The sequence below is a fragment of the Zingiber officinale genome, chromosome 4A, assembly GCF_018446385.1.
Source record: "Zingiber officinale cultivar Zhangliang chromosome 4A, Zo_v1.1, whole genome shotgun sequence".
Classification (NCBI taxonomy): Eukaryota; Viridiplantae; Streptophyta; class Magnoliopsida; order Zingiberales; family Zingiberaceae; genus Zingiber; species Zingiber officinale.
The window spans coordinates 98,735,692-98,807,780 of record NC_055992.1 but is presented as its reverse complement, the minus strand read 5'-3'; the positions used below and the strand labels follow the sequence as shown (position 1 = coordinate 98,807,780).

The 72,089-nt window shown below is 44.3% G+C and overlaps 3 protein-coding genes across 3 annotated transcripts; 2 read left to right on the top strand and 1 right to left on the bottom strand.

Annotated features, from left to right (window-relative positions):
- Window positions 1-20,430: 20,430 nt before the first annotated feature.
- Window positions 20,431-27,486, top strand: LOC121970306 (2-oxoglutarate and iron-dependent oxygenase domain-containing protein CP2-like). Its single transcript, XM_042520916.1, has 9 exons — window positions 20,431-21,474; window positions 22,528-22,575; window positions 23,491-23,667; window positions 23,741-23,891; window positions 23,995-24,081; window positions 25,358-25,482; window positions 26,282-26,400; window positions 27,065-27,176; window positions 27,285-27,486. Exons 1-9 carry the CDS (start codon window positions 21,166-21,168, stop codon window positions 27,318-27,320), a joined length of 1,164 nt encoding a protein of 387 aa, XP_042376850.1. The 5' UTR covers window positions 20,431-21,165; the 3' UTR covers window positions 27,321-27,486.
- Window positions 27,487-27,512: 26 nt separating this feature from the next.
- On the bottom strand, window positions 27,513-28,955 carry LOC121970307 (pre-mRNA-splicing factor 18-like). The gene is made up of 2 exons (XM_042520917.1): window positions 28,044-28,955; window positions 27,513-27,960 (listed from the first exon to the last, which is right to left on the bottom strand). Exons 1-2 carry the CDS (start codon window positions 28,761-28,763, stop codon window positions 27,553-27,555), a joined length of 1,128 nt encoding a protein of 375 aa, XP_042376851.1. The 5' UTR covers window positions 28,764-28,955; the 3' UTR covers window positions 27,513-27,552.
- A 36,934-nt stretch (window positions 28,956-65,889) lies between these two features.
- LOC121972539 lies at window positions 65,890-66,902 on the top strand. The gene is made up of 2 exons (XM_042524195.1): window positions 65,890-66,231; window positions 66,513-66,902. The coding sequence occupies exons 1-2, from the start codon at window positions 65,890-65,892 to the stop codon at window positions 66,900-66,902; spliced, it is 732 nt and encodes a 243-aa protein (XP_042380129.1).
- The last annotated feature ends 5,187 nt before the right edge of the window (window positions 66,903-72,089 follow it).

The window sequence follows — 72,089 nt, the reverse complement described above, 5'->3', positions numbered from 1 at the left end:
GGCACTCACCTCGCGTCCGGCCGGATGACATTGTGTGCTGGAGAAATTTCTAGTAGGCGCTATGTAGAGACTGTTAGCAGTGTCATTTTTCCCTGGTTCTTCCGCTCGGCTCTTAACTACTGTTTCGACAGAGCGTCGGAACCCCGACCCGGTCAGGGCGCCTTTTACTACCGAATGTCCCTTGGTCGGCCGATCGGTCTTATCCATTTCTTCCAAGTCCGGTCGGCTCACCCTTCTCCGGCGGGCTGCTTAGCCATTTGACCTCCACGTGGCGTTGACCCCTCGTTAGGGGGTCCCGGGCTCTTACCACCGGATCACTTGCCTTCCCTTCGAGTCTAGTCGAAGGAGGCGAAGTCCGACTGACTGGACTGCTGATATGACAGAACCACGATCATTGTATTGGGCCGCTTGGCCAGGCTCGTCCGTTCGGCGGTATCTGGTCCGTGCCTTGTGGTCTCTTGGACCCCATGTCCGATGCTCTCCCCTACTATTCATCACGTGCACTGCGCACGGTAAGGGGAGCTCATTAAATGCGGCCAGTATCCCGCTGACACGTGGCGATCCTGCGTTTGTCAGCGTATGGCGGTGGCGTCCCTTCCGATGGGACAGCCGCCGTTTGAAATGGACGGCTGGATGATGACCTCGTTATCGACGACCTGGATCGGACGGTGGAGGTTGCTCCTGGGCAGCGATATAAAGCCCGCGACTCCGTTTCCGCCTCCTTGTTGCTTCATCCTCCTCCGACGCTTCTCTGCTCGTTTTTTTTTCTCCGGCGACCTCGCCCTTCCACTCTTCGGCAAACCCCAGGCCCTCGTCGATCATCTTTCTTGCTCGTAAGACCCTCTTTCTTGTTCCCCAACGTTTTCTGCTCTTTGTTACTTGTTTTCTTCAGTCGGTTTTCCTCCATTCCTTGCTTGAACCTTCCCTTTTGGTCCCGTATTCTCGTCTTTCGCCCATGACTAGCACCTCGCAGTCGACCGACGGCGCTCCGGGTCTATGGTACACGACCATGGAGAGCCGCTTTGATGAGGAAGACGCATTGCGTCTCGTTCGGACTTACGACCTGCCGACCGACCACCAAATAGTGTTAGCCACACCGGCCGATCGGCCTCATGAACCGTCGCCCGGCACCGTTCTTTTCTTCCGAGACCAATTTCTGGCCGGACTGCGTTTTCCACCCCACAAGTTTTTCTTAGAAGTTTGCAATTATTTTCGCATTCCTCTCGGCCAGGTAGTTCCCAACTCTATTAGGCTGCTGAGCGGAGTGATAGTTTTGTTCAAACTGAACGGCATCCCCTTAGACCCAAAAATTTTCCATTACTTCTACTATCCCAAGCAGGCCGAGTGGGGTACTTTTATTTTTCAATCTAGGATAGGTTTTCTTTAATAAGATGCCGAGCTCCAACAAACATTGGAAGGAGCATTTTTTCTATATCCGTTTTCCCGAGCCAACAACTTTTCGCACCAAGTGGCAAACGGCTATGCCAGCGTAGAGGTGATGCGGCCTACCTTCATGCGGCCGAGCGGCTGGTTGGTCAATGTTATCATAGACAAGTTGCTCCTTCCGGAGTAATGCACATATTCGGCTTGTCTTCTACCACGGCCGATCGCCTGCAGCATGAGTAAGTACCCTTATCTTCCCGTTTGTTTTGTTCTATGATTTTTTTTTTTTACTGCGGCTGAAGTCATGTGGCGCAAGGCAACCAGCTCAAGGTGGCCGCTTAGATTGGCGGTGAAGAACAAGGAGGTCGGGCGGGGCCTTGGATCCGTGATCCGACCGTGAAACAAGTGAGGGACTCGGGAGGTCCTGAGCCTTAGCCATGCCTCTCACGACGAGGTGGCGGGCGTATGAGCTCTCGACCAGGCGGAGGTAGAGGGTCGTCCGCGAGATGATGTTCCGCTAGTCACTCGGGCGTCGGCGACCGGAATCGCCTCTGCCTCAACTCCTTGATGAGCCCGGTCAGGGTGGGCGCGGATGCTCCGGTCTTGTCGGGACGGTTTCCTCGAGTACTCCGGACCCACATGGCTCTCAGGGCCGGCTACGAGCCGCCTTCCAGCCCTTCAAGAACCCTGCGCCGTATCAGGCGTTTGGGCGAGCTTCCTTCCTCGTCCACCGGTGGGCCATCCGGTAAGGCCGCTGCTTCTCAGAGCGAGTCGAGCGGCCAGAATTTAATTAAAACCGTTCTGTGCCTTCCTTCGGAGGCGTACATGGCTGCTGCTGATCGGCCAATGGTCCCTTAGAAGTAGATTACCTTGACGGGCCCTCTTGCCCAAGCTTGGGTGGACGCTCGACGTCGAATAGCCAAGATGACTCCCGGACAGCTCGGCGACAACAACCTACAACAAGCCACCGGGGTATGCTCTGTTTCTTTGTTTGCGTATTTGAATTATGTTTTTAACCTGTCCACATTTGCTAGCAGAACTGGGTGGAGCAGATCGCCATCAGCGATCGATTGGCCGAACTGGAGGACGAGTTGAAAAAATAAAAAGCTGCGGGGGGCACCGAGCAGTCGACGGCCGCTCTGGAGAAGGCCAAGAAAATATTGGAAGCCGAACGGAAAAGGGCTTCCGATCTGGCGAGCAAGGTCGTTCGGCTTGAGGCAATGATCAAGCAATGAGATAAAGAAATCAAGACGGCGACCACCCGGAAGCTTCAGGCCATCGATGATATGGACCGAATGAAGGTGGAGATCCGAGGGCTGGAGCAACGCATCAAGGATCTGGATGCTCTGCTGGCTACCGAGAAGGAGAGCCGCTCGGCCGATCTCCAAAGGTTTGATGGAGACTTGAAGGATCTCCAAGCTACCAGCGATGCTGCCCACGCCGCACTCAAAGAATATCAAGAGGGGGAGTCGACCCGTTCTGACGAAGTGAGGAAGGCGTTCCTCCGCTCGGAAGACTTCGGAGAGAAGTTTACCGACAAGATATCCCTCACTTTCGAGGAGGCGATCAGGGTGGCGGTGGGCTATCTGAAGACCAAAGGCCACCTGCCTGCCGAGCTGACCATCCCCCCCGAGGACCTCGCGAGCGTGATGGACTCCATCCCCGACGCTCTTTTTGATTTTGATGTGTGAGGAGCGTTTTTATGAACTTTTTGTATTCCCGCCGTTCGGCCCAACTTATTTCTGTAATGACTTGTTTGATTTACCTAATGAGTAATAGATGACCTTGTGCTCCTTTCACTTCTGTTTTAGCAAGGCATTTTTTCCTCGTCACGCCAAAGTGTTCTTTATATCCTTTCCGCTCGGCACCACGCTTCTGTACGGCTCAGTTCGATCGTCTTAATGACATCTATCATACGACCGCGTAGCCGTTAGGCTTTCGATCGTAGCCGCTCGGCATTTACATGCTAATATCTTAATTCCACTGACCAACTTTTTCTTTGTGCCTTACCCCCAAAGGGGTTTTCCGTACATTTTTGATAAGCGAGCCGCTCAGCCGTATGACCAGGCTATCGTTGATTGTATCAGGTGACTGGCTATCCGCTCGGACGTTTATAGACGCCGGCTTGTCTCTCGATATTTAACGTCAGAGCTCGACGGTCTTCCGCTCGGACGTTTATAGACGTCGGCTCGTCTCTAGATATTTAACGTCGGAGCTCGACGGTCTTCCGCTCGGACGTTTATAGACGCCGGCTCGTCTCTCGATATTTAACGTCGGAGCTCGACAGCCTTCCGCTCGGACGTTTATAGACGCCGGCTCGTCTCTCGATATTTAACGTCGGAGCTCGACGGTCTTCCGCTCGGACGTTTATAGACGCCGGCTCGTCTCGATATTTAACGTCCGGAGCTCGGCGGTCTTCCTTCGGGCGTTTATAAGCGCGGCTCGTCTCGATATTTAACGCCGGAGCTCGGCGGTCTTCCGCTTCGGGCGTTTATACGCCGGCTCGTCTCGATATTTAACGTCGGAGCTCGGCGGCCTTCCTTCGGGCGTTTATAAGCGCCGGCTCGTCTCGATATTTAACGTCGAGCTCGGCGGCCTTCCGCTTCGGGCGTTTATACCGCTCGTCTCTAGATATTTCGTCGAGCTCGATGGTCTTCGCTCGAGCGTTTATAGACGCCGGCTCGTCTCGATATTTAACGTCGGGCTCGATGGTCTTCGCTCGGGCGTTTATAGACACCGGCTCGTCTCTCGATATTTAACGTCGGAGCTCGGCGGTCTTCCGCTCGGACGTTTATAGACGCGGCTCGTCTCTCGATATTTAACGTCGGAGCTCGACGCCTTCCGCTCGGACGGTTTATAGACGGGCTCGTCTCTCGATATTTAACGTCGGAGCTCGGCGGTCTTCCGCTCGGATGTTTATAGACGCGGCTCGTCTCTCGATATTTAACGTCGGAGCTCGGCGCCTCGGCTAACTAGCGATTATATCGCCTGGGCGAGGGTCTTCGTTATTGGCGTGCGGCTTGGCTCAATAATCCATATGCCCCGGCTGAACGGTAAGTCGTTCAGAGGAGAATGCTCAATGTGTTTTCATCTTTTGCTTCTGCATTACAAGTACATAGGCGACTAGCATATACACAAAAATGAATTACATTCGTGCACCTTTCATCCAGCTCGATAAGACTGGAGATGATTTGCACTCCACGGTTGATCTAGCTGCCATCCTCCAAATAATATGCGCTCGAGTGGAGCTTTTCATAACTTTGAAGGGGCCCGGTGCCTCAATTTGCCGAGCGTCATAGGCCGACGACTTTCTTCGGCGAGATCACGACACGGAATGAGCGGGATTCTGGCGGTTGTAGTTTTGCTTCATCCGCTGCCGGTACGCCATCAGCCGAACGGACGCCTTGGCTCGCTCCTCGTCGATCAAATCCAGCTCCATATTCCTCCGTTCGGCGTTGCCATCATCATCATAGCTCATCCTCCGGACGGACTCAACACCGACTTCAACCTGAATGACCGCCTCGCCGCCATAGACCAAATGGAACGGTGTGACGCCCGTCCCTTCCTTCTGAGTCGTTCGGATGGCCCATAAGACGCCCGGCACTTCATCCGGCCAACTTCCTCCCAAATGGTCGAGCCGAGCGCGCAGAATACGAAGAATTTCCCGATTGGCTACTTCGGCTTGACCGTTGCTTTGGGGATAAGCCACGGACGTGAAGTGTTGCTCGATCTGGTAGCTCTTGCAATCCTCCGGCACCTTCCACATGGTGCGTCGGGTTGTCGAAATCGGTCGTGAGGATGCCGAACCGACAAATGATGTGTTGCCATATGAACTTTTGACCATTTGTTCGGTGATCCGGCTAGCGGTTCGGCCTCCACCCACTTGGAAAAATAATCTACCGCCACTAGTAGAAATTTCCATTGTCCGGTCGCCATAGGAAATGGACCGCGATATCCATTCCCCAGTCGAGGACGGACACGAGGCATAGATGCCTTCATTTCCTCTGCGGTCGGTGGTTGAAGTTATGGTACTTGACATGAAAGGCACGCGTTGACCAGTCGAGCGGCATGCTTGTAAAGTCGGCCAAAAGTACCGGCCGGGAGGATCTTCTTGGACGATCGTCCGCCAGATGCCCTCCATACGATCCTTGATGTACTTCTTGTAGAATGTAAGCGAGTCCTCCGAGCTCACGCATTTCAACAACGGGCGAGAGAAAGCCTTTTTGTAGAGAAACCGACCGGCTCTCCTCCTTAGCAGATGTGCTTCATACTCATTGGATGGTGTGGCGCGGAGGAACTCTATGATAGGCGTCCGCCATCGCTTGGAAATGTGAGGTCTTCCATCCGGTCGACGTGCTGCCACTCATTTTTCAATTGATTCTGAATGTCGTTATTGAACTCGTGAGTTTGGCTAACTCATCGGTGCTTGATTTTACGCTCGGGTATCTTACGGACAATAACTTCTAAAATCGGCTTTGACTTTGAAGGCTTCAGGTGAGCTTGAGCGAGCACTATGATTCGAAGGTACTAGAGAGCTCTTGGCGACCAACTGCAGTCCGAGTGGAGTGTTACCCCGGGCTCCCATCTGGGCGACGACACAAGCCGACTATGAGGGCCTCATACTCCGCCTCATTGTTGGTAGCTTTATAATCCAGCAGGACGGATAGGTGCATCTTTTCTTCTTGTGGGAGAGCAGCAATATTCCAATTCCGTTGAGCCAGGTGGACGACCCATCACATATATTCTCCACATAGCTTCCGGCTCGGCCTTTGCACCTCGGTCACAAAATCGGCCAAGGATTGCGCCGAGTGGGGCTGGTATTGAATGTCAAATTCACTTAGCTCTGTCGTCCATTTGATGAGCCGTCCTGATGCCTCTGGATTTAGTAGAACACGTCCGAGCGGGCTATTGGTTTTGACAATAATGGTATGCGCCAGGAAATATGGACGAAGGCGCCGAGCGGCGAGGACCAGAGCAAAAGCTAGCTTTTCGAGCCCAGTGTAGCGAGATTCGGCATCCTTTAAAATGTGACTAAGGAAATACACAGGCTCTTCTCCGCTCGCCCTCACCAGTGCCGAGCCGATTGCTCGGTCGAGGATAGATAAATACAAAGTGTCTCACCAATAGTCGGCTTAGCTATCTAGGGAGCGAATTTAGATATGCCTTAATTTTGAGCAGCTTGGTCGCATTCTTCGTCGATAAAATTTTGTAGCTTTGCAAGATCTTGAAAAAGGAAAGCTCGTCGGCGGTTTTGGAGATGAATCTGGATAAGCGATTATCCGACCGGTCAAACGCTGCACTTCCTTATATCTTTGGGGCGGCATGTCTTGTAGGGCTTTCACCTTGCTGGGATTTTCGATTCCGCTCGGTCACTATGTACCCCAAGAGCCCCTTTTGCTCGAGCAGGCACTTCGGGATTTAGCTTGACTCCATATTTGTGCGGCGGGAAGGCTTCCTCCAAGTCTTTGAAGAGATCTGCTTGCTCGGACGGTTGATGAGAATGTCGTCACATAAACTTCTAGGTTCCGCCATCTGCTCTCTGAATACTTTATTCATTAAGCTGATAGGTGGCTCCCATTCTTCAATCCGAACGGCATCACATTATAGCAATAAGTGCCATCGGCCATCACGGCTGACCTTTTCTTGATCTTCACGGACGGCTTGGTGATAGCCAGTAGGCGTCGAGCATCTGATTAATTCGCGGTGGTGTAGAGTCCACCAGTGGTCTATCCGGGTAGAGGATAAAAATCTTTCGGCAAGCTTTGTTGAGATCCCGAAAATCTATGCACTCCATTTGTTGCGGTTTGGAGACTAATACTACGTTCGACCAGCTCGGGACTGAACCTCCAGTATATGGCGGCTTCGAAGCTTCTCCACCTCCTTGGGATGATGACGTTACGCTTTCGTTTGAAATCTCTTTTCTCTTCTTTAATCAGGCGTCCGGTCGGACATGTAACTTGTCTTCTGCGCTATGCTCGGCGAAATTCGGGCAGCTCATGTGTCGACCAGGCGAAGACATCATGATTTCTTTGGAGGCATTGGATCATCTCTTCTTTCTGCTTCTCCTCCAGATCGGACGCAATAAAGGTTGTGGCCTCCGATCGGATGGGTGAATCTGCACTTCCTCTTTCTTCATAAATTAAAGAGGGTGGCTTTTCGGTGATGGCGTTTACCTCGATCCGGGCGCCTTCCGAATTGGATACTGCTCGGACCATCTCGATGTAGCATAGCATCGCCGAGCCGCTAACCGATCTCCTCGTACTTCTCACTTTGTCCTCCACTGGGAACTTGATCTTGATGAAAGGTTGAGAGCGATAGCTCGGATTATTTGGCTGGGCGTCCCGAATAACGTTGTGGGGCGAGGGAGAGTCGACCACCACAAAGTTTGTTGTCCTTGTCCTCTGGCTCTTCTCCCAGAGGTAGCCGGTAGGATCTGTCAAGCCTGAACTTAGTTGCGTAAACCCGTAGGCGGAGTTGTCATGGGTATGACTCTCGATCAATTTCGATCGAACGCCTTCTTGAATAAGATGTTGATGAGCTCCTGTGTCAACAAATACGGTGATGGTGTGTAATTGGCTATTACCGCTTTGATGAGCGAGCATCGTCGTGGGTACTTCACTCCTTCCAGTCCCTGGCCCGAACGATTTTCGGTCCGTTCGCCCGTTCTTGGCTGCAGCCAACGGCATGGATTTGGAGCTGCCGGACGTTCGCCTTTCTTGCTCTGTTGGAGTCTCCTCCAGTCGGCCCGCCAGCAATAACGTTGATTTCGCCTCGGGAGGTATTGCTTTTGTTTTCCTCTTCCCGAGCGGACGGTCGAGACCGTTCTCTAGACGCTCGGCGATTCTCCTGCCTTGGGGAACGGTGCCGATCGGGAGTTCGTTGCTGTCGCCTATTAGCTCGCGTCCGATCGGCTGCTTGAATTCTCTGTCGCCTGTCGACTGAGGGAGACCGTCGTTCGACATTCCGGGGTACGGGATGAGACACAAAGGGAAGACTTCGACAATCCCTTGTGTTGTGCGTATCCGTCCGGTGGAAGGAGCAGAACATCGGGGTCCATTTCTTTTTTAGCTTGGGCCGGGCGGCGGCTACCTCCTGCACGTGGGACCTGGCATGGGGGGATCGGTTTGCTTCGGCCCTTGGTCCTCTGGGCGGCTGATGAGTGACGTGTTGCTTCCGCTCGGCAAGAGGAGCCCGCTCGGTTGGAGTTTCTTTTTTCCTAGCCGCTTGTGCCTCTTCCACGTTGATGTATTCGTTCGCCCGGTGTAACATGTGATCATAGTCTCGGGGCGGCTTTCGGATGAGCGATCGGAAGAAATCCCCATCCACCAGGCCTTGTGTGAAGGCATTCATCATGGTTTCTGAGGTGGCCGTTGGAATGTCCATCGCCACTTGGTTGAACCGCTGGATGTAAGCTCGAAGCGATTCACGAGCTTCTTGTTTGATGGCGAACAGGCTCACGCTCGTTTTCTGGTAGCGTCGACTGCTCGCAAAATGGTGGAGGAAGGCCGTTCGGAAATCTTTGAAGCTCGTGATGGATCCGTCCGGCAGCCTCCGGAACCACCGTTGAGCCGATCCCGAGAGTGTGGTAAGAAAAACTCGGCACTTTACTCCATCCGTGTATTGATGGAGAGTGGCTATGTTATCGAACTTACCCAGATGATCATCCGGGTCGGTTGTCCCATTGTACTCGCCGATCGTCGGAGGCACGTAGTGCTTGGGCAGAGGATCTTGTAGAATGGCCTCCGAAAATTGGCGATTGATCCGCTCAGAAGAGGCGTCCGCTCGGGGGGCTTTCCCTTTTCTGTTGTCTCGTCTTGGTATTTCATCCGAAGATGATCCCCGCTCTCGATTAATTGCTACAGCTTCAGGAGTGTGGAAGAGAGCCCGATGGAATGGTACTGTCGCTGGTGGTGCTTCCGCTCGGCCACCAGACGCTGATGTTGCTTGTTGCTCCGGTCGCTCGGCTGTGGCTTTCTGTTTTTGGTCCACGAGCTTGGCGGCCCTCATCTCGATCAGAACGTCGAGTTCCTCGTTCGAAAGCGTCACCATGTGTTGTCGTCCAGCCTCGTCCATTGTTCCCGTTCGAATGCAGGAGCGTTCCCACAGACGGCGCCAAATTGATCCTGTCCGAATCACCGAACCAGAGGACGCTGGGCACGTGGCGCGCTCCTAGTTGATGATGTAGGTCTCCGTCTGGCCGCATGAATCTCCGACGAACCTGCACAGAAGTCGGGTCGGGCAGGGGTTCCCGGCGGCGACCCTCCGACGTTCAAGTCAGGTAAGTGGTGGAAAAAGGAGCTCCCCAGCTTGTAGAATGCGTACCTCCGGCGAAGTCTACGGCTCTTTATATAGGGCGATGAAAAAGCTCCTACACGCCTATCGAGGCACGTGCGTGTCCGCAGCCCATGCCTCGGTGTGTACCTGTCAGAGAGCTTACCTGACGTCATACTGCGACAGTCCCCTTGCGCCTTCGATGGGACAATAGGATACCCCGTTGTCAGACTAGGAGTATGGCCTAGCCATATGATTCGACGGCTGTCAGAAGATGTTCCCCCCTCTTTACTGCCCATAATCCGGGGCGTCCGACCGGCTGGACAGGGAATCCGTCCGGCCGGCCCTTCCTCCTTTTACGCGCTGGCCGGACGGCACTCACCTCGCGTCCGGCCCGCCGTTGACATTGGTGTGCTGGAGAAATTTCCAGTAGGCGCTATGTAGAGACTGTTAGCAGTGTCATTTTTCCCTGGTTCTTCCGCTCGGCTCTTAACTACTGTTTCGACAGAGCGTCGGAACCCCGACCCGGTCAGGGCGCCTTTTACTACCGAATGTCCCTTGGTCGGCCGATCGGTCTTATCCATTTCTTCCAAGTCCGATCGGCTCACCCTTCTCCAGCGAGCTGCTTGGCCATTTGACCTCCACGTGGCGTTGACCCCTCGTTAGGGGGTCCCGGGCTCTTACCACCGGATCACTAAGCTTTTAGTATACACTCTAACAATCTCCCACTTATACTAAAAGACTATGCTGCCATATTCCCTGCCATACATCTAATTCTCAATCCTTCAACATGCCCATCAAAAGTTCTTGTCTTGTATTGAGTGGTACTCTATTGTGTTTACTTATCTTATGGACTTATGGTTTCTTCGAGTTTGCTACTGCACCACTATTATTACAAAAATTATAATAATTTTTAGATAAACCAGAAATCATGTCTAAGTCCATCATGAAGTTTCTGAGCCATATAATCTTCTATGGATGCCTCAGAGGCTGCCACATATTCAGCTTCTATGGTGGAGTCCGGAAAAGCACCTATACTTAACACTCCTCCATAGTTATGACTTCACCTCCTAAAGTAAACACAAACCCCCGAGGTCGACTTACTATTGTCCTTTTTCTAATTGGAAATCAGAATCCGTGTATCCCATAGGGAGCAAATCATCTGCCTTGTAAATTAGCATATAACCTCTAGTCCCTCTAAGGTACTTTAATATATGTTTTACGACAGTCCAATGTCCCTGTCTAGGATTACTTTGATATCTACTAACCATGCCCATGGCAAAACAAATATCCGATCTCATGCATAACATAGCATACATTAGGTTTCCGACAGCCAAAGTATAAGGAGCTGCCTTCATGTCCTCTATCTCCTTTGATGTCTTCGGATATATCTCTTTAGATAAAGCTACTTCATGCCTAAAAAGTAGAAAACTTTTCTTGAAGTCTTGCATGCTAAAACGAGCAAAGATTGTATATCGATATATGAAGCTTAGGACAAGCACATCATCCTTTTCTTACGATCCCTTATTACTTTGATCCCAAGAATATGTGCGCATTCTCCTAACTCCTTCATATCGAATTGCTTGGACAACCATACCCTTACTTCCGACAACACTTTGATATTGTTTCCAACTATCAAAAATGTCATCTACGTATAGTACAAGAAATACCACCACGTTTTCATCACACTTCTTATATACACAAGATTTATCCGTACATTGAATAAATCCCTAAGACTGGATTACTACCGGATGTTCCAAGACCTTGAAGGTTTGCTTCAGTCCATAAATAGACCGATTGAGCTTACATATTAGATGTTCTTTGTCCTTTGCAATGAACCCCTCTGGTTGCTTTATATAGATGCTTTCTTCAAGACTTCCATTAAGGAAAGCTGTCTTGACATCTACTTGTCAAATCTCATAATCCATATGAGTAGCAAAAGATAAAGAATTCGGATAGACTTAAACATGACTACCGATGAAAAGGTTTCCTTATCCTTTTCAACAAGCCTTGCTTTGAAAGTTTCTACCTTCCCGTCTGTCCTTCTTTTTCTATTGTAGACTTATTTAAACCCAATGGCTTTTACACCATTTGGTGGTTCTACAAGTTCCCAAACTTTATTAGAATACATAGATTTTATTTTTATATTCATTGCTCTTTACCAAGATGTTGCATCTTTATCTTGGAGTGTTTCATCATATGTCCGGGGATCAGGTTCATGTTCACTAGGGATCTAGTCCAAAGATTCTCCAAAACATGAATCTTTCAGGTTGCTTAACAACTCTCCTACTATGACGAGGCACTTTGTGCAATTGTGTATCATTTGTGATACGTGTGGCAGTTTCTTGTGATATTTCATCTTGTACAGTTGGTACTAGATTAGACGTGTCCTTTATTATTTCCTTAAGAACAAATTTACTTATGGTTTGTGGTTCATTACATAGTCCTCTTCTAAAAATCGAGCATTGATACTTACAATGACCTTCTGATTTTTAAGGATTATAAACCTCCTTTCATTTCTCTAGGATAACCCACAAGCAAGTGAACTCTTGTCCAACTTATCAGTGTCTCCCTTCAGCACATGTGTTGGACTACCCAAAATCCGAATATGCTTCAGACTAGGCTTACTCTCATTCTACAATTCTATGGGAGTAGAGGGTTCTGACTTTAGAAGGTACTATATTCACTTCCGTTTCCAGAGTATATTCTCAAAATGAATTTGGTAATTCTGAATAACTTATCATTGATCTAATTATTTTCATAAGAGTCATATTCCTTTGTTCTACTACACCATTCTGTTGGGGTGTACCAGGTACAGTCAGTTGGGATTGAATCCCGACTTCTGATAAGTGACTCATAAACTCTCCTAAGAGGTACTCGCCACTACGATCTCACCGTAGTGTCTTTTCTCCATATCAGCCTTGTACTCTTTGAACTTATCAAAGCACTTAGACTTGTGGCGCATCAAGTAAATATGCTCGTATCTTGAATAGTCGTCTATAAAAGAGACGAAATATTCGAAACCACCTTTTGCCTGGATAGTCATAGGTCCACACAAATCAGAATGAATCAATTCCAATACTTCTTTGACTCTATACCCCTTAGACTTAAAAGGTCTCTTGGTCATTTTTCTTTCAAGTAAGATTTGCAGGTTGGAAAGTTTTCCCACCATCAATGAACCCAAAAGTTCATTGGCTATTATCCTTTGAATCCTACTCAAGTCAATATGACCTAGCCTTAGATGTCAAAGATATGATTGGTTCATTTCCGAAGGTTGCTTTCTCTTATTAGAGTTAGAAGATGTGTTATTAATTTTCATTTGTTGCATCGTGGGAGTTATTGGATTATAAATTGTCAACCAACGTACCAGAACAGATAACTTTCCTATTATTCTTGATAATAACTTTGTTATCAAAAGAGATAGAATATCAAGCTCTTTGATAATTTAGAAACCGAAATCAAGTTCTTTCTAAACTTGGTACGTAAAGACAATTTCTCACAATCCATATTTTATTCCTATCAGAGGACAAACATCTCCTACTGCAACAGCTGCTACTTTTGCAGTAGTGCCCATGTAAATAGTGTTTTCCCTTTCATATAGTTGTCAGTTTTCTTGGAACCCTGCAATGAATTGCAGACATGATCTCAGTGGGTTCTCGTATCTACACACCATGTACCGGTAGATAACACCACTAAACATGTTTCAACAACTAATGAATAAAATACACTTTTATTGTTCTCATTTCTGAGAGGATAGACCACCTTAGAGTCCAAGTTTTGTTTCCAATCATAATTAGGACTATTGAGTTTATTCTATAGTATAACAGCTAGGGGATTGACTAATATTTGAAATCCTAATAATCACAAAAATATTTGGTCAAGGCCAACACCTCAAAATCCTCATGAATTTTGTATGTCATGTTAGTGTGGGCGTATACAAATTCAATCTTTAAGAGGAGATTTTATCCATTAATTTTATTATCTCGTTAACCTAACTTTATGACAAATAAAATTAATAGTTGATCTGTCTTTGATAAAATATTTGGTCAAAACTTTGAATTTAAAATAATATTGATTCCTCAAAACAATATCATTTAAATTCACCAACACCTCAAATACCGTGAATTTTGTATGTCACGATAATGTGGACGTATACAAATTTAAACATTTGTAAGAGGAGAGTTTTACCCATTAATAACCTTGTCAACCTATCTTTATGACAAATAAAATTATCTCAAACACTGTGAATTTTGTATGTCATGATAGTGTGGATGTATACAAATCCAAACATTTGTAAGAGGGGTTTTACCTATTAATTTTATTATCTTGTCAACCTGACAAATAAAATGACCTCAAACACCGTGAATTTTATATGTCATGATAGTGTAGACGTATACAAAATCTCAACATTTGTAAGAGGGAGTTTTAATTTTATTATCTTGTCAACCTATCTTTATGACAAATTAATAGTTGGTTTTCCTTCGGTCCCATAGCTAATAACAGTGACTCCGATGGGGAGGATACTATTAAATGTGTCTAAGTGTATACCATTACTTGATACTTAGTCCATTAAATAAGATTGTGCCTCTTCCGACGGAGAAGATCACACGCTCCTAATTAATTTTCTATAATCATTCAAAATGGAAGTTTGATCTAGTGATCTGCAAATAAACTCATTCGATGGGGAGGGAGGCACTCAAAGCTAACATGCAAGTTTGTCGCATCACTTACAAACCAGTAATGGAGACCGTGGAATTTATTTACTAATCCCTCTCCCACTTAGTTATTTAAGGCGAGAAATTTTAAACTATGCACATATGTACATCACAGTAAATAAAAGCAATAAATATGGAAATTAATTTTCCAACTATTATGATCTTTTCCGTCGCTGTCCTTCGTGTGCTGCCAACCCTAGCTGCTGCCATCTTTAGCCACTACAATCGGGTCTAGTCGGTGCCTCTGGTCCATAAATAGTACCTGCCTCGCAAGGATACGATCCGCGATAAAAATAGAATTTTACATATATCGATCCTATATTCCACAAAGGAATGTACATGTAATCTAGATCGAAACAAAAATGTAAAATCCTAATAACTAATACAGCTCCTGCTGTATTTAATATTACAATCATGCACACACAATAAAATACCCTTGACATGTCCAATGATCCAATCACACACAATATCTATAAGCTATAATAGTCGGAGCCTGTAACCACAAAGTTAGCACATCCTACTATTATCATGCCTAAATAATGTATGACATGTGCATAATTAAACTGAAAACCAAACACACAGAGGCAAACCCTAGCTCTGATACCAATTGTTGGTTGCTATGCGAAATATCATACCGGTTCCTCTATATAAAAATTTTGTACAAGTCCTGAACCTTTACTAACAACCTATTGTGTTCTTTAGAAATTAAATTAGGAATCGAAACAGAACTTAACATTATTGATTCCAAATTTAACTTATATGTTCTTAGTGGTTTACACTTGCATCGCAAACGATGCTTAACATTATTGATCTAAATTCACCCATGTTATAAATTCAATTAAATATTAATTTCAGAAATCGACTTCCAGGTTAAACATGGCGAGACATTAGGCCTTCTTAGGTATGGAAGCATCCACCACTTCCTAGACAAAGCATTTAAAGAAATTTAATATTTAATTTCCTTATATAATCCTAGATTTAACCAAAAAGAACAATCGAATCACAAATTCGAAAAACAAAAAAAAAAACACAAACTCGAATCACAAATTTGAAACCTAGAATTATATGCCTATTGTGTTTGGAATTCATACAAAGAAAAACTAGTATGATGCGGAAAACAATTACTAGTTATACCTTTCTTTGTAAGCAACAACCTCTTGATCTTCTACCGTATTCCTCTTCTTATCTCGGATGTCGTGTGGGCGACGATCTACCGAGATGAGAACCACCCAAGTCCTTCTTCTTCCTTCTTCCAAGATTCGGCCAAGCAACCTTCTCCAAGAGATTATAAGTCTCGGCCACCAACCAAGCTCCAAGGAAAACTAGGAAACAAAACCTCCTTTCTCTTCTTCTTCTCCAAGCTAGATCTGACCACCAAAACAAGCTCCTAGAGATTGATGACGTTCGACCACTAAGGAGGAAGAGGAGGAGATGATATGACCGGCCACCACCAAGGAAGAAAAGAGAGAGGAAAAATAGAAGAGAGTTGTTATAAGGTGAGGCACCTCTACCCCCTATTTTATATTCCTTGATATTGGAAAATAAGGAAATTTAATTATAATTAAAATTCCCTTATATTCCTTGCATTTGGTTAATAAGGGAAATTTAATTAAACTTTCCTTTTAACCCTTATCATGGTCGGCCACATCACAAGCTCCAAATAAGGCAAGTTTTAAACACAAAATTAAAACTTCCTTATTTGTTTCCGGTAATTTTAAAATAAAAATTTCTCTAATAATTTTCCCTTCATGGTTGGTTATAAAAGGAAATTTTATAAATTAAAATCTCTCTATTAAAACATGTGGATGATTTTCGAAAAGAAAAGTTATCTTTAAAATTAAAATTTTCCTCTCAATCTACAAGTAAGGAAATATATCAAATCTTTTCTTAATCTTTTGTAGAAACTATAATAAGAAAGATTTAATTTTAAAACTCTCTTTTATATCATCAAGATGGTTACAAAAAGGAAAGTTTTATCAAAAATTAAAATCTTCCTTTTAACTACAAATAAGGAAAGATATCAAACCTTTCACTTAATCTTTTGTAGAAAGCTATAAAAGGAAAGATTTAAATTTAAACTCTCTTTTAAAACCATGGCTTCCACATAAGTAAAGATTTAAAATAAAATCCCTTTTATTTTATATGTGGCCAGCCACACCTAGCTTGGGCTCCAAGCTAGGGCCGACCACTAATCTTGGCTCAATCCCTTGGTTTTAGCTGGTCCAAGCTTGGGCTCCAAGCTTGCTTGGCCGCCCGCCTAAGGGTGGGTAGGAAGTGGGTATATGGTGGGTATAATTCTCTCTATATAAGAGGCTACGATAGGGACCGAGAGGAGGGATTGATTTTGGTCTCCTGATGAAATTTAGCTTCCCGTGTTCGCCCCGAACACCCAACTTAATTTCATTAATAATAATTCATACCTCTAAATAATTATTATTGAACTACCGCACCAATCCGAAATTACATTTTGGGCTCCTTCTTATTATGAGTGTGTTAGTCTCCCTGTATTTAAGATGTCGAATGTCCACTAATTAAATGAGTTATTGACAACTCTCTTTAATTAATATCTTAGTCCAAGAGTAGTACCACTCAACTTTATCGTCATATCGGACTAAATCCACCTGCAGGGTTTAACATGACAATCTTTATGAGCTCCTCTTGGGGATATTATCAACCTAGATTATTAGGACACAGTTTCCTTCTATAATCAACAACACACACTATAAATAATATCACTTCCCAACTTATTGGACCTTTTGATTTATCGAGTTAAATCTCACCCTTTGATAAGTCAAAGAAATAAATACTAAATATATGTGTTTGTTATTATATTAGGATTAAGAGCACACACTTCCATAATAACTAAGGTTTTGTTCTTTTATTAAGTCAGTATAAAAAGAACTGACCTTAAATGGTCCTGCTCAATACACTCAGAGTGTACTAGTGTAATTCATTAGTCAAGATAAACTAATACCTAATTACACTACGACTATTCTAATGGTTTGTTCCTTTCCATCTTAGTCGTGAGCCACTGTTTATAATTTATAAGGAATCGATAACATAATCTTCTGTATGTGACACCACACACCATATTATCTATAATATAAATTAATTGAACAACTACACTTAACATATAAATGTAGACATTTGACCAATGTAATTCTTATAAATATTTATACAAAAGCTAGGCTTTTAGTATACACTCTAACATGAAGCTGGATCCTAGTGAGTGAAGCTAGGTGGTGGAAGGTTCGGTGAGTGAAGCTAGACAATGAAAGTTCTAGTGAGTAAAGATGGACAACCCTAGGGGGATGTAACCCTAGGTAATGAGAAGTCTTGGAGGAATATACTCTAAGCATGTGTGACGGACAGTCGACTGGACCAGCGAATCCTAAATTTTGTTAACACTATTTTATCTATTGTGCTAACTCAGTGTTACATGTAAGTCTTAGTAGATTAGCTTGGTCATATACTAAGCAAGAGTAGAGAAAGTCCAAATAAGTTTGGAGGACCAAATGTTTAGCAAGTAAGGGAGGTAAGTCACTGGAGGAGAGTGGCTCAGTGAGGACACGTCTCGGTTAAGGGGACAGTAGATGCCGGTCCAATTTAGGTCGATTTCAGAAACCTGAATTGAGATCTTGACTAGTTCTTGGTTTTGGAAGGGCATGAACTAATTATTATTGCTTATTATTATTGTGCTAACTTTATTTTGTAAATTAGATATTTTTATATTGGACTAACACATTTTGCAGGCCAAAATGAGCACAAAATACCTTAGGTGAACAGTACCCGAGGCGGCTTCGGGTGCTTAGAAGGCGCCTTTGGGAGCTTGGAAGATGCCTTCAGTCAGATAACATAGAAGACTTCGGCAACGATAAGAAGCTGAAGTTGCTGGATAAGGTTTTGGGGTTGAAGGCGCCTTTAGGGTTATGGAAGGCACCTTTGACGCTCAATAAAAGAGCATCTTGACTAAGGCTTTTAAACACATCTCTTCTACGCGTCCGTTTGACATTTCGACTGCTTCGGCTTCGTGTTGTTGCTTTGCTACGACATTTCTATGCTCGACTATCGCTGAGAAGTCGTCTAATATCGAGCTTAATCCGATCATCTTCAAAAATGTTGGGTAACAAAGTTCAATTATGGACCTGGTCTTGGAGTAGGAGTCGCTGAAGACTCTGAACTAAGTAAAATCGACCATATTTTTTTTCTTGTTTTCTTGTTATTCCGCTGCACTCTTAGTTTTTTTTAAAAAAAAAGAAAAGTTTTTTAAAATCACATGATTTACCCCCCTCCCCTCTCACGTGCGTCTCGATCCAATAATAGGAACTAGTTTCATGTCAATTCGAGGTCATTTGATTCATCAGTCAATTTTGCCCGTCCATCAATCGATTTTAGGCAAAATCGACTGATGGATCAAACGACCTCAAATTGACATGAAACTAATTTTTATGTATTTGTTTAACTCTCCTGATTATATCCATGCCTTCAAATGTTAATTTGACTAAATATATTGAGAGCAATAATTTTTTAATACGAATATGTTTGAAAAATTTAATTCATGTTTAAAAAATCATTACTCTCAATATATTGAGTCAAATTGACATTTGAGGGTATAGAAATAATCAAGAGAAGTAGACGAACACATAGAAACTGATTTTATGTCAATCCGAGGTCATTTTGTCCATCAGTCGATTTTGCCTCGTCTACCTCTCCTGATTATTTTAATGCCCTTAAACGCCAATTTAACTCAATATATTGTAAGCGATGATTTTTTAAACACGAAAATGTTTGAAAAATTCAGATCATGTTCAAAAAATCATTGCTATCAATATATTAGATCAAATTAATTAGGAATGACAATTTCCTGACATCCGATCTGAATGGAGGAGGATATGGAGGAAAGTTTTAGACTCTATTATAGTAATTGGGTATGGGTATTTTTGAGTATGGGTATGAAGATGAATATGGTAAAATCCTACCCATACCCTATCGATACCTGATATATATATATATAAACTTTATTTTTTTATTAGAAAAGAAAAAACTTTAGCCAGGTTTCTGTCTTGAAAAAGAAACTTAGTTTGCATCTTTATGCGGTCACCAACACATATCTCATCTTCTTTTGCATGAGAAATACTTACACAATCAAAGGAGCACGAGACGAAGAAGAACATACAAGTACATTGAAATAATTTATTTATATATATTATTTTTAAAAAAGAATGGTAGATAGTAATAGGATGATGGGTAGGATATGGATACCCGATCCTTCGATGGATATGAGGATGTGTATCAAAGTTAAATACCTGATGGGTTTGAGGATGAATATGGATATAATAAATGAGAATGAGTACGAAGGAGGTGAAATCCTATCCATTGTCATCCCTAAAATTAATGTTTGAGGGTATGAATATAATTAGGAGAACTAGTTGAACACATAAAATCTAGTTTTATATCAATCTGGGGACGTTTGGTCCATTAATCAGATTTTTTTGATCACGAATTTAAATTTTCAAAGATATTTGTATTTAAAAAAATGATTACTCTCAATATATTATGTTAACTTAACATTTGAGGACATGAATACAATTAGGAGAGGTAGACGAATACATATGAACTAATTTCATGTCAATCCGAGATTATTTTATTCACAAGCTAGTTTTAAGTAAAATCGACTAATATATCAAATATCAATTATATTTGAGGGTATATATATAATCAGGAGAGATAGTCTAATATATAAGAACTAGTTTTATATCAATCCGAAATTATTTTATCCACCAATCAATTTTACTAAAATTGACTTTTAAAAAATAAATTAATTGACTAATTTATTTAAAATTTTAACGATTCAATATAAAGTGAAATTGATTCGATTGATTAAAAAAATCAATTGGTTGTAAAAAATAAAATAGAAAATAAATACATGATGATTGGATAAGTTTGAAACGAAACACCATAGTAACTTTAAATTTTTTTTACGCGGTCCAGTACACCCGGGGGCCGGGTCTCTGCCACAAGATCTAGTCTAGATTTGATCCTTCGTTTCCTCTTCTGCGGTGCACCACGTGGGCTTTGCCTGAGTGTACCAGTGTGAGCCTTTCCTCATTCAACTCTGCGGCAAATCTCACAGTGTAGAAATCGTTGCCGATGTCTTAGGCTTCCTCGGCGTCTTCATCCTCTTCGCAGCAACTGCCACTCGCCGCAGCGTCACAGTAGCAACCTAAGTTACCTTCCGTTGGCCGATATCGACTCGGTGACGCCGTGAGATCTCTCCCTTCGCATTCGTCTTTCTTCGTGCTCCCCGCTAGAGCTTTCTTGCAAATTGAGGAGATAAACAGGGGGCAAGATGGAATTTCCCCTTTCATGTCCGGTGGTCCAGCTGCCTCAGTACGCGACACGCGTGTCGAGTTCACAAAGGATCAAAGTGCGTGTACGCTATCTTTCGTCCGACAGCGGATCCGACGTGCCCCGTCCCCTCCAAAAGAAACCCTAATTTTGCACCAGTAGCCAACGACTGCGTTCTCCCACCACCTTCACTCTTGGATGGCAAGCCCGTAATAAATCGCCATAGCCAGTGGCCTTTTCATATATCCGCGTCCATATCGCCAATACGTCAAGCGAACACCACATCTTCCCTTCTCTCTGTCTCTCTCTCTCCAACCCCACGCCAACACCTAGCTCACCTTCCAACGAAACCCTAACCCACTGCATCCTCCGATTCGGACCGCGGATGGCACGGCGGAAGTGATACCATCTCCTTCCACCGGACGCGGGAGCTTCCGGCCGCGGAGCGATGTCGGTGAGAGGCGCCGTCGATCGGAGGGATGGGTCCCCGTCGAGCAATGGGAACGGGAACGGACCGGCAAAGGTCCAGCCGGCGCCGTCCAGGCCGACCTACGGGGACCGGCGTCTGAGGCTGAACCCGAACACGGAGCACAAGCCGGAGCGGTACGACGACGTTCAGTCGGAGTTCGATCCGGCGATCTTCAGCTCCCTGGAGCGGCACCTCCCGCCCAGCATGCTCGAGGTACCGCGGGATGGCAAGGTCCAGTTCATGAAGGAGATCCTCGCGCGATACTTGCCTGAGGGGGAGCGAATTAGGGTGAACTACTCTTCTTTGTTCCTGTTTATCCTCCTTCGAGCTGAAGTAGAGCTTCCATCAAATTGAGGATCTATGGTTGTTTCTTTAGAAATTTTTTTCCCCGAAATAACGGAAATGCCCTTCCCTGCCTTCCTGCAAGACGGAATGTTAAAATAGTAAACTCGTCTGCAGCGATTTGTTTGGTTGGTACACAAACAATTGTTGTTGGCTTACCTTCGCTCGATGAGATTTTGCCCTCTGAGGCGTTTAGGACGACGTGTATCTGCTTCAATTTCGATGATTATAGTTTCCTCTAAACTTGGTGCTGCATCGATTGGCTTTCTCGTTTGATCGCCCAGTGAAACCTCTTTTAGAATGATTGTTTTTAACTGCAAATATCATCATCATTAGAAAATCACGTTCCTTTGCATATTTATCTTCTGTTGTTTGGCACATTCTACTGAACTGAAAGAATTTTGCTTGACGAAAGTAGGTTTCAAATTTTTTATGATTAATTCATGTCAATACGTGAATATGCTTTATGACCAAATTGATTTTTTATTCCCGTCACGGCTGCCAGAGCTGAGAAATTAATGATAATTAGCAAAAAAAAAAAAACTGGTCTAGGAAAAGAACGTGATGAACATGTATATACAGGAAGCTCTATCCCAGTACATTTATTTATTACTAGTTTACTAGGTTTCAACTTTGTTTCTACTTTACTGGGTTGCAAATATATATTTATGTTTTCATATGGGAAAACAAGAAACTAAAATAACCTATTTTTTAATATTTGAAAAATTAAGAATCTTGATGCCAGTAAATTGAATATTAAATAAGAAAAGTTTAATGCTATTAAATGTTTGAGATCATGAAGACATTATTTTTAGAATGTCAAAGGGACTTTTTAATGCTTGATGAGCTTTGGCTCTTGCGAACAATTTTATTTGAATCTAAAGAACCCAAAAATAAAGGATGGTTTATTTGTCTATTTCTTGTTGTTTATTCTAGTCTATCTGTATTATTTTTTCTCATTTACTTCTATTAATCTAGAGCGATTACTTGATCTATCAGGTTCAGAGACACAAAGAGTACAGACAAAAATTGATGTCAGCTTATCAGGTTTTCTGTTTCTATCTGTTATACTCTGTACTCTTCAGTTTCTATGATTTATGTGTATGATTTTGGAAATTTGTGTTTCTCATATGTTTAGTTCTTTGACTATGCTTCTGATTATTTTTTTGGAGTAACTCCTTTAGGCTTATTAGCCTCAGCGTGATGTTCTGGAGACACAATATTAAGCAATATATGATTTGTTTTTCAGATTCGGTTGACTGTTTGTAGGTATTTTATGTTACTTCTCTGAAGTAGTGCAGTGCATCCTGCTCAGAGTGTGGAGTGTTTGTGCAGTAACAGAGTACAAATTTAGCTCTAGCAAGCAACATTTATTATGTAATACAATCTCCCAATGCTTTGAGGGTTGGTTGTCTTCATTTGTACATATCAAAATTCCTTTCTACAACTAATTTTATGTTATAAAAATCTTCAACTTTAAGCACTATCTGAAGCTGATATTCTGCTTCCTTTTCTCTTTATTTGGGAGTAGTACTCAAATTGCCTAACGCCTTCATGACTTTTTTCCCTATTTGTTGCAATGATGCATGGGTGGGAATAGACACATGGGGATTGATTCACATTTATTCAAATATGAGAAGTTCCATGTATTTGTGCCTGTGTTTAGTAAACCTGTTTCTGTTCAAAAAATTATCCTGTCAAGTTTATTTATTAGTATTTCCCCCCTCTTTTATGTGTTATAACATGTATGTTCTCTGCAACTATGATTAGGTTTAATGCTTCATTGAGTTATTTGATTGATGCCCTTTGGATGATGATTCTTTTAGTTTCTTGTTTAATCTTAAAATATTTACACGAATTTTACTTGTATTGCTGAATTGCTTCTTTCATAGGCGTTCTAGCTTCTAATAAATTATGATAGCATGCGTGCAACTTTTAACTCTCTTCCTGTTACTTAAGCAGCCTTTGCATAAAGAATTATACAATCTGCATCCGTCAGCCTTTTTTATGCCATCATTTGTTAAAGCTATCAATGATAACACAGAGGAGAGCTTCAGAAATATACTTTCTGAACCATCACCTGGAATATATACATTTTCTATGCTACAGCCAAGTTTCTGTGAAATGTTATTAGATGAGGTACTACTCAAACCTGCAATCATTTCACAGCACACAACTATCGGTAACATAACCTAATTTGGTGATTTCTTAGGTGGACAATTTTGAAAAATGGGTCAACACTATCAAGTTCAAAATAATGCGACCAAATACAATGAATAAGTACGGTGCTGTGCTTGATGACTTTGGCTTGGAAGCCATGCTTAACAAGCTTATGGAAGAATTCATATCCCCAATGGCTAGAGGTGATAATCATGTCTTCTTTGCATGACAGGATTCTGTAACTTTGTTATGCTCCATGACTTTGTTTCATCAATATCTCTCAGAACCTATTTTCTTCAATTGCAGTATTCTACCCTGAGGTTGGCGGATCAACTCTCGATTCACATCATGGCTTTGTGGTTGAGTATGGAAAGGACAAGGATGTTGAACTAGGTAGCTTTGTTACATTTTTTTCCTATATGATTTGATATGCAGGAGATGGAATATCTAGTATGTTTACTTAATTGGAAACCACATCTAGTAGAGGTTGATCAATACCTTGTTGTTTTTTATTAATTTAATAGTTTTCTTTTGTGCTTGAGCGCCTGTCATCATTCATGCAGAAATTGATTGGACCAAATTTAGGGTCTGTTAGCTCACCAAAACAGCTACCTATTTGAGTCAAACCACAACGGCTTACTACTTTAAAATTTTAATTAGTTTGGGTAGTTTGTGCTTACATAAGCGCACATCCATGCCATATTGTGTTTTTAAAACCATAGGAGGGGATGTTAAGATACATTTTTTTTTTATGATGATGATGTTTTAAATAATTCATTAAAGGCTAGTCAAAGAGCATTTTGAAATTTGTAAAGTTCAATATAATTTCATGGCGAACATATATCAGAAATCTATTAAAAAATTCTCATAAATGGATTATTTTCAAAACAATATAAAAATGAATATAACACATATAATAAATATGAGTTATTTCATGTAATATTTTGATCTTAATTTTGATTGGATACAAACTGCTTATGAAAGGATTCATTCCAACTTTGTTTATCTAAATTTCTTCTTGTGTTTGTTTGTTTAACACTCCCCTCACACGTGGGTAGGCAAATTGGATTAAACTATTATGGTATTTGAGGAAAATAGTGCTAAAATTATCTCAATATTATGGTATTTTAGGATGATTTAGTACTGGAGCAATTTTCTGCAGCTGTATGTACGAATCCTTATGTAGTATCTCCTCACTCTAACTAGTATACTTTTGTGTAATTGGTTTTTCTGTTTCTTCCAGACCTGCCTTCCATTATAGCCCATTTTTTTGTACTTTTACTGATTGGATAGTAAACAAATTACGTGGAGAGGCTCTTGTAGCAAGTTTGCTTTCTTGTCTTTCTGAAACTACTAAAAACTTCCATTAATGGTAGGTTTTAATTTGAGTGCACTGGTAGGCATTATTGCTTGATTTTGATTTTAGGCCATGAACTTACAGAGTGAATACTTCTATCAACATCATAGTTTATAAACATCATACATTGCATGACTGTTTCTTTGCAGCCTCACAGCAAATGTGGAAATACTTTTACTTTCTTATCATATTGTTGAGTAATCTTAGATCTTGTGGATTGGTTGTTCCACACTTTACTCTTTATTTTAGCATGTGTAAATTGAATAAATTCATTTATTTTTCTTTTAAGTCATTGTAGTTTTTGTGATCCAGGATTCCATGTGGATGACTCAGAAGTCACTCTAAATGTGTGTTTAGGCAAAGATTTTTCTGGTGGTGAATTGTTTTTCCGGGGAGTTCGATGTGACAAACATGTGAACACAGAGACACAAACAGAGGTCTGTCATCACATGGGTGGTATTTTTGCACATTTTTTTTTGTAGAAGTGTGTATTCCTGAGCATTTCATCATTCTATGTTGACCTGGAATTTGAAACATGTAAAGTCTTTGGTAGTCATAATTTACTGAAGTACATCTTGATTTTTTTGTTCCTTTGTTCATATTATTTTGCTAAAATTATTGCAGAAACTAGTCGTCAAATCTCAATATATTTGCTTTTCTTTTTCATGCATTTATAATTCGCTTCTTTCTCTTAAAAAAATGGAAATTTGCCTGCTCAGTAATGGCTGCCGCGACTAAAAATGGTGGAACTTGCAAAAGGAATCGCAATGCAATGAATGTAATTCAATAGAACCATGTGAAATTATTGTCAATAATGCTGCATGAAGTGGTTTTAAATAGATTGCAATAGTATGCCCTCACTCTTTGTTCAATGATGACTTGTAACCATGTGTTGGTTTGTGATGTTTATGGCATTTAATGAGCCATTTACAAATATGGAAAAATTCGTTTGGATTCCTATACAGACACATTGCTTTACTAATTTGTTTATACATCATTGATGGTATAGGTATAGGACCAATGTTTTGAACCTTCAGGATAAACTTTATAACTAAACAATAAGTAAACTCCTTTTTCATAAAAGAATATGGGAAAGTTAGTTGGCTGAAATCCTTGGTATTTTATTGTGCTTTATTTTAATAATGATTTTATTTGTAGTTGCTTTAAGTAGTTGAGTTGATGTTTTTGTTTTTAAAACTTGATATTCTGCCCAAATTCTCCTTGCTTTTATTGTAGGAAATCTTTGACTACTCTCATGTCCCTGGTCAAGCTGTACTTCATCGTGGGCGCCACCGACATGGGGCTCTCCCCACAAATTCTGGACACAGAATCAACATGCTTTTGTGGTGTAGAAGGTACATTCATGTTTTTATTCTCAAGATGCATGGCGATTTTATTGTAAATTGCATATGAGTAGCTTTATTATTCATTGTTTGTAAATTGAGGCATCAAGTCTACGCCGAATATTATCGATGAACTGTTAAAAGCTTTTCTGGCAATACATCCTCAAGAACAAGAGATCGGAGAGTGATGGAGAAATTGTCACATCGTATAATCTTTGATTCAGACTACAGGGAAAGAAGTATACATATCATCTTAAATGTGAAGTGTATCCTCAAGAACTAACAACATGGAACAAATACTTGCATTAGAATAGAATCAAGTCATCTGAACAAATACTCCTGGGAGACCATATTGGTGAGCGATGATGTTGCTTGGTTTGCCAAGGAGGTGCATCTGGGCTATTAGATAAAAAGTTAAGATACAATTCGTCAGAATCCACTTGAAGAAATTAAACTATAACCAAACAAGTCTACAGGTAAGATAACCAATGCATCATTACTGCATTTTAAATTTTTAATACATCTTTCTGTGTAAGGTGTCATCTCGCTAAGCTATTACTGATAGTAACAACCAAGTTATCTTTGCCTATTTCGGATACAGTTTTCTGCAATTTTGCCCTTCCTATTCAAAACTCAAAGTGTGCAAAGCAATAACCCTCTATGATCCGTTCTACAGTTCAGTCTTCAGAGAGATGAGGAAGTTCCAAAAGGATTTCTCTAGCTGGTGCGGTGAATGTCAACGCGAGAAGAAAGAAAGGCAGCACCAGTCGGTGGTCGCTGCCAAGATGGTATGCATCACATTTCAGAAAATTTAACCGATAGTTTCTAGGAATTGCTAAAATTAGATTATCATTGCTCAATCTTTTGCATTAACTATCATGTTTGTTCATCGACAGACATTTCTTAAGGGCTATGGAGGAGCCAACATTTGAGGTGCTTTGGTTATGTATTCTAAAGGGTGGTTGTAAAGTAGCGTGATTGTCACCTAAAGCGACCTTTGAATTCTCTAAAAAAGTTAACGTTGTTCTTGAGCTTGTCTGTACTTACAGGTTATTTGTATATGTATATACCAGTATTTATCCATGACAATCTTCGCAACTTCCAGCGTACTTTAGATTTCATTTTGTGCAGGAACCCACTTTTTGTTTGAGAAATTTGTTCCAGTCAAGCAGCTGAGACTAGTGTCGGCCTCTCTTTGACAGCCATTTTCTTAGCTGATGATGATCTATTCTCCGCCAAGAGGGACTGGAGGTCGCTCCCGTTCGCCAGGCTGTTGAACTCGGAGGACCTGGACGGATCTGTCGGGTACCGGCGCTGGCAAAATGTCATCAGCCTCTTCACTGATTGCAGGTACTTGCGGGTTGTCTCGTTGTGCATGACGTGCGCGATGCTGTTTGCGCAGATCTTCTCATGGGCAGAACGTTCGTGGATGCCTACCATGGTCACGCCAATAGGCCACGGCGCGTTGCCGATCGCCAGCTTTATGTACTCGTCTGTGGCGGCCAAGTAGTCTCGCCTCCGGCAGCACTGTGTCACCCTGATCAAGGCCTGACGGATGTCACCCGGAAGAGCCTGGAGAGGAAACTACCGTCAATACAATTCCGAATTGCGTGAAAAGGAAACTTCAATTTGAGTTGATTGAAGGAAACAGGTACCTTCTTCCGGCACAGCTTGAACATTGGATTCAAGTACCGATCGCATTGGTTGAACGTAGCTACCGCGGATTTCCCTTTGGCGGTGCGCTTCTCGGCGTCGGGCATTTCGGCCACCTCCTGGCCCCAATCGCCCAGCAGCCTCGTGAAGAAAATTTGAATCTTGTCCTCATCGCACAGATCCTCGAAATTCCCCTTCGCCATAATCGAATCCGTATCGGTATCAGGGCTTTTCTCCGCAGTACCGGCGCCGCCTTCTCTCTTGGCGACGGCCGTTCCGGCCTTCTGTTCGCGGCGGAGATTATGTATGTCCCTGAGGAAGTCGTTTGTCTGCCCATCGGCCAACTCCTCCTCGGTCTCGATGGGGCCTGACTCGATCACCGTCTGGAGACGGCGGAGCCGGCCAGCGTCATCCTCCCCGAAGAGGGTGGCGGGATGCTTCAGAATCCGAAGGCGGCGAATCACCTCGTCGCGCGCTGCCGACCAATCGTCGACGGCACCGCGGGGAAGAGGATCGTCGGACATCTTAGAGGGAGACGAGGAGGGAGGCGGGGAAGAAGCGGCAGCATTGAGGGATTTGTGCTGGCGGTGGAGTTTCTCCAGTTGGCGGAGTCTTTGGGTCTCCTTATGCTCGATCTCGGAGCGGCGGAGGAGCTTCCGTCCGCCGAAGTCATCTTCCAGAGCCTTGCGCTTCCGCTGGAGCTCGCGCTTAAGCAGGTCCATGGCGTCGGCGAGTTGTTTAATGCGCTCTTCTTCTGCCGGAATCGAAGACGCAGTCTGAGAACGGTGATCGAGTTATTGAAGCGAAAGAAGCGGAACAGAAATAAATACTTTTTAAAATCTTCATTAAAACGGAAAGAACAGAAGCAGAAGCAATTACTTTATTAATTTATTACCATATTCAATGATTATCATATTTCTAAATATGGAATACGATCTCGCTGATTATTGGTTACTTAGGACAAGGAAAATTTTAACAGATTTTACTTATGTAACACACCTAAGTTTGTCGATATCTTAATTAATTAATTATTTTAATAATCTAGATATATTTTTTTTCGGCACGCCCCACTAACAATCGTGCCACTAACAATTCTTGTAAAATTATTCAATTTTATTATTCAGATTCAATCATATTCTCTTATCATTCACATTCTAATAACTATGAAATTATAGTTTTTATAATATGAAATCAACTTATTAAACATTCATATCGTAACAATTACGAAATTATAGTTACTACAACATATATAGCAGTTACAATTCATAAATGTTATAACGCATCCCTAATTTAAGATTTAAAAGGGAGATATAGACGAAAAATAATAATAAGAATAGTGTATTGGAGGACAGTTGAATAATTTTATATGAGTTGTGTATGACCCTTGGCGGTCGGATAGAAGAGGATGAATAACCCTACAAAAATAACATGAACTTTTCTCGAACGTTATAGTTTAATTAAACTAACACTTGCATAAATTAAATAAAAAACTAAAAAGAAGAGACACAATGAGGTTTATTTGATTACAATCGGGGAGATCGTTAATTCAAGGAAGTTGAAGCTCACTATCAAAGTCTCCTTTAGGCGGAGAAGCTTCTTACAGTAGTTAAAGCAACTCAAAATATAAAGCTAGACAAAGGAAATTGTTTACAAGTGTTCTGTTTAAGCTTCTGAGACCAAAGCTGTATTTATAGTCCTGGTCGGGGTGCCTAGAAGGGTTCTAGGCGCCTGGAGGGGGATAAAATTTTATCCCCATCGCAACGGATTGCGCTAAACGGGATCTAGATAATTTTCATAGTCCGGGCGCACGGACCTCCAAGCGCCTGGACCAAAGGTAACCTTATGTTAACTTGTTTGGTCCGGGTTCTTGCTCCGGCTCAGCTCACTTGGGTCTAGGTCTTCCGCTCTGGCTCCGGCTCCGCTTGCTTGGGTGATTTCATCTATCCAGAATATGGCTGACCCGAACCCATTTTCTGGGCTTTGAGTAGTCTTCTTCTCCGACTTCTAGTCCCTTGGAAACGTCGCACGCCTCTTTCTTGTTCGCCCACATACTCTTCTGCAACACCTCGTCGCTCGGATGCATTGAGCCCGTCGGTTCTCTCCCGTGCCGTCTTTCTCACTAGTCACGTCTTTCGCTCGATTTCCTGTGCTCCTAAGTTCTTGCACATTTAGACACAGGAGTTAAAAATCAATAGAACCTAACCTGACTTGGTTGATTATACAACATATATAGAAGTTACAATTCATAACTGTTATAACGCATCCCTAATTTAAGATTTAAAAGGGAGATATAGACGAAAAATAATAATAAGAATAGTGTATTGGAGGACAGTTGAATAATTTTATATGAGTTGTGTATGACCCTTGGTGGTTGGATAGAAGAGGATGAATAGCCCTACAAAAATAACACGAACTTTCCTCGAACGTTATAGTTTAATTAAACTAATACTTGCATAAATTAAATAAAAAACTAGAAAGAAGAGACACAATGAGGTTTATTTGATTACAACCGGGGAGATCGTTAATTCAAGAAAGTTGAAGCTCACTATCAAAGTCTCCTTTAGGCGGATAAGCCTCTTACAGTAGTTAAAGCAACTCAAAATATAAAGCTAGATAAAGGAAATTGTTTACAAGTGTTCTGTTTAAGCTTCTGAGACCAAGGCTGTATTTATAGTCCTGGTCGGGGTGCCTAGAAGGGTTCCAAGCGCCTGGAGGGGGATAAAATTTTATCCCCATCGCAACGGATTGCGCTAAACGGGATCTAGATAATTTTCATAGTCCGGGCGCACGGACCTCCAAGCGCCTGGACCAAAGTTAATCGTATGTTAACTTGTTTGGTCCGGGTTCTTGCTCCGGCTCAGCTCACTTGGGTCCAGGTCTTCCGCTCTGGCTCCGGCTCCGCTTGCTTGGGTGATTTCGTCTATCCAGAATATGGCTGACCCGAACCCATTTTCTGGGCTTCTAGTAGTCTTCTGCTCCGACTTCTAGTCCCTTGGAAACGTCGCACGCCTCCTTCTTGTTCGCCCACATACTCTTCTACAACACCTCATCTCTCGGATGCATTGAGCCCGTCGGTTCTCTCCCGTGCCGTCTTTCTCACTAGTCACGTCTTTCGCTCGACTTCCTGTGCTCCTAAGTTCTTGCACATTTAGACACAGGAGTTCAAAATTAATAGAACCTAACCTAACTTGGTTGATTATATCAAAATTACCTTGGGGATACTAACAAGTTGTTGGTGAGATGGATGCCTAATCCTGCTTGAGATCGCCGATGGGTGAGCCACTGGCGAGCTATCTTCTATATTAACCAAGTTGTTGAATAGTGAGAGGAATTGATCACCGAGCTAGAAAAAAGGAGACCAAGGAAGAAGAAACGTTAGAAGGAAGGCTAGGGTGCCTTGCCTTAGCTAGGAGTGAGTATTTGGTTAAAACTGAATTGAATTAATTGAACTGAACCGAATCAATTTTTTTCGAATAAATCGAATTGAACGAATCAATTTTTTTTTTAGCAAACCTAACCAACCAAATTTTAAAAAATGAATAAACTAAACCGATAAAATATCAGTTAATTCGTTCAAAAACCGAATTAACCAAATTAACCATTTTTTTAATTCAGTCTTAGAAATAGGGTGTAAAATTTTGATTTGATCCAAAAATTCGGTAAATTCAATTTAACCGAATAAGAAATTTAAAACTGAAACGAATTAACTAATTTTTTTAGATTTTTTTTTGAATAAGCCGAACCGAATTTTAAAATTTGGTTGATTTATTTAGTTTTTTAGGTTTAACCAAATTTTGCTCATCCCTAAGCTCAGCCACTCTAACACTCAAGTTAGAGTACCTTGGAGTTAGGAATTCAATAACAACTTTTATATTAACTTCCTAGTTACTATCAAAGAGTGTAAGAGATTTCTCCGTCTTCAACGAAGAAAAACTTTAGTGCGCTTTCAACTGTCTTGGATTAACAACCTTCCCGATTGTAACAAAGTAATCTCTAGTGTCTCTTACTCATTTCCCTAAGTTGTTATTTCTTTTTAATGCTAATTGTTTATGCTTAACTAACTTGTATCCTTGCCAAGTTCAAGCAAGAGAAAATTCTAACTTAGGTTTCAGGGCTATTTATCTCATCTCTAACCGGTCTAACGTAGACTAACACCAACTAGATAAAGTTTTATCCTCTTCACTGATCTGAATTGTTGGAGGTGCCTCAGTCGCCATTGAAAGCGTCTCCAATCGACTCCGTCTTTATTCTCGATGCAACGTCTCTCCAGCTCATCAGAGGAGCCTTAAGTCTTGCAGTGGTTATCCGTAGTAGCTCTGCATGCGAGATGCCTCAACTCCATTTGAAGCGCCTGGAATAGAGGTACCCTGGGCCATCCGAGGTGCCTCAGTGGTCAGCCTCAGAAGTTGACCATTCTTAGTTTCGCTCGCTTGGGTGATGCTTCGGTTGTCTGGAGCTGTGCTCACTGGACCCAACTCTAACCTTCTCGAGCAGATTTCCTCCTATTTTTCTTCCCTTGGACTGCATCCTTCTCCCTCCGTTGGTTTACTTTTCGCAGCTCCTCGTCTCTCAGATGCGCCGAGTCCATCGACTCCCTTCTTGTATCATCATTCTCGCTCGATCTATCTTCCGCTCGACTTCTTGTGTTTCTAAGTTCCTGTACACTTAAACACAAGTCATTAAATATATATAACCTAACTTAACTTGGTTGATCAACATCAAAATTAACATGAGATATTTACAAAATCAATTGAAAAGTACTATATGTTAGGATCTCTTCGTACGGCTAGAGAGGGGGGGGGTGTGAATAGCCGATCCCAAATCGCTCGTTTCTTCCTACAATTCGTTAGCGCAGCGGAAAAATAAACTAGAAACGAAAGGAAGAATATCAAACCTTAACACAACGATGTACGAGGTTCGGAGATGATGCTCCTACTCCTCGGCGTGTCCGTAAGGTGGACGAACCCAATCAATCCGTCGGTGGATGAGTCCCCGGAAAATCGGCTAATAAAAACTCCTTCTGGGTGGAGAAACCTCGCCACACTTGTTTGCAACAACAAACAGGAGTACAAGTACAAAGAATAAGCAAGAAATACAATAAGAATACACAAGCACTCTTCCAATCTTGCTTTTTCATCGACTGGAGTCCGGATGAAGCAGCAGCTTCAAAAACCCTAACAGCAGCAGCTGTTCCAGTCGGGGAAGCTCACGCGAAGCTTTCGGAAGGAACTCAACAGAGCTCTTATCGCAGCCCACAAATCTTCAAAGAGGAAAGAAAGAACAAGAGTTCCTGTACAGCAGCAGCCCTCGACCCCTTTATACTGCGAAGAAGAAACAATGAAGAAACTAGCCAGCTAGAACCTGATCGATGCGTGGACCGATCAACATCTGATCGGGCAGACCGATCAGGAAAGGTCACTCGATCGGTCCATGGACCGATCGGAAACCTCCTAATTGGTCCACACCGATCAGAACCCGATCGGTCCGACCGATCGACTTCTTGCTAGTTTGCCATCGATCTTCTTCGATCGGTCTCGGCCGATCAGATGAGCCATATCATTGGATCGTGCCCGATCCAAACTTCTCACCCTAAACCTAAGGCTTCCACACCAACATCCGTCAACCTTGACTGTTGGTACATCATCCCTAGCATCCGGTCACTCCCTTGACTGCTAGCACTCCCCGCCTGTCCGGTCAATCCTTTTGACCCACTTAGACTTTTCCCACCGGATGTCCGATCACCCTTGATCCATCCGGATTTTTGCCTGCCCGACTTCACTCACGGGGACTTTCACCTGCCTAACATCCCTAGGACTTTCCCTGCTCGGCTTCACTCACGGGACTTTCCAACCGCCTAACATCCCAGTTAGGACTTCCCGGCTTCACTCACGGGACTTTCTAACCGCCTAACATCCCGGTTAGTCCTTTTCCTGGCTTCACTCACCAGGACTTTCCAACTGCCTAACATCCCAGTTAGGACTTTCCCCTGCCTGACTTCACTCACCAGGACTTTCCAACGTGCCAAGCTCCCTGCTTGGACTTCTCCAGTGCCAAGTCTCCATACTTGGACTTTTTCCCGAATCAGGTCAACCAAGTCAACCTTGACTTACGGTTGCACCAATAATCTCCCAAACATCTATTCTTGTCCCATATCAAGAATAGAACTCTCTCACGAGTGTCAAACATCAACATGCAACTCAACTAGGTCAACCTTGACCTAAGGTTGCACCAACAATCTTCCCAAGTCAAACATCAAAATACAACTCGAGTCAAGTCACCTCGAGTCGGGTCAACCTTGACCTAAGGTTGCACCAACAATCTCCCCCTTTTTGATGTTTGACAAAACCCATAATCAAGTTAGGTTAACCCGATAACCTAACTTAGGTTTTCCAACCATCTTCCAATGTCCAATGTTCTTTCCTTGAACATTCTCTGGACATTCTCCCCTTAGGTTAACCCGATAACCTAACTTGGGTTCTCCAATAATTCTCCCCCTTTTTGACACACATCAAAAAGAATTCCAATGTTCTTCCTTGAACATTCCTTGACATTCTTCCCCTAGCTTAGGTTAACCCGATAACCTAACTTGGGTTCTCCAATAATTTTCCAATGAACACTCTCCCCTTTTTGACACATATCAAAAAGAAAAAGGAGAGTATCAAGGTCAAGAGTTTCTTCCTAATGAAAGTCCCATACCTTTCATTGAAACTCTTAATTTCCCCCTTGATACTAAACTCAACAATCAACTTAGTGATAATCCCATATCACTAATTCTCAAAAGTCTTAAGGAGTAAAAACTCCCCCTAAAAGTCAACTCCCCCTTGACAATTAGGTAAAACTCCCCCTAAAGGTCAACTCCCCCTTTGACCATTGCACCAACAATGTCTTTGAGAGTTCCAAACCTTTAGAAATCCAAAAACACTACTTCCATAACTGAAATTTCAGACAACAGCTAAAAAATCAGAAATTCGGCACGCCCTGATCGGTCCCCAGACCGATCAGCCCTTCACCAGATCGCACTCGTGCTACTGGAACTCACTGGATCGGTCCAAACTCTATGGATCGGTCCGCAGACTGATCAGATCTTCCCTGGATCGGTCCCCGGACCGATCCAGCCACTGAAATTAGAACTTCTGATTTCCCCTTCCGGAAAATCAGAAACTCCTAATAAATTCAAGAAAATTCCAAAAATTACGAAACTTTGAGGTTACATTCCTCATATCATACACTATCATGGAAAAATAGTTTTATATGAAAATAACTTCCATTTTTCAATCTTGATACAAAGTTCAAAAACTTTGAAATAGTTCAAGTTTAACTCAACTTTGTATCACAATGATCAATGATGAATGCAATCACTAGGAAAGCTTCATCAAGGTTTTTCAAATCAATTTTGAAATGATTTTAAACCCTTTAATTTAGGATCATAATCTTAGGACTATATGTACATGACTTGTATACAAGTTTTCCCTATGATCCTCCATTTATTGAATTAGGCTCATCTAGGTACAAGAACTATGCACCTTGATCCTAACTCATGATCCTAATATCTCACACACATCTAAAGTGTATCAAACACATCCATGTCAATTTTGATGTGAGATATGGGTTTAGGTATCTTAGACTAAGGTCTCATGCATTTTCTAAACACAAATTTGATCTCAATATCAAAATGTGTTTTTCATCCTTAAATCAATTCAATTGATTACTAATGCAAGAGATGATGACATGACATAAAATGATATCATAAATGAAAACATGTGCCAATGTCATGATGTCATGGCATAAAGTTTGAAACTTAAATAAACATGACATAAAAACTAGCCTAAACATTATCATGACATTTCAAATGATGATAAAACTAAACATGATGTCATGACATGTGAGGGCAAACAATCATGGCAAGATTTAGCATAAATAAATATACCTAGATTACCTATCTAAGTATCCTTAACCACTTGGCTGACTTCAAATTTAATCCTAGATTGCCCCCAAGATGCCAAAATCCTAATTTTGACACTTCTTGAACTCTAGATTAATTCATGCCACTTAAAGATCAAATTTATCCTCAAAACTTGGCATGTTTCATTTTTCCTCGAGAGTTCTCTAGATTTTCCCAAATTGTGCCAATTGAGATTAAAAATAAAATTTCCAATCTTTAGGCACATTTAACTCTTCAAAGGAGTAAATGATAATTCCATTTCATTTTCAAAAGTTCTCAAAACATTGAAAATGCTCCTTGAGTGTCAATTTCCTCAAAGTTGGGTTAACTACCCTTCTAATCGGAGTTGACACTCTCTAACCCATCTATGGGGTAGAGAAGATGCTCCTAGGAACCCAATACCTATTTGAGCTCATTGGGTTCACTAAAAATTCACTAGGGATAACTTCCCTAGCAACCCTCCTAATGACCCTCTTAGGCTTTGAAGCCTTGGTCATTTGGGACTCATCAAGATCAACTCTAGGGGTGACTCCCCTTGTGACCTTGGTGGTGGTCTTCCTAGCCCTAGGTTTTGTTCCATAATCGAATGGAACATTGTGGTAAGTGGGCTTGACCACTTGGGACTTAGATTTGTGACCCAAACCTTTCTTGTCCTGGGACTTTTGACCCTTAGGCCCTAGAGTTGACTTCTCTAAATTTTTAAGGGCCTTTTCTAGGGTATCAAGCCTTGACCTCAAGACTTGATTCTCCTTTTCTATTACCTCAAGTTTTGATTTGTCATTCTTTCTTGAGGTGTTCCTAGGCATGTGTCTAGTTGATTTAGGGTTTCTACCTAGGTTTTCCTTAACCTTAGAAGTGTTAATCCTAGGGTTAGCATTCCTAGTAGTATCCCTATCTAGGTTGACATGTTTAGCACCTAAGCACATGTATTGATTTCTAGTGTTAACATGCTTATCATTATTGACTAATGCAATAAAATTACTAGCATGTATCCTACTAGAATTGCACGAATGAGCCTTAAAAGATACCTTAGGGTTTGCCTTAGCTCCCCCTATCGATGTGCATCCCTTGTCCTTGTGAGATTTCCTCCCCTTCGGACATTGGCTCCTATAGTGTCCCCGTTGCTTGCATTGAAAGCACACCACGTGCTTCTTGCCTTTGCGTGTTGGGACGCCGGCTTCCTTGACCTTTGGTGCCGGTGGAGTCTTTCTAACCCTCTTTGGACACTTGCTCTTGTAGTGCCCAAATTCCCTACACTCGAAGCACATTATGTGTAATTTGCTAGAAATTAAAATGCTTGAGTTACCTAGGGTTGAGGATGGATGACCGCTCTCATCTTCATCCCTTCCGGAGGTAGAAGCTTCTTCTTCTTGCTCCAATCTTGAAGAGGAACTCTCCTCCTCTTCTTCTTTAGATGTTGAGTGACCCTCAACTTCTAAATCTTCTCCTCCATGATGTGAGCTACTTGGCTCACTTAGCTCCTCTTCATGGCTTGAATTTGAGCTTCCCTCATGGAACTTGGCCAAGTTATCCCATAATTCCTTGGCATTGTTGTAACCTATCTTACACAAGATGTTAGTAGGCAATGAAAATTCAATTATTCTCGTTACCTCTTCGTTGATTTCGGATTTGTGAATTTGTTCTCTTGTCCACTCCTTCTTCTCAAGTGGTTTTCCTTCCTTATCCACCGGAGGAGTAAAACCTTCTTGTACACAAAACCAATTCACTATGTTAGTCATAAGAAAGTACTTCATCCTTACCATCCAATACGCGAAGTCGCCGCATTCGTAGAAGGGTGGAATGGTGATGTCTTCTCCATAGAGATCCATTCTCTAGCTTTGCTCCCACGGATGTTGATCCGACGAAGAGCGGCCTTGCTCTGATACCACTTGTTAGGATCTCTTCGTACGGCTAGAGAGGGGGGGTGTGAATAGCCGACCCCAAATCGCTCGTTTCTTCCTACAATTCGTTAGCGCAGCGGAAAAATAAACTAGAAACGAAAGGAAGAATATCAAACCTTAACACAGCGATGTACGAGGTTCGGAGATGATGCTCCTACTCCTCGGCGTGTCCGTAAGGTGGACGAACCCAATCAATCCGTCGGTGGATGAGTCCCCGGAAAATCGGCTAATAAAAACTCCTTCTGGGTGGAGAAACCTCGCCACACTTGTTTGCAACAACAAACAGGAGTACAAGTACAAAGAATAAGCAAGAAATACAATAAGAATACACAAGCACTCTTCCAATCTTGCTTTTTCATCGACTGGAGTCCGGATGAAGCAGCAGCTTCAAAAACCCTAACAGCAGCAGAACTCAACAGAGCTCTTATCGCAGCCCACAAATCTTCAGCAGAAGAGAGGAAAGAAAGAACAAGAGTTCCTGTACAGCAGCAGCCCTCGACCCCTTTATACATGCGAAGAAGAAACAGCGAAACAGCGAAGAAACTAGTCGTTGCGTCGCAACGGCTAGAACCCTGATCGGTCTGTGGACCGATCAGGGAAGAAGCCTTTCAGAAACCTCCTGATCGGTCCACAGACCGATCAGGAAACCTTCTGATCGGTCCGTAGACCGATCAGGCTTCTTGCTAGTTTGCCACTGATCTTCTTCTGATCGGTCTCCAGACCGATCAGATGAGCCATGTATCATTGGATCGGTCTGCAGCCCGATCCAAACTTCTCAGCCCTAAACCTAAGGCTTCCACACCAACATCCGGTCAACCTTGACCTGTTGGTACATCATCCCTAGCATCTGGTCACTCCCTTGACCTGCTAGCACTCCCCGCTAAGTGTCCGGTCAATCCTTTTGACCCACTTAGACTTTTCCCACCAGATGTCCGATCACCCTTGATCCATCTGGATTTTTGCCTTGCCCGACTTCACTCACCAGGACTTTCCACACTGCCTAACATCCCAGTTAGGACTTTCCCACTGCCTGGCTTCACTCACCAGGACTTTCCAACTGCCTAACATCCCAGTTAGGACTTTCCCACTGCCTGGCTTCACTCACCAGGACTTTCCAACTGCCTAACATCCCAGTTAGGACTTTCCCACTGCCTGGCTTCACTCACCAGGACTTTCTAACGTGCCAAGCTCCCTGCTTGGACTTCTCCAGTGCCAAGTCTCCATACTTGGACTTTTTCCCGAATCAGGTCAACCAAGTCAACCTTGACTTACGGTTGCACCAATAATCTCCCAAACATCTATTCTTGTCCCATATCAAGAATAGAACTCTCTCACGAGTGTCAAACATCAACATGCAACTCAACTAGGTCAACCTTGACCTAAGGTTGCACCGACAATCTTCCCAAGTCAAACATCAAAATACAACTCGAGTCAAGTCACCTCGAGTCGAGTCAACCAGGTCAACCTTGACCTAAGGTTGCACCAACACTATAGGGGCCATTCGACAGAACTATGTTTGACACAATTTGAACTAAGCGAGGGCAAAGGTGAGGTGAAGTCTTTCGAGGACCAACTTGCTGAGTCTGATTAAAACACTAAAGGCGAAGAAGAAACTAAGATGAAAGGCCTTAGCCACAATAGAAGAATTGAAGGTTAAGGCTGAGGTTCAGAACGTTGAGCTAAAGGTAGTCAAGGTAAATTCGAACCGGGGAAGGCAGAGTCTAAAAATTTGAGGGCGGAGTTCGAGGATGTCAAAGCTGAAGCAGAGGCAACAAAGGTGAAATTTGAATCTCTACAGGCAGAGTTGGGAGCTACTAAAACTGAGGTTGAGGCAGTGAAGGCCGAATTGGAGGCTCAAGGGGCTTTGAGGCTTTAAAGGTAGCGCTGCAGGTCGCATTGGAGACCCAAACAAATCAAATAGAGAATAAGGAGGCGGAGTTCCAGACATACATAGTCGGGGAGGAGGAGCATTAGATGACCAAGTGAAAGGAATTCCTATGCTTTTGAGAATTTTACGATTTCCTCGATGACCATGTTCTGATGATGCTCCAATATAGGATGGACGGGGTTGTGAAACTGTCAGTCTGGTGAGACCGATTAAAAGGAGGTGAATAGTCTTGAAACGAAGTTAGAGAAAATCTATTGTTTTTGATCTAGCAAAGGACACAAGATTAGTTAGTCATAAACAATTAGCATTTAATAGAATAACAACTTAAAAAATAATAAGCAAGAAGCTAGAGTTTAGTTAGTCACAAGTCACAACCTAGGTGATTGTTAACCTAAGACAATTGAAAGCACTAAAAAGATTCCCTTTGTTGAAGGCGAAGAAGTCTTTTACACTCTTTGATAGCTCATAAATTAACTAGGAATTGAATACAAGTTGTTAACTCCTAACTCCATGATGCTATTTATAGCATTCTGGGTATATGTGACTGTTGGTTTCCGTGTGTTGGAAGTGCCTCTAATGATTTCTAGGGCGCCTCCAATGGATAAGGTTTTATGCTCTTTGCAATGGCTATAAAAGTGATCACAACAACGATTACGACAACTCAAGGTGCCTCCGTTGGAAGCACCTTCGACAAAAAAGCGCGAGGGAGCCTCTAACCATGTTGGAGGCACATTCCACCAGGCATGTCTTTCAAAACTGGTTAACTCTTCTTTGAGTGATGTTCCGGTCGTTCGGAGTTGAGCTCACTCGGACTCAACTCTGACCTTCTCTTCAAGCAGACTTCCTCCCCGACTTCTCATCTCTCAAACGTCGCTCATGTCATTCTCATCCACCGGTATACTCTTTCACAGCCTTTCGTCCCTCGGATGCACCGAGCCCGTCGGCTTCCTTCCTATGTTATCCTTCTTACTTACCGCGTCTTCTACTCAACTTCTTATGTTTCTATGCTTGCTCCTGCACACTTAGACATAAGGCATCAAACATAACAAGACCTAACTTGACATGGTTGACCACATCAAAACTAACTCGGAGTACTTATAATCTATCTTTTTTTTATGTGCATCAACCCAAATTAAGTTAAGATAAAAAATAAAATAACTTATGAAATATTAAGTACAAATAAATTTACAATTATTAAGTACAGAAAAATTACAATAATGCAAACATAATATGCAAAAGAAAATATATCTCTTCGTAACTTAACTCCTACGTTTTTCCCTCTTTGATCATATCAAAAACTAAAGAAAAAAATATAAAAACTTATAAAAAAATTTTAGAAATTTTTCTTGGGGGTTTAAAATAGAGTTTTCAGGAATATTACATTTTATTAAAATTAATTTTTTTAAAAAATATAATTTTTAGTAATTAATCCTCAATTTTTTTGAAAATAATTCAAAAATTATTTTTAAATTTCAAAAAATTCTGACATCTTTTATCATGGTTAAATAGAAAAAATAAGATCAAAAAAAATATTTTGATAAAAATATTTTGATTATGACCAGAATGATTATTTTTAAACAAAAGTGATTATTTTCAAATTTAAATGTTTAAAAATGAATTTTAAATTCAAAAAATCTTGCTGATTTTTCTAACATTTAAAATATAACATTCCTTAATTGAATAATCAAGTTTCGCAAAAGTTATCTATGTTAAAATTTAAATTTTAAAATTTAAAAATTAAAATTACATTTTTTCCATAAAAATTCATGAAAAATTAGATAATCGTCAGAAAAATCTCAAAAATTTTTATTATAATAGAAAAGATAACTTATTATCAGTGAAAAAAAATTAATTTTAAAAAATCAATTTTAAAAAAATAATTTTAAAAATTAGATTTTTTTTGTTAGAAAATTCATAAAAAATAATATAAATGTCAAAAAATTTTAAAATTTTTTATGTTAACAAATAATTATTTCAGTTTTAATAAACAAAATTTAACAAAAAAAAAAACATTAATAGGAAGCATGAGAAATAGTTAATTTGATAAATAAAAGCAAAAGCAAATTAAATTTAGGCATGTATAAAAATTTATTCAATATGCTATGCATGATTTAGAAACCTAAAATAAATTATGTCCTACTATATTAATAAAAATTTTTAGTGGAATAACATTTCTTGTAAGTTTAGCAATTTGTCTCCTATAATTTTTCAAATATCAATTAAGTCTATCATTATATTTAACTTTTGAAAGTCTAAGAATATTTGAGCATGAATAACTCTGTTTGAGTAATTCTACTTATTTTTTCAGTGTTCATTTTCAATTTTAAGTTTATCAAAGTGTTCTAAGGGACATGTTATTACTAATTTAATTTTTAAATCAATATTTTCCTTTTTTATTTTCACATACTTGAACCTTAATTTGTATAATGACCTAGACATCAATTTAATACCTTGAAATAATTATTCAGAAGAGAGGTTACGTACTTCACTTATTGTGTCAGACTCATAGTTCGACGCTCCCCCTTCATCAATGATTTCGATGCTCATCTAGGAAGAACTTTCTTCATCTGTATCTTTTTGGTAATTTATCATTAGTGCAAGTCTGGCGTATGCTTCGATCTCTGATTAGGATAATGATGATTCATCCCATGTCGCTTTAAGATTCTTGTGCTTCGATCATGTTGGTGTTGGTCCCTTGGTGGCCGGCAAGAGGGGAGGGGTGAATTGCCCTGCAAAAATAAACTCAACCCTTTTTTGACTTATAGCTTAATAAAGAACACTTGTAATAAAAAACTAAGAGACTGATTACAGAGACAGAAACATAAGGAGACTTACTTGGTTTACAATCAGAAGATTGTTAATCCAAGGGAAATGAAGCACACTTTATGACAATCTTCGGGCGGAGTAGCCTCTTACAACGTTAACAACTCACAAATGAAAGTAGAACAAAAAGAAATGAATTACAAGTTGTTAATCCAAGGGAAATGAAGCACACTTTATGACAATCTCCTTCGGGCGGAGTAGCCTCTTACAACGTTAATAACTCACAAATGAAAGTAGAACAAAAAGAAATGAATTACAAGTTGTTATCTGAACTACTGAAAACAGAGATATATTTGTAGCACTATTCCGAACACTTAGAAGGGTTCCCAGCGCTTAGAGTGGGATAGAATTCTATCTTCAACACGTCGGTCAACATGCACATCGACTCTGATAAGAGTTGAGTTCCGAGCACCCGGAAGGATTCCGGATGCTCGGACACACAAAAGTCAACACGATTGACTTTTTTGGTCCGGGCCCTCTGCTTCGGTTTTGCTCACCTTGGTTCGGGTCTTCCACTCTGATTCCACTCGTTTGGGTGATCTCAGCCATTCGGAATAGGGCTCACCCGAACCTAATTTCCAACTTTCTCCTCGAGCAACCTTCCTCCCCGGCTTCTCGTCCCTCGAACATCGTGTACATTCTTCTCGTCCACCGGTGTACTCTTCCGCGGCACCTCGTCCCTTGGACGTACCAAGCTCGTCGGCTCTCTCCCGTGCCATCCTTCTTGCTAGCCGCGTCTTCCGCTCGACTTCTTGTGCTCCTAAACTCCTGCACACTTAGACACAGGGGTTAAACCAAACATGACCTAACTTAACTTGTTTAATCACATCAAAATAACCTTGGGGTTCCAACAGTTGGTTCTTGACGTTATCTTTATCCTTCTCTTTGTTCTTTAATCTGGGACAATTATCTTTGATGTGTCTCTTTTCACTGTAGTTGTAGCATCGATCTTTTCTTTTTCTTAGAATAAACTTCTTGGTCTGCGTCTTATTAAATTTATTAGTTTTTAAAAAATTATTTAATTTTCTTACTATACAGACTCTTTCGTCTTCATTAGTCGATGAGTCTGAATCTGGTCTGTTCTTCTAGGCTTGCAGTGATACGTTCTAATTCAAATCTTTCTTTCTTTATCCTGCACATTTATGCAATTCAAAAGTAGAAAATGAACTTTCTAGAGTACTTATTTCGAAGTACTTGGAAATATAGTAAGAGTCTACTATAGCCGTCCATTCCAATGTTATTGGGAATGCATTTAAGGCATACCTTTGTGAGTCTCGATTAGTTACTGATTCGATGATGATGAGGGGCCCCACCTCGCTACCACGATGGGGGTCAAAGGAGGTCATAGTCAAAACGGTCTAGGAGTGGATGACATCAGTCGATCGGGTGGAACATTCCTCGATCAGGGCGAGGGCCCCGATCCGATGACAACTTTGACACAACATTCAAATACCCGACGCTCAAGGGAGAACAACGTACAGAAGTTGAGCCGAGCGGCTACCCCGCTCGACTGAGCAGCTACCCCACTCGATTGAGCAACATACTCAACATCAAACGAGCATGCGAACAGTGAGCTTCTGACTGAGTGGCTATCCCACTCGGCCAGCGACAGATCATGATAGAGGAATTCCGGTCGAGCGACTATCCCGCTCGGTTCGATAGCAGACGGTGCACGAGCATTGAACTTCCAGCCGAGCAATTATCCTGCTCGGCCTAACAGTAGATAGTACACGGGTAGTGGACTGCCGACCGAGCGGCTATTCTGCTCGATCAAGCAGCGGACACAGTAGTATCTTTCGGCATCCTTTTGGGAGCAAGTGTCCCTGACAGGCGGCATGGTCAGACAGAGGATCGTACGATAGAAGCTTCCACTGTCACTTCAGAGATATGCCCGGCCCGTTAAGGTACTGTGTCAGGGACACTTTACTGACACGTCCTTTTAGGGAAAGCTTTGAGAGGCATGCTCGCCTTAGGAAATGTGCACGCGCGCTTCCGGAGCTCTATATAAAGGGGGTCCAAGCATCGGCGGAGGTATGTTTGACATGCGATTTCTACTGTTGCGCTATAGTTCTCGTTTCTTTTTCTTCTTCTTGCTTTGTCGGAGACTGACTTGAGCGTCAGAGGGTCATTGCCGAAGACCCCTTCCCTGGCTCAGCGCTGACGCTGCTTGTGTTGCAGGCGGGAGCAAAGTCCATAGAAGGTCAGCAGAAGCGCCACATCCCCAGCATCCATCTCTTCGACTTTCGGACAGGATCAATTACCATTTTTCCAAGCTAATGTTGTGCTAGTCTCCAAGACGGACAACAAATGGCGGGTCTGTATCGACTTCCGCGATCTTAATAAGGTCTGCCCAAAGGACTTCTATCCCCTGCCCAGGATAGATCAAATGGTAGACTCGACGGCGGGCTGCGAGCTCATATGGATGCTCGACGCCTATCAACGGTACCACCAAGTGTCGCTCGCCTGGGAGGATCAAGAGAAGGTCAGCTTCATCACGGCCGACGGGACATACTACTACGTCATGTCGTTCAGGCTGAAGAACGTCGAAGCCACCTGCTAGAGGCTAATGAATAAGATATTCCGACGGCAGATCAGCCATAATATGGAGGTGTATGTCGATGACATACTGATTAAATCCCTCCGAGCTGATGACCTATGCACAGATATCGACGAGACTTGCCGGACCTAAGGATATACGGAATAAAGCTAAACTCGAGCAAGTGTCTGTTCGGCGCAAAGAACGGACGCTTCCTGAGCTACATCGTAACCGAGCGGGGCATCGAAGTCAATCCAAACAAGGTCCAAGCTTTGCAGAACATGCCTCTGCCTCGAAATTTGAAGGAAGCCCAAAGGCCGACTAGTCGGATCACGGTGCTATCCAGGTTCATATCCAAGTCGTCTGATCGAAGCCTGCCATTCTTCAAGATACTGTGCCAAGCTATAAATTTTCAATGGGACGTCGAGTGTGACTGAGAACTGGAGGAGCAGAGTATGAGGCATTGATAGCTAGTCTACAGGTAGCTCAACACGTGAGGATAGTTAAAGTCCTCATCCACTCGGACTCTCAGTTGGCCGCTCAGTAGCTATCCAGAACGTTCGAGATCAGCAATGCCCGACTCCGGCTCTATGTAGAAGCTCTCGAGAAGTTGAAAGCCAACTTCCAGGAGGTCATCATACAGAAGATCCCCCGATCAGAAAACCAGACAGCGGATGAGTTAGCGAAGCTAGCTAGTTCATTGACACCGATCGTCATAGGTCAACCGATTGAGCAAGTCTCACTTGTTGCGCACATCGACCGGATGGAGGTAATAACATTCCCGAACGACTGGAGGTCGGCCCTGACAGAGTTCTTGCGGTCGGGAGCTGCACCTGCTGATCCGGGGAAGCTCGCTTGCTAAAGAAGAGGGTCGGACAGTTCACTTTGATCGACGATCAGCTCTACAAGAGAGCCTTATCCAGGCCCCTCCTCAAGTACGTCGGATCGGAAGACGTGGAATACATCCTAAATGAGGTGCGCCAAGGCTCTTGCAGAGGTCACTCGAGCGGTTGAGCGCTAGCCCGTAAGATACTCCTGGTCAGATATTTCTGGCTGACCCTCTAGGAGGACGCCACTCGGACGGTGACCACCTGCTTATCCTGCCAGAAGTATCACAACCTACCGCACCGACCGACCGAAGAAATGAAGGCGTCCATGGTATCATGCTCGTTAGACCAATGGGGCATGAATATCATTGGACCGTTCCCAATAGTGATCGGTCAGTGAAAGTTTCTACTCGTTGTGGTGGACTACTTCTCAAAGTGGGTAGAAGCCGAGCCGGTGGCCAAAATCATCGAGCTGATGGTCATCAAATTTATTTGGCAGAATATCATTTGTTGGTTTGACATTCCACGCTGACTCATGTCTGACAATGGAAGACAGTTCATCGGTCAGGAGCTTAGAGAATAGTGTGAGGACTATGACATCCAACAAGCCTTCACCTTAGTGGCCTACCCTCAGGGCAATGGGCAAGCCGAAGTCACCAATCGAGAGATCTTTAGAATCTTACGCGTTCGGCTTGATCACATGGGAGGCAGCTGGGTCGACGAGCTTCCCAGTGTGTCGTGGGCTCTCCGCACAACTCCGAAGGAGGCGACTGACGTAACCCCATTCTAGTTAGTGTACGACAGCGAAGCAGTGGTCCCCGTAAAAGTCAGAGTAGAGTCCGATCGGGTGCAGCTCTACGACGAAGGGAACGCAGAGCAGAGGCATATGGAGCTTGACCTGGTGGATGAAGCATGCGCTAAGGTAGTTGTTCGGCTAATGGCGTACCGACAGCGAATGAAGCAGAACTACAATCGACGAGTAATTCCAAGGTCCTTTCAAGTCGGTGATCTCGTCTGGAAGAAAGTGAAGTCGGTTGGCGACATTGCCAAGCTCGAGGCACCATGGGACTATTCAGGGTCATGCAGAATCTCCGTTCGGGCGCCTATTATCTAGAGGATGAAGAGGAGAGGCAGCTCGAGAGGCTATGGAGCGCGAATCATCTACAACCCTATAGGGCTGGATGAGAGGTGCACAAGTAAATCCTGTACTTTGTATCTGTTGTATGTTTGCCGAACGTAAGGCAAAGTTTGAATTATAAAAGAAAAGCAAAGACCTCTCAAGTGCATCTCCACCAGCGGTCGAGCAGCGACTTTAAACCTGGGCGCACAAGTTTATATCAAATCATCGAGCGGCGACGTTAAATGTGAGTCTCCACCAATCATCGAGCGGCGACATTAAATGCGAGTCTACATCAAATCATCGAGCGGCGATGTTAAACGCGAGTCTCCACCAACCGTCGAGCGGCGATGTTAAACCCGGGTCTACATCAAATCGTCGAGCGTCGACGTTAAAACCTTATCTCCACCAGCGGTCAAGCGGTGACCTTAAAACCTTATTTTCGTCAATGGTCAAGCGGTGACCTTAAACGCGAGTTAGCACAGATCATCGAACGACAACGTTAAATGCGGGTCTACAACAAATTATCGAGTGGCGACGGTTAACGCGGGTCTACATCAACCCCTCGAGTGGCGACGTTAAAACCTTGTCTCCACAAACGGTTGAGCGACGACCTTAAACCCGAGTCTTCGGCAAATCGTCGAGCAACGATGATAAAACCTTGTCTTCACTAGCGGTCGATCAGCGATCTTAAACTCAATTCTTCACATATTCCTCATCAATGGTCGAGAGGCAACCTAAAACCAGGGGTCTTCATCAACAGTCGAGCGACAACTATAAACCCTTGAGTCAAAGACTCCCATGCCGCTTGGTCGGGCTTGAATTGCATTTAAGATACGGGCTCAGCGTGTGGAACTCATATTTCCCCCGTTCGGGGCCGAGTGGTTTTTTCTGGTCTTAAACCAGCATGCGAGATTTCTTGTCTCCCCCATTCGAGGTTGAGCAGTCTTCAAGGAACATCCAACCGTGATCCCGAGCTAGTCTTCAGAATATAGCGGTCGTTCGGCACTGTTCTTTAACATACTCCTCGAGTTGAGCGGGAAATTGCAAAATTATGTACACCGAATACTAATGGGGTCGGCCACCTGATTGAAAAATTATGAGTGAAGCTAGGAGCTTTGACAAATAATCAGAAGTCAAAAAACATGCAAGGAGGAAAAGCTCGTCCGAACGGACGAGCATGCATTAAAACTTCAAAATTTACAAAAGGGAGATTACAAAGATAGAGCCCTCAACCTCACTCAAGGTAATCTAGGGTGTCATCGGGCAGCGCGGCTATAAGCTTGTCCCGGCTTATGACCTTGCTGGTTAGATCGACCGACAGGTGGCTTCCCTCGCGAAGCTGATCGATCATCTTGTCAATCACCAAGTCGAATAGTCGTAGGGCTCGGTTGGCGACTTTATCGCAAAAGGCGTCCGAGCGGATGTAGGCTTGCTTCATGGCTTCAAACCTACTCCCCTTGGCATCCTGATAAATCCTCAAGGCCGCTTGGGTGCCCTCCTGCTCATCCTTGGCAATAGCTAGCGCAGCATCCTTTGGTTGCGGAGGGACGCTTCTTCGGCCGAGCGGTTGTTCTGCTCAACCACCAAGAAGTCTTCGGCCTCCTTCAGCTTCTGGGCGAGAGCCCGGGCCGCTTTATTCTTCTCGTCGAGGTCGGTGATGGCTCAATTCTTCCTCGCGTTCACTGACTCGATCTTATTATCAAACGTAGTGACCTGCTTATTCAACCGCTCCAGCATGGTGGCCTGCCCGATGCTCTTGGCTCGTTCGGCCTCGAGCAGCTTATCTCTCTTCTCTAGAGTAGCTTGGAGTGTAGCAAGCTCGGTGTCTGTCTTTTCCTAAGCAGTGGAGGATTGGCCGCTCGACGCCTTCAGTTGTTTTACTTCCTCCTCCAAAAATGCAAGCCTGTGGCACATAACCAGGCTCTCCACTCAATATTGCGGAAAAACAAAAAGGTGCTCGTAAGTGCCGATTGGAGGTAAATTATGAATTTACATTAAAGTACTTACTCCAGTGGACATTTGAGTATGACTGTTCGCGAGGGCGCCCGGAGTCATCATCGCCGCACGGGCTCGTGCGTCCTCCCAAATCTTGGTGAGCGGTCCCTAGATAATGATATGATGTTCAGGGCCTCGATACCCGGCACTCGGCTCGCTGTACTCTTCGGTGGGCAGATGGAGGATTACAGTGATATGGCGCTTGCCGCTTGGGGCCAACTGCGCTAAGGTTGCTCGACCCAAGGGGCGAGACACCGTCATCGGACGGATGCGGGACTTATGAACCTTGGAGGGCTTCGAAGTCGGCGGCATGAAGGCCACCGGGGGCACGGCCAGAGTTCCTTGTGGCAGCTCAGCAAGGGACGATGCCCAATCAGATGACGCGGAGGCTGCCGTTTGTTGTACTGGAGTGGGGGTCGAAGTTTCGACCCGCTCGGCCGATTGCACCCTCGAAGTGGTGGAACGCAAGGAGGGTTCAGCTTGGTGCCTCTTGCGCCTGTTCAGTGGCACATTGGAGGAGACCGAGCCCGACGACTCCTCAACAGGAATGATGGGGCGTCGCTCAGCTGGAGACTGTGAGCCCGGGGTGGCTCCTCCGCTCGGCGCACAGCTGGCCTCGCCTTCGCCCACAACAGCGGACGTCTCCTCGCTCACGCCAAGCGGATCATCATATGAGCCGACTGACTGCAGGCCTCGGCTCTCCAGTTCTTCACTAGCCACCTCATCGATAGTGGCATCCTTAAGCTTCGCCTTGCCGACCACATGTGCTCACATCATCATTTCGGTTGCAAAAGAGAAGGAAAAATCAGTTAGCATCAAAGGAGGAATTAAAGAAGCTTCATACCTAGGCTGGTCAGCAGCTGGGTGCGGATCGGACTCAAGCCAAAGATATACAAGACACCCTCCAACAGTAACTTATGGATGTCATACTTCTGACCGGCTAGCATGGAGCTATCGTTTAAGTAGTTTGATCGACTCTTGTAACTTTTCAGAGGGGGCTGAGGCGCCACTTCGAACTGCTAGCTGGTCGGGAAATATGACCGCTCGGGAAGGCGCATGAAGAAAAAGTATTCCTTCCAGTGCTTGTTGGAGGTCGACATCTTGTCAAAGAAAATCAAATCGATCGAGACTAGAAGAGGAAGGTCCCTGGATCAGACAACTTAGGGTAATAAAAATAATGAAAGATCCGGGGGATGAGAGGAATGCCATGCAGACGAAATAGGATGATGACTCTGCACAACAACCAAAAGGAGTTTAGCACAAATTGAGGAAGGGAAATGCGAAAATATTTACAAACTACTGGAATTAAAGGATGAAGGAAAAACCGTAGACCGACAACAAATTGATCTCGGAAGAAACAAAGGCAACCGGTCGGCAGGAAGTTGGGTCGATCAGATGAAGAGGGTAGAATGATTTGAAGATCAGAAGGAATTTCAAAGGCATCGCGCAGGCTCTCAACGCCGCCCCATCAAACGTAGACTCCATGGATAAGTACCAGAGTCCAAGGACAGGAGCAAGCGATTGAGAAGAGCTAACCATCACAAAAACAAAAGAAAAAGGGGAAGAAACGTGATCGAAAAGGAAGAAAGGTCGCTTAAATACTGTTGGAGCAAAAAGAAATGTTGAAAAGGAGTGAAAGCAGACACGATAGGGAGAAGTCTTACAAGAGAAAGGTCACCGGGAAAGCAGAGGTTGTCAAAGAAGAAGCATGGAGCGTTGTCGGAGAGTGGATCGCACAAGAACACAGACGGCCGCCGGGGAACTCTAAGCCCAAAGTGTGCCAATGAAGCGGCGCAATGGGTTTATAAGGATCTGGCTCGGCCGACCAGAGCCGTCCGATCTAGGTCACGAAAACCTAGGCCAAGATCTCACCGTTGAATTCAAACCGCCAAATGTCACATCATGCCTGTCACGTCAAGCGTGCGATGGCAACGATCGTGACACGTAGCGCACCACCACAGGTCGACAATTAAGGAAGGCGTGGGAACATGTTCATCCTTAATGAGCGGGGATTTTCATGATTCCCAAGAAATCTGGGTGACGTCAGCCTAGCCAGTGCTCGCCCGAGACATCCCAAGGAAAAATCTCTACAAGTGCAAACCTTCGTCCACTCGATCGGATCTAGAGAGCATGCTTATGACCGAGCGACAAGCTTCAAAGGGCCGATCGGTGAGGATCGGGCCTATCTCGATTGGAGGCCATACAGTGATGAAGGCCGATCGGGAGGAAGTCTGCTTACACAATTGTCTAGTCTGTTGGTGCGGGAAGCATCCGACGATCGAACCCAAGTTTTGATATGGCAAAGGGATTCAAAGTTAAGATTACTTGTTTTCTAACAGTTTGAATAAGCTTGCAGGAAAGTCCTAAGTATACTTAGGCAAAAGTCCTAGCTGCGGTTAGGCAGGTAGAAAACCCTAGGGGGTGGTAACCCTAGGTCATAGGGGGAGGTAACCCTATGCGGAAAGTCTTGGCGGGTCGAGGGCTTCAGGCAAAAGTCCTAGGGGTTGGTAACCCTAGGTGGAAAGTCTTGGTGTCGCGAACCAGGTGGAAGACTGGACGGGTCGGGGAGCGGGCGTCCAGCCAAAAGTCCAAAAGCATCGAGCACTGAGCAAAAGTCCAGTCAATCTGGAGGATCGCACTGGCAACAGGTAACTCTCCTGAGTGGAGTAGGTGAGGACGCGTTCCCCGCAGAGGGAACAGTAGGCGTCGGGTCGACCTAGGATTTTTGGTAGGAAATCCGAAGTTAGACCCAGACAGTTCGGAGACTGTCAATATTTTATTTACTATGACTATTATGTGCTAACTTTGTTTTGCAGGGTATGTGTTTGGGACTAACACATTTTGCAGAAACAAAGGAGCAAGTCACACCTCGGATGAACAGTATCTGAGGCGCCTCCATGGAACTTGGAGGCGCCTTGGGTACAAGGCGGAAGCTGTCTGCGGCAAGGAGTTGGAGGCGCCTCCATGGGACTTGGAGGTGCCTTGGACTGCTGCTTGGAGGCGCCTTGGAGTGGCGTTGAAGGCGTCTTTAGATGGATAATGGGCAGTGACCAGAGGCTTATCGTAGAGTGGATTTGGGGATCAAACTTCAAGTTGGAGGCGCCTTGAAGTGTGATGGAGGCGCCTTGACACCCTATATAAGAGGGTCTCGACTAGCAGCTTAACAACACACATTCTAAGCGATCCTTCTGCGATAAGCTGCTAACAAGAAGTTCCCGAAGTGCTGTAGCAACATCCCGACGACCCGGAACTCCAAATTTGATATTCTTGTTGTCGGTATTGCTTTCTTTATAGTTCAAATTGTAATAAGTTTGTAATAATCTTTCGAGCTTATAGTTGTTTCCCACCGGAAGTGATCAACGATCGTGGGCCTTAGAGTAGGAGTCGTCACAGCCTCCGAACCAAGTAAACAACCTGTGTTAGCGTTTGATTATGTTTTTTTCTTTTCCGCTGCGTTTATTATCTCGAGTGTTTTAAATTGAACGAAATAGCCACGAGCGCTATTCACCCCCCTTTTGCGCTTCTCGATCCAACACAGTCAGTCAGACTACAGCCTTCTTCGACTAGACTTGAAGGAGAGACTTATGATTCAGTGATGATGAGGGCGCCCCGCCTCGCTGTCACGATGGAGGTCAAAGGAGGTCAAAGTCAAGATGGTCTAGGAGTGGATGGCATCTGTCGATCGGGCGAAACATTCCTCGATCAGGGCGAGGGCTCTGATCCGACGACAACTTTGACACAACATTCAAATACCCGACGCTTAAGGGAGAGTGACGTACAGAAGTTGAGTCGAGCGGCTACCCCGCTCGGCTGAGCAGTATACTCAACATCAGCCGAGTATGCGGACAGTGAGCTTTCGACCGAGTGGCTATCCCGCTCAGCCAACGACAGACGACAGAGGAATTCCGACCGAGCGACTATCCCGATCGGTCCGACAGCAGATGGTGCATGGGCATTGAACTTCCGGACGAGCGGTTATCCCGCTTGACCTAACAACAAACAATACATGGGCAGTGGACTTCCTGTCAAGCGACTATTCCGCTCGGTCAAGTAGCGGACACAGCAGTATCTTTCGATATCCTTTTGGGAGATAGTGTCGTTGACAGGTATCATGGTCAGACAGAGGATCAAACGGCAGAAGCTTCCACTGTCACTTCAGAGATATGCCCGACCCATTAAGGTACTATGTCAGGGACACTTTACTGACATGTCCTTTCAGTGAAAGCTTTGAGAGGCATGTTCACGTTGGGAAGCGTGCACACGCGCTTCCGAAACTCTATATAAAGGGGGTCCAAGCATCGGCGGAGGTATGTTTGACACACAATTTCTATTGTTGCACTAGAGTTCTCATTTCTTCTTCTTCATCTTGCTTAGCTGGAGACTGACTTGAATGTCGGAGGGTCATCGTCGGGGACCCCTTCCCTGGCTCGGCACTGACGCTGCTTGTGTTGCAGGTGGGAGCAAAGTCCACAGAAGGTCAGCAGAAGCACCATGTCCCCAGCATTCATCTCTTCGACTTTCGGACATGATCAATTTCCATTTCTCTGAGGTTCGTTAATCCGGTGATTAGCTCCTTGATTCTTGCATGTAGATGAGCTACCATCTCTTCCTTTTCCATCTAAAGGTTGTCGAGTTGATTCCGGAGCAAGTCCCATCTTGCGAGTTGAGCTTTTGAGGTCCCTTCGTACAGCTCTAGAAACTTCTCCTAAAGTTCTTTAGCTGAGTCGTAACTGCCGATCCGATTGACTTCTTGGGGAAGAAGAATGCTCAACATATGGAACTCTGCTTTGCCGTTCGCCATGAATTCAGCTTGTTCCTTTTTGGTCCACAAGTATTCTTCTTTTTCAGCTCCGTGTCTTTAGATGCTATAAAACCATATTTAATTATTAAAATACTTTCAAAGTTTGTTTTAAAGAATACTTCCATTCATTTTTTTCCCACATCGCGAACTCCACCTTGAACTTTGACGAGTGAATGCTAGATCTGGCCATCGTCTCGGTGCTTCAGTTGGTGATTAGTCCTTCTAAAGCTGTTGAGCTACCAATTGTCAATCCAGTGAAACTAGATGGGGGAGGTGAATAGCCCTGAAAAGAAGTTAGAGAAAATCTCATGCTTTTGAACTAGGCAAGGATTCAAGATTAGTTAGGCATAAACAATTAGCATTTAATAGAATAACAGCATAAAAAATAATAAGTAAGAAGTCAGAGTTTACTTAGTTATAACTTAGGTAGTTGTTAATCCAAGATAGTTGAAAGTACTAAAAAATCTCTTTAGTTGAAGGTGGAGAAGTCTCTTACACTCTTTGATAGCTTATAAATTAATTATGAATTGAATACAAATTGTTGTTGTTAACTCCTAGCTCCAGGATACTATTTATAGCATTCTGGACATATGTTACCATTGGTTTCCGTGGGTTGGAGGTGCCTCCAATGACTTTTAGGTCACCTCTAATGGATAAGGTTTTATCCTCTTTGTAACAACTAGCTACAATAATGGTCACAACAACTCAAGGCACCTCTAACATGGTTGGAGGTGTCTTCCACAAAAAAGCGTTAGGGCACATCTAACCATGTTGGAGGTGCCTTTCACCAGGCAACTCCTTTCAAAATGATTAACTCTTCTTTGGGTGATACTTTCATCATCCGAAGTTGAGCTCACCTAAACCCAACTAAGACCTTCTCTTCAAGTAAACTTCCTCCCTGGCTTCTCGTCCTTCGAACGTCGCATACGTTCTTCTCGTCTAGCAGTGTACTATTCCATAGCTTCTCATCCCTCAGATGCACCGAGCCCATCGGCTCCCTTTCCGTGCCATCCTTCTCACTACTGCGTCTTCTGCTCAACTTCTTATATTTTTAAGCTCATGCACACTTAGACATAAGGTATCAAACATAATATAACCTAACTTAACTTGATTGACCATATCAAAACTAACTCGAGATACTTATATAAACAAATAATAGAAGTTGGGAGTCTACCCACCTACTTGCCTCTACCTACTGTCCTTTTAAGGAAAATTCTCAAGGATGTCCATAAGTAGGACCCAAATCGACCTGGAGTAGTAATTCATCTTTTCTTATTTTTTCATGCTAGTTAGAGCAAATGTAATTAAATTGTTGGACCGCTGGGGCCGGCTAGAAAGGGGATTGAATAGCCTAAAAAAAATAAAAACAACCCTTCTTGAACTTTCAATAGAATAACACTTGCATAAAATAAATTAACTAAACAGAACAAAAAGAAGAGGCAAGAGGATTTTTACTTGGTTACAACCAGGGAGGTTGTTAATCCAAGGAAAGTGTAGCACTAAATACTCCTTCAGGCCGAGAAGCCTCTTACAACAGTGAAGCGCAAAAACAAAGAAGCTAATCTAGAAATAAAGCGTACAAGTATTGGAAATGAATTGTTTGAGTTGATTTGAAGCTTCTGGACCAAGGCTGTATTTATAGCCTTGGTCGGGGCGCCTGGAAGAGTTCCGGGTGCCCTAGGGGGGATAAAACTTTATCCCCGACGCACGAATCGTGGTTTGACCGTGATCTGGATAAAGTCCAACTCCGGGCGCCCGGAATGGATCCAGGCACCCGGACCACTAAGTCAACCAAGTTGACTTTCTGGTCTGAGCCCTCTGCTCCGGTGCTGCTCGCCTCGATCTGGGTCTTCCGCTCCGGCTCCGCTTGCTTGGGTGATTTCAGCCAACCGAAATAAGGCTCACCCGAACCCAATTTTGGCCTTCTCGAGCAACCTTCCGCTCCGGCTTCTCGTCCCTCGGAAACGCCGCGCGCCTCCTTCTCGTCCGCCCGCGTACTCTTCCGCAGTGCCTCGTACCTCAGACACACCGAGCCAGTCGGCTCCCTCCCGTGTCGTCCTTCTTACTAGTTGCGTCTTTTGCTCGACTCCCTATGATCCTAAGCTCCTACACACTTAGACACAATGTTAAAAACACGACAGGATCTAACTTAACTTGTTGATCACATCAAAACAACCTTGGGGTTCTAACAATCTCCCCATTTTTGATGTGAACAACCTAAGTTAAGCTAGGGTAAATAGACATAAAAAAGAAATAACTAATTTTGCAGTAAAGTGCATAAAGATAGAGAGATTGTAAAAAACTTGGTCTAGCTCCTCCTAGACTTATACTTTTCCTTCTCCCCTTTCATCACATAAAAAAATGGGGTTCCAAAAAAAACCTAAGGGTTAAAACTTAGAAAATTTTAAAAAATAATTTCAATGATTTTACTTAACAATTTGCAGTAATTTTTAGCACTGTTTCTAAGTTTCTAAAAAAAATCCTAAGTTAGATAATTTACTAAAGAAGTATTTTTTTAAAAAAAATTCTAACTTACATCTTTGAGAATTTTCTAAGTAAAAACTTTAGGTAAGAAAATTTTCTTAGTAAAAAGAAATTTAAGTAATAATTTCTAATTTTCAGAAGAAATTTTAGCTTAGGAAAAAATAATTTTGAAGATTTTTCTAAGTAAAAAAAAAATTTAAGCAGAAATTTTCTATTTCAGAAGAAATTTTAACTTAGGCAAAAATATTTTTGAGAATTTTTCTAAGTAAGAAAAATTTAAGCATAAAAATATTTTTGATGAATTTTCAAAAAAAATTGAAAAGCATTTAATTTTGAAGAACTTTTTTTTAAAGCATTTAATTTCAACCTTAATGCTTTTATCAGAAAGTTAATTAAATATTTTCTTTCAATATTTTGGCTTCCAGGCAGTGACGAGGCACTAGGTCTTCTTGGTTATTGGAGCAACAACCACTTTCTTAGACAAAGCCTTATAAAGAAATTAATTGTTTAATTTTCTCGCTGAAAGCGCTGAATCTGATTTAAAAATTAGGTTAAACAAGACTTAGGAACCCAATATAGGTTCCGACCTACTGGATTAACTAGGAATTTCTTAGGGACGTATTTCTTTGAAATATTTCTAATCTATCCCTAATGATATTGAAAGTACCAATTTAAATTGTTGTATTTTCTAAAATATATTTTATTTGAACATGCATGATTTTTTAGACTATTTATTTACATTTTTAAATTATTATTTTCTAATTTTAATTTGTCTAACTCTTCAATGGGCAAGACTTAGCTAGAATTACTTTTAAATTTTTAATTTCCTTTTCTAACTTACAACAGTCTTTAGTTAACAATTTAACAAACTTAAAGAGTTTATCGGGAGAAAGAGATCGTACCTGACTTACCTTGTCGATCTCGTTCTCCGTGTCTCCCCCTGAACTACTACTTTCTTCCGATGTAGCTCCCCCTTCATCGATGTTCTCGATGCTCATTTCGGAAGAGCTTGACTCGCAATCATCGTCTTAATGACTTGCCATAATGCAAGTCCGGAGAAGGCCTCGACTTCCGATTCGAACGACGTATCATCCCACGTCGCCTTTAAGACCTTGCACTTTTGGACAGGCTTCTTACCTTTGTCCTTGTTCCTTAGCTTGGGGTAGTTGTCCTTGACATGCCCTTCTTCATTACAGTGGTAGCAGCGGATCGTCCTTTTTTTCTACCCTGCGGATAGTTAGTATTTCTAGACTTACAAAATTTCTTAAAACGTCTTACCATCATAACCATTTCTTCGTCGTCGAGAGAAGACTCTGACTCATATTCGTCTCTCGATGCTTTGAAGGTGACGTTGTGCTTGGGCTCCTTCATACCTGCACATCTTGATTCATGCACTTCAAATGTAGAAAATAATTCTTCTAATGTAATTTTTTCTAAGTCTTTTGAAATATAAAATGCATCTATTAGTGACGCCCATTTTGAATTTCTAGGAAAAGAATTTAGTGCGTACCTTAGCGAATCTCGGTTACTTACCGTCTCTCCAAGATTCGAAAGTCCGGTGATGATTTCCTTAATCTTCGAGTGCAAATGTGCATCTGTTTCGTCTTCTCCAAGTTACATGCTGGTAAGCTGGTTGCGAAGTAGATCCCGTCTTGCGAGCTTGGCTTTGGATGTTCCTTTGTGCAGCTCAAGGAACTTCTCCTAAAGTTCCTTTGCGGAGTCGTAGTTGCCGATTCGGTTGACTTCTTGTGGCAAAAGAACGCTTAGCAGATAGTACTTTGCTTTACCGTTTGCCATGTAGTCGGCCTGCTCCTTTTTCGTCAAGTGGTATTTCTCCTTACCTTCCGGCGCTGTAAAACTGAATTCCATAATTAATATTAAATCAAAATCAGTTTTAAAAAATACCTGCATTCGCTTTTCCAGGTAGCTAATTCCCCTTCGAACTTCGGCGAGTATATGCTCGGTCCGGCCATCATCTTCGCTTCGATCCGCGGTTAGTCCTCCTGAAGCAACCTTGCTCTGATACCACTTGTTGGACCGCTGGGGCCGGCCAGAAGGGGAGTTGAATAGCCTAAAAAAATAACCATTCTCAAACTTTCAATAGAATAACACTTGTATAAAATAAATTAACTAAACAGAACAGAAAGAAGAGGCAAGAGGATTTTTACTTGGTTACAACCGGGGAGGTTGTTAATCTAAAGAAAGTGTAGCACTAAATACTCCTTCAGGCGAAGAAGCCTCTTACAGTAGTGAAGTGCAAAAACAAAGAAGCTAATCTAGAAATGAAGCGTACAAGTGTTGGAAATGAATTACTTGAGTTGATTTGAAGCTTCTAGACCAAGACTATATTTATAGCCTTGGTCGGGGCACCTGGAAGAGTTCCGGGGGCCCTGGGGGGATAAAACTTTATTCCCGACGCACGGATCGAGGTTTGACCATGATCTGGATAAAGTCCAACTCCGGGCGCCTGGAATGGTTCCAGGCGCCTGGACAGTCCGGCCGCCTGGAATGGATCCGGGAGCCCGGACCACTAAGTCAACCAAGTTGACTTTTTGGTCTGGGCCCTCTGCTCCGGTGCTGCTCGTCTCGGTCCGGGTCTTCCGCTCCGGTTCCACTTACTTGGGTGATTTCAGCCAACCGAAATAAGACTCACCCAAACCCAATTTCGACCTTTTCGAGCAACCTTCCGCTCCGGCTTCTTGTTCCTCGGAAACGCCGCATGCCTCCTTCTCGTCCGCCCGCATACTCTTCCGCAACGCCTCGTACCTCAGACGCACTGAGCCCGTCGGCTCCCTCCCGTGCCGTCCTTCTTGCTAGCTGTGTCTTTTACTCGACTCCCTGTGCTCCTAAGCTCCTGCACACTTAGACACAAAGTTAAAAACACGACAGGACCTAACTTAACTTGTTGATCACATCAAAACAACCTTAGGGTTTCAACATAAATTACTTCTTTAGAATACAATTTCTTTTCTGAACTTGTCTTTTACCACTATGTTGAATGCTCGAGCAAGATATTAATAATGAGAGGCCGATTGAATAGCTGATAAGGAGAAATAGGCTATAACTGTGGATTTGGGCTTGTTGCAAGGTCAAAGAGCTAATTCAGGCTTAGGCGTCCTGTGCCTGTTGTGAGGCTAAGTTGCATCTGATTGAGGAGTCTGAGCCTATCATAAGGCTGAATCATTTCTAACTAAGGAGTTGGGGAAGGAATTGTGGAACCTATAGTAAGGTTAAATATCTTCTGGCTAAGGAGTTAGAGAAGGAATCACTGAACTTATCGTAAGGCTGAATCACTTCCGACTAAGGAGTCACGGAAGGAATTGATAAGCCTGTTGTAAGGCTAAATCGCTTTCAACTCAAGAGTCAAGGAAGGAATTATCGAGCCTATCGTAAGGTTGTATCGCTTGCTCGGAGTTAGGGGTTTTGTGCTTGTCGTAAGGCTCGTTTGTACCCAACAAAAGAGTCAAGGAAGGAATCACCAAGCCTATTGTAAGGAGTTTGGGATCAGATGCGAACATTTACCGATGTAGATCCTGTTGGATCGAGTCGCACGTGAAAAGGGGGTGAATCACGTGGTTTTGAAAACTTGTTCTTTTTAAATTTTAAAAGATAAGTACGCAGCGGAAAACTAAGAAGAAGAAAAAAACCAAGCAGACAGAATATGAACGCAAGCGATTTTACTTGGTTCAGAGCCTTCGGCAACTCCTACTCTAAGACCCAAGTCCCGCGGACCTATCAATGGGTAATCTACTAAAATACCTCTTCCGATACCTCCGGAAGAGGGAATCGAGTACAAGGAATTTTGGTACAAGTACAACACACTGTATTGTCCTTTTACAGTAATTAAGTATAAAAATTAAAGTTACCAAACACTTTTCAAAAGACGGTCGACTCAAGCTTGGTATTTGGGACGGTTTCTTAAAGTTAGTCAGGCATAGTAGCATTGTAGCAGAGCAGCCACAGGAGGTCAAAGTAGTCGGAACCTTAATCAGATGCGTAGAAGCTTGTATATGAGTTGTATATTGAATGATGCTCAAACAGGGCTTATATAGGTTATGGAAGGCGCCTTCAACCTCGTCCAAGACGCCTCTATAAGCAAATCTTATCCCCCTATCTTCAATGAGGATAAAATCAGCAAACTTCGGATTTTATCCTCTGGAAGCCGTCTTCAAAGCACTTCAAGGTGCCTTCCAACAAGCTCAAGGCGCCTTCGACTGCTGGTTTGACACAGTAATCTTTCAAAGGCTATATATTTTGACTCCAAATTTGGAATCGAGCTCTGTCAGTTGCCACGCGTGAAGAATTCAAAGGTCTACATTTATCTCTACAACATAGAGTTAGAAAAATATATGCATGAGTAGTTTATATAGATTTATGAGTTAGATTTTGTCTTCTCGAGATCAGGATCTAGTCAGGGTCTCAATTTAGGTTTCCAAAATGGACCTAAATTGAATCGACACCTACTGTCCCCTCAAATGAAACATGTCCTCATTGAGTCACTCCTTTAGTTGATTACCTTTTACTTACCTGCCAAACATCTGATCCTTCAGACCTTTTTGGACTTTCTTTGCCATTGCTTAGTGATCTGGTGGTAAGGTGGGGCCCCGCCCCATAGGAGGTCAGCGCCACGTGGAGGATCAAAGTCAAGGTAGTCAACGCCCCAGGCTAGCATCCGACCAGGCGACCCTATCAGCCGATCAGATTAAGGAATGGTCGGTCCGACGTTATCACAGCTCGGCCTCGCACCGAGCTTCCGACGCTTAAAGACCAATGTCACCAAAGCAGGCGCTGACCGGCAAGATATGTGTCAAGCGACTGGGCATGTGCTAGGCAGACATCCGGATTGACCAAAGATCAGATCATAGCCAGTGAAGCAGAAACACGACCCAGCAAGCCTAGACAGTGGAAGTAGCCGAGCGTCCACCCCGGTCGACCCAGACAGTGGAAGTAAGCCGAGCGGTCATCCGCTCGGCCCACTAGTAGACAAAAGCAGGATCGACTGATATTCTCCTCGAGACCCGCGTCGCCGACAGACAGCATGGTCGGCGGCATGATCTGGCAGAGATCAGGCAGAGAATCATACGACGGAAGCTTCCACTGTCTTGTCGGGATATGCTCGGACCATTGAGGTATGACGTCAGAGGTACTTTTCTGACATGTCCTTTCAGGGAAGCCTTTGAGAAGCATGCACACATCGGGAAGCATGCACGCGTGCTCCCAGGATCTTATATAAGGAGCCCCAAGTTTCGTCGGAGGTATACATAATCTCTACTGTAGCTATAGTTATGCTGCCACTTTCGTTTCTTTACTTGCTTGCTGCTTTCGTCAGAGATCTGACTTGAGCGTCAGAGGGTCATCACTGGGGAACCACTCCCTGGCTTGACACTGATGCTTTTGTGCTTGCAGGCTAGTCTCATCGGAGGTCCACGCACGGTCAACAAGAGCGCCACATCCCCAGCGTCTGTCACCTCAACTTTTGAACAGGATTAAATTTGGCGTCGTCTATGGGAACACACCTGCATCCGAGCCGAGAGAATGGAAGAAGCTGGACGACTTCACACGGTGACACTCACTCAAGAGGAGCTCAATGCACTTGTACAATTGCGAGAGGCAAAGTTAGTCGAGCAACAGCAGCAAAGAGCGCTAGCCAATCGACTGGCTCAACAAGCAACATTGGCCTCAGGAGGTCGAGCGGCCCATGAAGACCGACCGGAGCAATTGTCCATCTGGGGGTAGAATAATGGGCCAACCGACACTCACGGGGAGACTCCACCCGTGCCTATTCCATTCCATCGAGCCTTGTTTCAAACGCCCTCCAAGATTGCTCAAGCCAATCAAGGAAGGGACTCTTCTTCAGATGAAGCACCCGTGCGGGACGCAAGGAAAGGCAAGGTGCCCCGAGCTGATTCGTCGCCCGAGCGGATCAACCGCCAGTTCTCCGAGGCAATCCTACAAGATCCGCTACCAAGGCACTACACTCCCTTGGTGATTGGAGAATATAACCGGTCGACCGACCTAGACGACCATCTTGATAAGTTCGATAACGCTGCTACTCTTCATCAGTACACAGAGGGAGTCATGTGCCAAGTCTTCCTCACCACGCTCTCCGGCTCGGCACAACGATGGTTCAGAAGGCTGCCAGACAGGTCCATCCAAAACTTCAAGGACTTTCGAATGGCCTTCCTACATCATTTCGCTAGCAGCAGGCACTACCAAAAGACGAGCGTCAGCCTATTCTCCATAAAACAAGGCCCCAGAAAGTCCCTCCGGGCATGCATCCAACGCTTCAACCAAGTGGACATGGACATACCCTCAGTCTCCTTGGAGACCATGATGAACGCCTTCACCCAAGGGCTCGTTGACGGGGACTTCTTCTGGTCGCTCATCTGAAAGTCGCCTCGGGATTACGACCACATGTTGAAAAGGTCAACGAATACATAAACGTGGAAGAAGCCCAGGCAACAAGAAGAAAAGAAACGTCATCCGAGCCGTCAGCGCCGACCGAACAAAGTTTGCCAATCAGCCATCAGCCACCACGCGGGCCCCGAGCCGAAGGAGCATGGCCACATCAGGAAGCAAGGTCACACGTCGTTCAGCATGTGGCCTCCGGGCGCCCAAAACCACAAGGAAAGGTATGGACCCCCATGTTTTGTTCCTTTCATCAGTCAACAATCCACAATACCCGTGACTGTTGCGGATTCAACTCAGTCGCCCAACCGGCGCCCAGAAGTTAACGTCGTGGGTCTCCCTCTCCTGACCAGCGACACGGGCACCACAATGCCAAACGGAGAGAGGAAGTAAGGAGATCATCGCAGCAACCCCATCGAAGAAGCACCGAACCCGACTGAGCCACACATGATCAAAGCAGACCATCCGCTCGGGAGGAGGAGAACAGGAGTAACGCGGTGCAAGGTGAGATCAACATTATAGTTGGTGGACCGACTAGCGGAGACTCCAACTGAGCCAGAAAATTATACGTTCGGCGGCTGGAGATCCACACTGTTGGCTGCAGCAGGGAGAATGTGAGCGGACCCGAGATCAGTTTCAACCCCAAGGATCTCGAAGGAGTTGAAGTGTCGCACGACGATGCCCTCATTATCCGAGCGGTAATCGCAAACAATACCATTCATCGTGTGTTCATTGACACAGGTAGCTCGGTCAATATCATCTTCAAGAAGGCATTTGATCAACTCCAAATCGATCGGGGCGACCTGCTGCTGATGACAACCCCGTTGTACGGGTTCACCAACAATGAGGTTCAACCGATCGACCAAGTCAAGCTGGCCATATCACTTGGAGAGGAGTCGCTCCGAAGGACGAGGGCCACAAACTTCATCGTGGTAGACGCCTCCTCGGCCTACACCGTCATTTTGGGCCGACCGACCCTCAATGAATTCTGAGCGGTCGTCTTAACCTTCTGCCAGAAGATCAAGTTCCCGGTGGAAGATCGTGTAGGAGAGATAAAGGGTGATCAGTTGGCCGCTTGGCGTTGCTATGTCGAAATGGTCAAGATGGAGGCGAAGTTCGTACAGAAAGCACCCTGGCTGGAGGTAAATGCCGTAACTGAAAAGCCCCTACTTTGGTTTATGAGGAGAAGGAAGAAGTACAGATCCACCCGAGCCGAGCAGAAGCAACTACTTCATTGCTGCCGATCTGGAGGCCGAGCAAAAAACTGAGCTGATCACATGTCTCCAGCAGAACCATGACATGTTTGCATGATCGACGCATGAACTGGCCGGCATCTCCCCGAACGTCGCCCAGCATGAGTTCCATGTCCGACCGGATGCTCGTCCTGTAAAGCAGAGGAAGAGAGACTTCAGTGCTGAGTAGAATTTGACCATCCGAGCAGAGATAGAAAAGCTCTTGGAGGTCGGCCACATACGTGAAGTTTAGTTCCCGAGCTGACTTGCCAATGTGGTGTTGGTCTCCAAGCCAGGGAATAAGTGGAGGGTCTACATCGACTTCTGGGACCTCAATAAAGTTTGCCCAAAGGACTTCTACCCCCTACCTCGGATTGACCAGGTGGTGGACTCCACTGTCGGATGCGAGTTGATATGCATACTTGACGCGTATCAAGGATACCATCAAGTACCGCTCGCCCAGGAAGATCAAGAGAAGGTTAGCTTCATCACAACCGACGATACGTATTGCTACAATATTATGTCGTTCGGATACGTACTGCTACAATATTATGGCGTTCGGACTAAAGAATGTTGGGGCCACATATCAAAGACTGATGAACAAAGTGTTTCGGCGACAGATCGGCCGCAATATGGAGGTATATGTGGACGATATGCTAATTAAGTCCCTCCGAGCTGCTGATCTATGTGCAGATGTCACGGAGACGTTCCAGACGGTGAGGACGTACAGGATCAAGCTAAATCCGATCAAGTGTTTGTTCAGCGCAAAGAGTGGGCGATTTCTGAGCTACATCGTTACCGAACGGGGAATCGAAGCAAATCCTAGCAAGGAGAAGGCGCTACAGGATATGTCGCCCCCCAGAAACCGAAAGGAAGCCCAATGTCTCACCGGTCAGATAACTGCACTATCTCGGTTCAGTTCCAAATCATCCGACCGAAGCCTGCCCTTCTTCAAGATATTACGCCGAGCCACGAAATTTCAGTGGAACGAGGAGTGCGACCGGGCATTCGAGGAACTCAAGGCGTATCTGAACTCGTTGCCTGTACTGGCTAAGCCAACTACCGGTGAGCCGCTCTGAATCTATCTATCCTCGACCGAGCATGCTGTCAGCTCGGCACTAGTCCGTCAGAATGGCGAAGAACAACTAGTGTATTTCCTAAGTCACATATTAAAAGACGCCGAGTCCAACTACACTAGTCTCGAGAAGCTTGCTTTCGCATTAGTACTCACCGCTCAGAGGCTCGGCCCGTATTTCCTCGTGACACTATCATTGTGATGACCAATAGTCCTTTGGAGAGAGTCCTCCTCAATCCTGAGGCTTCCGGATGGCTGATCAAGTGGACAACAGAGCTCAGCGAGTTCGATATCCAATATCAGCCCCGAGCGGCCATCAAGGCACAATCCTTGGCGGATTTCATCACGGAGGTACAAGATCCTGAGCCTGACTCAATCTGGAAAATATATATGGATGGGTCATCCACTCGGCAGGGGAGCGGGATCGACATACTGCTCATCTCCCCTTAGGACGATTGGATGCAACTGTTCGATCAACTGGACTATAGGGCAACAAATAATGAAGCCGAATACGAGGCGCTAATAGCCGGTTTGCAAGTCGCCCGGCACATCAGAGCCATTAAGGTTCTCATTCACTCGGATTCTCAATTAGCCGCTCAACAGCTTACTGGGACATTCAAGATAAGTAACACAAGGCTGAAGCTCTACGCTGAAGCTTTTGAAAAGCTGAAGGCCAATTTTCGAGAGGTCACTATACAAAAGATCCCCCACGCGGAGAATCAAGCTGCAGACGAATTGGCCAAACTAGCCAACTCTCTATCCCCGATCGTCATATCATAGTTGATCGAGCAGGTGTGGGTGGCCCACATTGATCGGATGGAGGGGCTCACCTTCCCAAGCAGCTGGAGAATGGCGCTGGTAGAATTTCTACGATCGGGAGCTACACCCTCTGATCAGGAAGAGGCATACTTATTGAGAAAAAGAGTAGGTCAGTTCACTCTGATCGAGGATCAACTCTACAAAAAAGCCTTCGCTAGACCTCTTCTTAAGTGCATCGGATCAGAAGACGCCGAGTACATACTACGAGAGATGCATGAAGGATCCTGCGGCAGGCACCCGGGCGACCGCTCATTAGCAAGGAAGATCCTCCTGGCCGGAGATACTTTTGGCCGACCCTCCAGGAGGGCGCTGCTCGAACAGTCACCACCTGCTTGTCCTGTTAGAAGTATCACACCTTTTCGCATCGGTCGACCGAGGAAATGAAAGCGTCTACTGTGTCTTGCCCGTTCGACCAATGGGGCATGGATATCGTGAGACCCTTCCCAATGGCGATAGGTCAGCGAAAGTTCCTGCTTGTCGTGGTCGACTATTTCTCCAAGTGGGTTGAAGTCGAGCCGTTGGCCAGGATAACCGAACAGATGGTTAAGAAGTTCATCTGACAGCACATCATTTGCTGATTCGGCATCCTTCGCCGGCTTATCTCGGACAACGGGAGACAGTTCGTTAGTCAAGAACTCAAGGAATGGTGCGAGGGGTATGGCATCCAGCAGGCCTTCACCTCGGTAGCATATCCTCAAAGTAATGGGCAGACAGAAGTCGCCAATCGAGAGATATTGCGGATCCTACGCGCGCGGCTCGACCATATGGGAGGGAGCTGGGTGGACGAACTCCCCAGCGTGATGTGGGCAATCCGCACGACCCCCAAAGAAGGAACAGGAGCAACCCCCTTTCACTTGGTGTACGGCGGTGAAGCGGTCATCCCCGTTAAAGTTGGAGTAGAGTCCGACCGGCTACAATACTATGATGAGGACAACGTCGAGCAAAGACTCCTAGAGCTGGACTTGGTGGACGAGGCATGTGCTAAAGCCGTCGTCCGGCTAATGACCTAGTGACAGAGGATAAAGTAGAACTACAATTGAAGGGTGATCCCAAGATCATTTCAAGTCGGTGACTTTGTGTAGAAGAATGTAAAGTCGGTCAGCGATGTCACCAAGTTGGAAGCTCCATGGGTCGGACCCTTCAGGATCGTGGAAAAGCTCCGCTCGAGCGCCTACTACCTTGAGGATGAGGACGGGCGACGATTAGAACGTCTATTGAGAGCGAATCATCTCCAGCCATACCGAACCAGATGAGAGGTACGCTGATGTAATCAATGTATTTTCTTTATCCCTACGCCCTTTGAGTGCAGGACTGAAATCAAAAGCAGAAGGCTGCAAAAATTTCATGTCGAACGGCAAGTCAAATCGTCGAGCGGCGACATTAAACCCAGGTCTCCACTGATGGTCGAGCGGCGACCTTAAACCCGAGTCTTCATCAAATCGTTGAGCAGCGACGTTAAACACAGGTATCCACCGACGGTCGAACGGTGACCTTAAACCCTTTTTTTTATGAAAGGTAAATTATATATCATCAAGAAAAAGGCATACAATCTACATGTCCTAGGATATCCAGTCAGGTTTGACAAAGTGTCAGATCCTGCTGGTAATCGGAGGTATACATGTCCTATACTCTCACTATACCAACCACTCAAAATACATCCCTACTCTCACTATGCCATCCACTCAAAATGCATCTATCCTCACATGGATGTGGACTGTAAGAGCCCATATCCTGTCTTGCTGCCTCATTGCACCAGCCTCTAACCATCAGTATCATGCACTGTCCGCACCTATCCAAAACCACTGTCTCGTACTCCATGGCACTGGCCTGCTAGGATACTAGTGTCAACAGTCATCCAGTCCACTGGCACTGGCACTGATATGCTATCCGTAACCTACCTATCCGTAGTAACAGTCATCCTGTGTCCGCATCATGAGTGTCAATAGTCTGGCCCATATCACATCCTCAACCTCATCCACATGTGCCACTCTGTCCATGGCGATGTCCACAACTGTCTGCTACCGTGCGCGGTCCAACCCTAGTGTGGAGGGGACAGGGATCCCAAGTCCCTCATACTTGAGCTATCATCCCGCAATCGATCGTCGCCCCACTTTTAACAAGTGGTCAGCTATCAACGGATTTGGTGTGTCCTTACCGTGAGTCATTTGCTGCGGACTAGATAGATCATCATGGTGGATCTATTCACCATCCTAACCCCTATCACTCCTCCCCAACCCTCCTCAACCCAGCATACATAGCCACACCGCCCTAACGCCCCTGACAAAATGGCCCCCTCTCACAAAATGGTCCTCACGATACAAAATATCCCCCTCCCACTAGATGAGCAGCACTGGACACTATACTATCCCCCTCACTGAAAATACACAAATGGCCCCACCTCACAAAAACAAGTTGTGGGGCCCTCAGTCTCCTCAACTGCAGCTCCACTCCGGAGACTCAAACCCAACTCCAGATCTCCATGTAGCCCCTATGGGGAATGCAGCCCGCCGTCGACGACTCGATGAAGGTAGTCGCTCCATAGATGAAAACTCCATAGGATATGTAGTGGTGTTCGAGGTGGTACGTGAGGGTAACACTACGCTGTAACATTGTATTGTGCATTTTTTTTCTTCATCAAATCGTCGAGCGACGACGTTAAACCCAGGTCTCCACTGACAGTTGAGCGGCGACCTTAAACCCGAGTCTTCATCAAATTGTCGAGCGACAACATTAAACCCAGGTCTCCACAGATGGTCGAGCGGCGACCTTAAACCCGAGTCTTCAACAAACCGTCGAGCGGTGATATTAAACCCAGTCTCCACCGACGGTCGAGCGGCGACCTTAAACCCGAGTCTTCATCAAATCGTCGAGAGGAGACGTTAAACCCAGATCTCCACCGATGGTCGAGTGGTGACCTTAAACCCGAGTCTTCATCAAATCATCGAGTGGCGACGTTAAACCCAGGTCTCCACCGATGGTCGAGTGGCGACCTTAAACCCAAGACTTCATCAAATCGTCGAGCGACGACGTTAAACCCAGGTCTCCACTAACGGTCGAGCGACACCTTAAACTCCAACCTTCAACAAACCATTGAGCGGCAACGTTAAACCCAAGTCTCCACCGACGGTCGAGCAGCGACCTTAAACCCGAGACCTCATCAAATCGTCGAGGGACGACATTAAACCCAGGTCTCCACCGACGGTCGAGCTGCGACGTTAAACCTAGGTCTCCACCAACGGTCGAGCGACGACCTTAAACCCGAACCATCACACACGGTCGAGCGGCGACTTTAAACCCCGAAGAAGTTAGGAACCTTATTTGAATTCGGCAAATGGACGATCGATGACTCATAAATCTACAGGACAGCTGTGATTATAGCCGAGCAGAAACACCCGATACCAAGCATGGGAGCAAACAAGTCACGAAGAATAGCCCCGATGAGCGGGCAAAACGTTCATTTCACAAAAAATGCTACCGAGCGGCAGGATTACATTTAAGACTTGAAAAAAAACTTTTACAGGACTCCAGCTCACTCTATATAGTCGAACACAACATCAGACATAGAGTCGTTCAGCTGACTACAGCTGATAACACCATCCGCCAAGGCCTCGGGGAGGTGACCGCCCGCCTTGAGCTGTTGGATGGTCCCATCAACGGCCAACTCGAACGCTCGGATGATCCTTTGGACTACTTTTTCAATAAACTGGTCCGAGCCGAGATACTCCTGCTTCATCATGGCAAACCGATTCGGCTCTTCATGTTGGTAGACCATCAGAGCCGAATGGGAGGCCTCCAGGGCACCTTCGGCCTCCTTAAGCTTCTTATTTAGGGACTCCTCGCCAACCGTTCAGCATGCCCGCTCGACGATCAGATAGTCCTCGGCCTCCTTGATCTTTTGGGCAAGCCGTCAAGCCTCCTGGTTCTTCAGCTCCAGGTCGGCAATGGCTCGTTATTTCCTCATGGAGGCCAGCTCGAGTTTCTTGTCGTAAGTCTTCAATTGCGCCTCGATCTGGCCCAACCTACTAACCTGATTGACCGACTTCTGTTGCTCCTCCCCGAGGAGTTGTTGGGCCTTTTCCAGATCGACCTGCAGTTGAGCGACCGATGGACCCTGGGAGGAAGAGGCACCACCAGAAATCTTGATCTTCTTCGGCTCTTCCTCCATAAGGGCAAGTCGTTGGCACATGACCACATTTTCCACCCAGTACTGCAAAGAAATAGAAAAATATTATTATTTAACGCCTATCGAAGGAATGGTATGAAATGATGAAAATACTTACCCCCATGGCCATCTGGAGATGGTTGTTCCCAAGTGCTCTCGGTGATATCGTGGCTGCTCGGGCTCGCGCTTCCTCCCAAACGCCGGCAAGCGGCTCGCAAATTATGATCTTTTGTTCGGGGACGGTCGGACGGGCGCACTACTCCAGATAATCCTCTGTCGGAAGGTTGATAGTTGCCATCACCGACCGTCGTCCGCTCGGGTCTGACGAGGAGGAGACTGCTGGACCGGAGCGAGTAGCAGTCGATGCGACGTTGATCCGGGACGCCCGAGGCCTATGTAGGATCCGGGGCGGTGGCAAAAAGTAGATTGGGAGGACAGCAACAGCCTCTGACGACGGCTCAGGTAAGGATGGTGTCGGATCGAACGAGGTAGCTTCTGTTGGATCATGATGTTTCGATAAAGGGGAGTGAATATCGATTATGAAAAATTCTTCGATAAGAGTTAAACGGAGCGGAAAAATTAAGCAATGCTAACACAGACCAATTTTACTTGGTTCGGAGCCTGTGTCGACTCCTACTCCAAGTCCCGTACTCTTTGAGTGCTTTCGGTGTGCAATCACTAGCAATTCGAAATTTATTACAAACTACGTATAGGAAATGCTAATGAAACTAAAAGAAATACCGACAAAGGAATAAATTGAAAAGGAGAATTGTGTTGTCGTAACTTCGTTAGCGTCGCAGGAGCGCAGAGCAGCAGAGCAAGCAGTAGAAGATCTTCTTGTCAGTTGTTGTTTTGAACTCCACCCCTGACCCTCCTTTTATATGAGGCTCGGGGCGCCTCGGATCCCTTCTGGGTGCCCTGGTGAGACGTGGCAGGTCCAACCAGTGGGTTCCACGTGACGACGACGCGATAGGATAAAAATTGCCTCCCAGGCACCCGGACCACCTTTTTCCAGGGAACATCTTTCCTGTAAAACAAGATTAGTCTGAGGCAACTAGATAATGTATATCCTGCAAAATAAAATGTTAGCACAGTTTATTAGTTCAATATAAAAAGTATGACTTAGATTCCGTCTTTTCGAGACTGAAATCTAGTCACGATCTCGACTTAGATATCCGAAATGGATCTAAGCCGGATCGACGCCTAATGTTTCCTTCCCGGGAACGCGTCCTCACAGTCACTCCCTTCCAGTGACTTACCTTCACTCATCTGCCAGACGTCTGGTCAGCCCTTCAACCCGTCTGAACTTCTCGCCAAGCGTCCGGTCAGCCCGTCGACCCGCTTGGACTTCTCGCCAGCTATCCGGTCAACCCGTCGACCTAGTTAGACTTCTTGCCAAGCATCCGGTCAGCCCGTCGACCCGCTTGGACTTCGTGTCAGACATCCGGTCAACCCGTCGACCTGTCTGGACTTCGCCTGCACACTCAGTCAGAGTGTTAGATCACGACAAACTTAACTTGTAACGCCCGCCCCTCCTGCTAGTAGGGCGGGGTTACTTTACTACTTGCGAAAACATACATGCATATTAAAATTTCTTTCTAAAGTAAAACAGCGGAACATTAACATAAATAAACTTAGTTCATGTCAACATAAAAAAAATAACATAAGCAGGTCTTTTATTTGTCTTAGCCGAGCCACCACCACACACATCTCTTGCCTCTCCTGTGGCTCCCCTAGTTCATCCATTCTTTGCCTTTATCTGCGGTACAAGGAAAGTAAGCTATAAGCACACAGGCTTAGTAAGATCCCTTCCTACTCACAAAAACCATATATCATAGCATAATCACATAAGCATATAACAATGGAAACATAATCATCTAACATCATATTGTGAAAACATAGCATCATAACATGTCATCTCATAAAGAACATCATGTTATATCATATCATAAATCATAAGAGCATCATGTCATATAAATCATAAAAGCATATCATATCATAAATCATAGGAGCATCATGTCATATAAATCATAAG

Bases quoted from the DNA above. Each gene is read 5' to 3' on its own strand.
- LOC121970306 (XM_042520916.1), top strand. From the start codon at position 21,166: ATGTCGGTGAGAGGCGCCGTCGATCGGAGGGATGGGTCCCCGTCGAGC. The intron at 23,668-23,740 runs GTACTACTCAAA...GTGATTTCTTAG, and splicing joins GTGAAATGTTATTAGATGAG to GTGGACAATTTTGAAAAATG. The intron at 27,177-27,284 runs GTATGCATCACA...GTTCATCGACAG, and splicing joins CGGTGGTCGCTGCCAAGATG to ACATTTCTTAAGGGCTATGG.
- LOC121970307 (XM_042520917.1), bottom strand. From the start codon at position 28,763: ATGGACCTGCTTAAGCGCGAGCTCCAGCGGAAGCGCAAGGCTCTGGAA. The intron at 27,961-28,043 runs GTACCTGTTTCC...TTTCCTCTCCAG, and splicing joins TCAAGCTGTGCCGGAAGAAG to GCTCTTCCGGGTGACATCCG.
- LOC121972539 (XM_042524195.1), top strand. From the start codon at position 65,890: ATGGAGGGGCTCACCTTCCCAAGCAGCTGGAGAATGGCGCTGGTAGAA. The intron at 66,232-66,512 runs GTTAGAAGTATC...AACGGGAGACAG, and splicing joins AGTCACCACCTGCTTGTCCT to TTCGTTAGTCAAGAACTCAA.